General features: G+C 56.2%; 5 non-coding genes across 5 annotated transcripts; 3 read left to right on the forward strand and 2 right to left on the reverse strand.

Annotated features, from left to right (window-relative positions):
• Positions 1–269: 269 nt before the first annotated feature.
• TRNAQ-CUG lies at positions 270–341 on the reverse strand. The gene has a single exon. It is a non-coding gene; the product is annotated as a tRNA-Gln (tRNA).
• A 5227-nt stretch (positions 342–5568) lies between these two features.
• Positions 5569–5640, forward strand: TRNAQ-UUG. The gene has a single exon. It is a non-coding gene; the product is annotated as a tRNA-Gln (tRNA).
• A 791-nt stretch (positions 5641–6431) lies between these two features.
• Positions 6432–6524, forward strand: TRNAI-UAU. The gene is given in 2 exon segments: positions 6432–6469; positions 6489–6524. It is a non-coding gene; the product is annotated as a tRNA-Ile (tRNA).
• A 1596-nt stretch (positions 6525–8120) lies between these two features.
• On the reverse strand, positions 8121–8202 carry TRNAS-AGA. Its single transcript has one exon. It is a non-coding gene; the product is annotated as a tRNA-Ser (tRNA).
• A 51047-nt stretch (positions 8203–59249) lies between these two features.
• Positions 59250–59439, forward strand: LOC120376442. Its single transcript, XR_005587319.1, has one exon. It is a non-coding gene; the product is annotated as a U2 spliceosomal RNA (small nuclear RNA).
• The last annotated feature ends 10787 nt before the right edge of the window (positions 59440–70226 follow it).

Below are 70226 nucleotides of genomic sequence, written 5' to 3' on the forward strand. Positions count from 1 at the left end.
TAAGCCTTCCCTTGGAGCTGTCAGCACCAGCCGCCTCTGCTCTAGGTGCCCAGAGGAGGAGAGGTGCTGGGCTCCCACCTGCCCAGCCCTGCTTCCTTCAAGCACAGTGGCAAGTGCCAGACTTGTGGGTACCAGGTGAAGCCGTGAGAATCCCAACCCTCAGGTGCCAGTTCTAGAGCCCTGACCCATCCAGCAGGAGGGGAAAAAAATGCTCTTGCAGAGCTGGAGACAGGGAAGTGGAGCAGTGTGAGCTCTAGGGCCTTACCACAAGGTCCCACTGAGATTTGAACTCAGATTACAAGATTCAGAGTCCTGAGTGCTGCCCGTTACACCATGGGACCAGCTCACAGTCCCTTTTCTGGCCATCAGTGACCCTTACGGGGCTGGCTTGTGTAAGGGACTGTTGGCCCCTTACTAAAGCTTAGTGGGGGTTTTGGTTGGCTAGTTCCCAGTCCCAGTAGAAGGGGGAAGGGCCAATGGGAAATCAGGCCCCTGAGTCTGACAGTCCCCTGGGCAATGGGGAGAGGCCAAAGCTCCAAGTTAGCCGCACTGACAGGCCAGGCAGTGTAATGAGGGAGTCACCAGGCCAGGGGGTCCCATCCTCCGTGGGAGCTGGAACTGCCTGGGCCAGAGTGGGGCAGAGCTAAGGAGAGAGCAGGAGCCTGGGAAGAGCCAGGGAGCAGAGCTGCACAGGTGTAGTGCCAGAAACTGCTCCCTGTAGGATTTTGCTACCTGTAGCAGTTACTGAGCCCTGAGGTTGTTCTTATTTGCTGACTTGTCCTAATTGGCTAAAACTTGACAGTGGTGGGGGATGGAAGCATAAAGGTTTCGTCCTCCAAACGACCCTGCCTGGTGTCCATCTGTATCTATTACCTCTTAATACCGAATTGTAAAAAATAGAGTGAGGTCATTTAAACATCATTTATTTTGCAGCTTCATTTACTGTGCTAACAATGTAGCATCCTGACACCGATACTTCTGCCCACGTGCCCTGTGGGTTGGATTCATTTTAGTGGGACGCGGGACATGTGGAGGATAATTTAAACTCTTAATTTCCTTAGGGTTTCCCTTTAATATACTTCTATGCTGGTGCAATTTCTGACCATTGCACATCTATTGTATTTATTACAATAGCACAAGTAAGTCACACAAGTGACATAGTCTAAGGGCTTGGCTACACTTGCAAGTTAGAGCGCATTAAAGCAGCCCCGGGTGCCCTAACTCCTGAGGTGTCCACACTCGCAAGGCACATGGAGCACATGGGCTCTGTAGGTGGAGTGCTCCTGATAATCCACCTCCATGAGAAGCATAAAGCTCGCTGAGCCCTGCTGAAATACCCGGGCATCAGTGTGCACGTGTTGCATCACTGCACTGTGTTTGGCCTCAGGAAATGTCCCATAATCCCCTGAAGTCAAGTGCCCACTCTGGTCATTGTTTTGAAATCGGCTGCAGGCATGCGGATATCCCCTTTCAAAGCTCCGTTTCTGACAGCCGGCTGCTTATCTGCTCCGGGACAAAGCAACCATTAGTGTGGAATGCTGCTGCTGTTGTGAGTGTGTGTGAGAGAGGGGGGTCTGCTGCTGTCTGAACACACAAGACAGCATGCTGACACACTCTCAGCCCCCCAAACACACTGTCACTCCCCCCACGTACACACAACACACTCCCTGTCACACTCCACCCCCGTCCCCCATTTGAAAAGCACGTTGCAGCCACTTGCACTCTGGGATAGTTACCCCAGTGCACTGCTCTCTGTGGCATTGCCAGAGCTGCTAATGTGGCCACTCCAGTGCGCTTGCAGCTGTCAGTGTGAACACACAGCAGCGGTTTCCCTGCTGTGGTTTAACTCCCAGCGCTCTACCTCTGCAAGTGTAGCCAAGCCCTAAATTTCCCAAACCGACCGAACTCAGTAACTGCCCTCCACCACCACATGCAGTGAGTAGGGGCACAGTGAAGCACACGCCGCACTTACTGGCTCAGCCTTGTGCATTCTGGGGTGGCCACCTCCCCATTGATGAGACCTGGTCCCACCATCTCTGCAGAGCGCCAGTCTGCCCTGCTGCCATCCCTATCTGTGTTGTCTTCTCTAGCAGTTGACTGGAAGGTGAGCACTGGCCGCATGCCATGTAGCCGTGTTGTCTCGAAGGACGAAAGCAGGAGGAATGGTGCCTTCATAGCCCACCTAATATTCCATAACATAGTTAAGGAAAATATTTCTCAATGAATTCTCAGTAAAAGATCAGAAGCAGCCAGTGTCCGTATTTTCTTGAAATTTGTCAGACCAACCTATCTAACACCTAACACACATTTGAAGTTCTTCTTTTCACACTGTTGCTCATTCTCAGGTTCTGCTTTGTCTCCAGACAGATCCATTCTCTTTCAGGACGGCCTTGCTCTTTCTGTCTGTTTCACTCTCTGAGATGTTGGAGTAAACACTCCCCTTCCTTCTATTCTCAGACAAACACTAGTATTAAGTGTTTGCTACTGATGGATCTAGAAAACATTTGTCAAGTGGAAGATGCCATTTCTGGGGGATTGCTCCCAAGATCCAGTACTTTGGGTTCAAACGTCTCCCAGCTTCCTGGGTGAAAATAACACAAAGGCTTCTTTGCAATATACAAGAAGAAAAGAGTTTTTCATCCCAGATGGGACTTGAACCCACAATCTCTGGCTGAGGAAGCCAATGCTTTACCCATTAGGCCACTGGGGCTCTAAAGAGCAGTAGAAAAAGAGATGGAAATGTCCTCTCATGATTGCACATTCCTCACATTCATTCAGAAGCCAAATACCCCATTTAATCGCCTTACAAAAATGTCTGCGTCCCCTGGCAGCGAGGCAACTGGGCAGGTCCCTGACAGAGCTGAGCACCACCTTTCTGCCAGCCACCTTTAGAGAAGAACCCCACCCTAGAGTCACCCCTCCCTCCTTCAGCACCTCCACGGCTGTGGCTCTGAGTGGCAGTAGGATGATTAGGGGGCGAATGCGGGGCTGGAAGGGGGGTAAGGTCGGCCTGTAAGGAGTAACCAGGTGGGGCAGACCCAGGGGGAGGCTGTGGGCTGCTGGTTGGTTGTTGGGATCCGAGCTCTAGATCAAAGCTGCACAGTGACCTGACACCCAGGGTTATAGGGCCGACACAGTGACCCCCTTACTGGCCTCGGTGACCCCCAAACCCTTGTCACTGAGGGCATTGAGGAGTCTCTGTCCCTTAATAACTTCTGGGAGCTCCCCAGCAGGCTGCAGGCGTCAGCCACCTCCTGCCTCACAGGTTAGACTCTTGGTGCTGTGCCAGCCGCCCCCTCGCTTGCAGGCCCAGTGTAAAAAGCAGGAGGCCTGGTGCTGGCAGAAGAGGGTTTTGATTAATCGAGCTCTGTGTGATGGGCACAGGACGCTTCCACTCAGTAGCACAGCTGGGGGGGAGCAGGGGAAGCAGCTAAGGGCGTCGGGTTCCTCCGGTGGGGGTGTGGAGCAGCCGTTCGTTTTCCTGTTCGCACTCCTCTGTGGTGTGAAAATCGGGGAGGGGAGGCAGAAGCCCCACTTCCCTCCCGAAATGACACCCAGTGGGGGAAGCCAGGACAACAGGGTGGGGCGGCAAGTGGTGGCCAGACTCTCACCGCCAGGGTCTAGCCTAGCTCAGGGTCCAGCTCAACTTCCTCCCCGCACCACTGGCCCCCAGTCCCCTTCCACCACCAGGTCAACCCGGGCACTAGGGCAGGAACGGGGTGAGGCAGCAAGTCAAGCTGAGCAAGGCAGGCAAAAGAGAGTCTTGTCTTCATGGGCCACTCACATGACGTCCTTTTTGTGTGCAACTGCTGCAAAAATATCTCGGGCAGAGAAGCAACAGGCCAAAATGCTGCCCTACAGCTGCCAAAGTAGCTCAGTTGGGAGAACATTAGACTGAAGTTCTAAAGGTTCCTGGTTCAATCCCAGGCTTTGGCAGGCCCTTTCATCCCTCTTTGCACAGGGGTGGCTTGTTTTCTGGGAGCACAGTGGTCCCTGCACCCAAGGTGAGTCCCTGAGCTTGGGCTCTGCAGTAGGAAAAGATATTGTGGGCTTCTGCCCCTAATTGGCTGGCCTGACCTTTAACAATGAGGGACAGGAGCTGTCTCTCCTAAGTGAGTTATTGGTGGACCCAATATGGCAGGAAGAGAGTGCTAGAGGGGGTGCTGGGCAGTGACAGGCAGGTATAGAGAATGAAAACTCTTCTGTGCAGCTGAGGGAGGGCAGTACCAGGGAAGGGGCATGTGTGAAAGTGGCCCTGTGGAAGGGAGTTGGGGGCCCAGGAGGAGGCGTTTGATGTTCAGTGCCTTGGAGCAGCTGGGCTTGGCCATGGTGGGTGTTCAGGAAATGCACATTAACAACTCTAGGGTAGCTTGATGGGCAGAGGGTGATTGGAGGAAGGGCCCATCTCTCTGGTCCTCCAGGCCAGGGAAGAATGATGGGGTTGGAGTCTTGTTCTTCACATTCGCGGTGCGAGTACAGAAGGGGCTGGAGCTCTGACCAGGGAGGGCATTACTGGTGGGCTTTGTGCTCCATGGCACCGGTTATGGCTATATTAGTGTGTTTGGTCCCCAATTAAGGTGTGAAAGGAAAGTTCTATGAAGGAACTGGCTCCCTTTTTCTAGACCGCACGGTGTTTGGTGTCGGGGGGGGGGGGGGATTTCAATTGTTGCACCGGCCTGAGGACTGCTGGTCCTGTTTTCCCAACTGTCAGAGGAAACTATTCTATGATGAGCACTACCTGGCGCAGGTCTGTAGCAAGGTCGGCTTAGAGAACGTGTTTCTGCACAGTGAACCAGTGGAGGGTGGGCGGTAGCCTCCTATTCCTCGGACCCGAGCTCACACCTGCCGCAGAGGGGATACACCTTTCTGCAGGGAAAGGCCAGGAGTCGCATTGACCGGATTTCCGTGAAGGAGAGCACGTCGACAGCCCAGTGCAGGGTGGTGCCAATGGACTGTTCGGATCACACAGGTCTCACCATGTGCTCAATGTGGGCAATTCCCTGACCCAGGGCAGAGGATATTGGAAGCTGAACATCCAGAGCTTGCAAGATAAAGGAGCAGGGGCGAAGCCTGGCAGTGTTGGCAGAACGGGAAAGCATCAGAGGGTCCTATGGTTACCAGGGGGATTGGTGGGAGTCGGTGAGGGAGGAGTTGGCGGCTTTGTTCCGGCGGTCAGGCAAACACCACAACATTAAAGAAACCAACAGTGCCAAGTCCTGCAGCGTCGCCTGTGGGATTTCCACAAGAGCATCCAGGCAGGGGAGCCAGTCAGCGTGTGACTGTACGACCGGATCAAGCGACAGCTGCCTGAGTTCCAGGAGATGAGGCTGCAGTTGGCTGATATGAGCGGGAGCAGCCTCCCCTGACATTTTTGCAGCCTGCAGGGAATGGAGACAAAGCAGGGGGATGTGGGGACTCAGGGCAGGACCCATGGATCCGGTAGAGCAGGACCACAGTCGCTGGAGGAGGAGAGAGAGTCCCGCGAGAGGAAGCTGATGGTGGGAAGCAATAAGTGCAGAGTGCAAACCAGCCAAGAGTCACAGGGGTCTAAAAAATGAAATAGCAGCAGGTCCCATGGTGTAATGGGCAGCACTCAGGACTTTGAATCCTGGAATCTGAGTTCAAATCTTAGTGGGACCTTCTGGAGATATGTTGCGTTGCTACAAAGCACTGTAGCTCAATGTGTTTGGCTACCCTCTCTCAGGTAGAGAGCAAGATTTTTCTCTCCTGCTGGGTGACTGATGGCCACTGGAGATAGGTCTCTGGTCTGGCTGGTTCAATGGGCGGCTACAGGTTGGGGTCCTAGAACTTAACAGTCTGGCTAGAGATTCCTGTGGATTGATCATATGGTGGTTTCTCGCTGCTTCACCTGATGTCCACAACTTTGGTCTCTGCAGCTGTCACACTCTTCCTCTTGCTCACATGGCTTTTAAAGGAAGGAGGGCCAGGGCCAGGCTTCATAGTCAGGGCTAGGCAGGAGGGAGGCAGAGTCCCAGGCTGGAGCCCAACACACCTCTCCTCCTCTGGGCACCTGGGGTGTTGTTCCCCCCTGTTCAGGCCCCCCTGGGGCCCTGCACTTCACACAGCTCTCCCTGATTTCAGCTGTTAGTGAGGGAGCCTCACTGCTAGCACTGACTGGGCAGTTTGTTGCATGAGAGACACTGTTCCAAAGCAGGACTAATGCTTAGAGCTGGTTATCAGTGATTTCAGACCTGTTGGTCTGCAGCAAGACTCTCCATTGAGTCTTAACCAGCTCTGTTATTACACAGGGAAGAACAAAAGGGTCAAATGGTGCCTGGAAGCCTTAAGAAGAATCCACCCCACCAAGTACAACACTTGTCGCTACCTGCTCTCAGCTCCACTGAGAATGTTTTGGGGTCACCCGTCGCCTGTATCAACCTAGGAGTCTCAGAGAACCCTAATTAACAGGTGCTCCAGTGGCGCAATTGGTTAGCGCACAGTACTTATAGGCAGTGCTGAGAGGAGCTATGCTGAGGTTGTGAGTTCAAACCTCACCTGGAGCTCTGGTTTTCATTAACCAAGTAGTGTCACCCTCTCATTTGGCATGTGGAATGTAGAATTCAAGCCCTGGGGACCCTCAGGAGGGGGCTAATAAAAAATGCCCCCTTCACTTATTACCTCCTCTCCAGGTCAGAATCTACCATCCTTTCTCCCCCCCCCAGCCCCTGTGCCAGGATCCCTCAAGCAGAGCCTGGAGTCCTGCCCATGGCGTCTGTACTATTGACAAAGACTAAGTGACAGGGACAAAACACTCAAATCCCGCCTGGTGCGGGGAGCCAGGTTTGCTCTTCAAATTCTGTCCTTGGTACATTTCCAGGCCTGGGAATGTCCCACAACAGCATTGAATGGGAAGCTGCCTGCAGAACAGTTACACTGCACAGAGCTGCTGTGGAGGAGGGGTGGGAATTAGTAACATTTTGAGGATCGTTTGGGAAATGAGCCTTTGCTGACAAGGTTTGTCTCTGTTCATATTTCACCTTCAGGTGTTATGTTGAGGGATCTTTAGTATATTTTCGTGAGGTTAATAACTATCTCCTCAACTTTATTTCCTCAATTTAAAAATTGGTGTCACTTGATTTTTGCATCTCCCTGTGAAACTACAACTGACACGTGTGGCTTTCTACAGGGGGTCATGATGTTAAAGTTGGGCAATTCAGTCTCTGTACTTCTCAGGGGAGTGTTGCTTTTTTACAGCTGCCTCACGGCCAGGCACACCGGGCTATTAGCTGCACCCACGGTCCTTGCCAGGGGCCCCTGCTGAACCGTGGGCAGCTGCACTGCAGTGCTGGGGTGACTCTGCAGGGGGAGAAGCTGCTGTGGAGCAATGTAGGGCAGGTGCAGGAAGGAGACGGGGTCACTATTCACATTCTGACCTGCACAATTTTCCAAATTTGGGAAAAGATTAATAGATTAATAGACTTAAGGTCAGAAGGGATCATTATGATCATCTAGTCTGACCTCCTGCACAATGCAGGCCACAGAATCTCACCCATCCACTCCTGTAACAAACCCCAACCTATGTCTGTGTTATTGAAGTCCTCACTATGGTGTTAGTTAGAGGAATCAGTACAGATTTTTACTATATTAATTAAACACTTAATTTTATTTAATCAAGCCAAAAACTTAGTATCACTTATTTTTTCTCTGTCCTAGCAAGAATGAATTGAATTTTGTGACTTTCTGGAAAGTGCAGCGAGATTAAATGTGGGAAATTCAGTCTCTGTGTTTGTGAGCTGATGTTTTCCTCTCACAGGTCAGTGCCTGCATTGAAATACCCAGAGGATCTAAGGGCTGGTGTACGCTGGGCACTGAACTGGCAAAGCGATGTCTCCCAGGGTGTGACCCCCCAACAAACCCATATAGTTAAGGTGACCTAATCCCGAGTTAGATAGTGCTAAAGAAAAGGAAGAATTGTTCTGTCCATGCAGCTATTACAGGGATGGGAAAATCCCTCCAGTCACTGTCTACTCCAAAGTGCTATAGCAGTGCCACAGCAGCGTTTTAAGTGTAGACAGAGTGAAACTAGATTTATCTCCAGTTGGCACTGTGGATGCTCAGGCACTAAGACTGCAATAATAACAACAGCAGCACAGCGCTTGCGTAGTTGGCAGGATTCGAACCTGCGCAGGGAGACACCAATGGATTTCTAGTCCATCGCCTTAACCACTCGGCCACAACTACATGACATGCATTCATTTCACTGAATGATGATTTTGTTCTCACTGAATTGTCACTTCAAATTGTTTGCCCAGACCAGCTTCCCCAGCACACTCATGGCTGCGCATCAGTGTAAGTGTGTCCTTGGGTGAACAGCGAGAATTCCTGCCCATTTCCCTTCCGGCTGGAGCAGCATGAGAGTGTGTTTGTGTGAACGACGTTGCTGTAGATTGTTGTTCATTCCCCACTCTGACAATTCAGACAGTCCCTTTCCTAGTCAAATCTCCAGCACATCGTTCCAATAGCAGGGGGCAGGATTTCTCTGGGGCACTGAAATTTTTCAGAGGGCTGGTGCGTGAACTCAGCCTTGCATTCCACCCTTGATGTTTGATGGACTAACAACAGCAGCAGAAAGAAAGAAAGAGCGGAGCCAATATCTCCCTGGCAGGGATGCAGGTGCCATGACCCCTCTGTCTGACCATCGCCATTGCAGGAGAAAAAGGTTCACTGGCATCGAATGCCCTGGCTCAGACCAGAGACACAGGGAGGTTTTGCTGTTTATGGATCTGTGCAAAGGAAATTTTGTCCCTGTGTGAAACTGAGGTCGGAAATGAAACGTCCACATGGTGGCCCAATGCTCTATGGAATGTGGGTGAAGGACTCGGGCTGAGAAATGATTTAACAGGGGTTTGTTTCTATTTATTGCCCTGTTTAAAATCTATGGCTAAAAGGCAGCCACTGTTGTTAGTACTTGTACCTGTGTAGGGACACCCCAGTGGGTGTCAAGTCCATTGTCTTCACCAGGGGCAGTCGATTATTTTAGCAAAGTACAAATTTCTTGGTCAAGGCCTAGGCTCCAGAGAAAACAATACACTGCTGATAAGAAGAAGTACATCAAAAGGTTTTGCAGCCACCATGGGCATAACTATGATGTGTCGTGTTTCACTCTTTATACCTGGCGCCACCTTCTTTCCCTTTAGCCTTGTAGTTGACCAAGGGCAAAGCTGAACATCTCCTCAGACACCAGGGAGTGTTTATGTCCATTCCTGCGAGCTACACAGGGGTTTGATGTTGCTGCTTTCAATCCTCTGGCTCTGCTGGGATAAGGAACAATTCAGGCTGTCACTGAACTGAAGGAGGAAGATCAGTTTTTGACCGGGAGAGGGACGCCTCCTCTTCAAGGTGTTTGTCTGGCTGGCAGCCCTGGTTCCCAGGTCTCGCCCGTGGGGCTCCAGCAGTTTTGGGACCAGGTCACTCCCTTGGCCCCACCTGCTGCCCCCAGGCGTTTCCCCACAGGGGCCCCGTCAGTGCAGTGGAGCTGAGCAGCATCTGCCTGCTCGCTCCAGTGGCTGCCGGCCCCTCCCCATGGCAGGGCAGGGTGGGGCTGTGCCTCCGCGCGCTGCCCCGGCCTTTTCACCCCTGCAGCCAATGAGACGCTTCGGGGGCGGTGTCTGGGGGCAACAGTACATGGAGGCCCCCCAGCCTGCCCTGCCTTGGAGCCTCCGGTAAGTGCTGCATCCTGACCCCTCCCAGAATACCTCTTCCCTCCCAAACTCCCTCCCAGAGCCTGCTCCCCCTCCCCCTTCCCACACCCCCCCACCTGCCCCCAATCTCCCGCCCAGAGCCTGCAACCCCACCCCTCCTCCTGTTCCCGCTACCCCCTGCCCCAGCCCAGAGCCTGCACCCAGCACCCAAACTCCCTCCCAGAGACCAGCCTTTCACCCCTTCTGCACCCAAACTCCCCCCAGAGCCTGCACCCCAATCCCCAGCCCCAACCCAGGACCTGCACCCTAGACCTCCTCCCCCCACCCAAACTCCCTCCCAGAGCCTTAGGCAGGTGAGGGGCAGAGTTTTGGGGGATGGGTTCTGGGCAGCATGAGTGACATTATTGGCCCACTGGGAGGACTGGCACCGGCCCTAAGGTAAATTGAGGTTGAGACCCTGCTTTAAGGGATTGGAGCAATGCTGGAGAGACTGACGGGCAGGGAGCTGGGGAGCTGTTTGTGCTCCAAGGAGAGTTGTTGTTGTGGTCTGGTGACATGGAGCGGGGGTGGGGAGTTTGTAAGCTGTGGTGTTTGTATAAAGTTTACTAACCCCCAAGTTAAAAAATGTTCCTGCTTTGGGCAGGGGCGGTTCTAGGAATTGTGCCACCCCAAGCAGAGTGGCATGCCGCGGGGGGCGCTCTGGCGGTCGTGGCTCCGGTGGACCTCCCGCAGGCACGCCTGCGGATGCTCCACCGAAGCCATGGGACCAGCGGACCCCCCCAGGCATGCCTCCGGGAGGTCCACTGGAGCTGCCTGCCGCCCTCCTGCGGCACGCCACCCCAAGCACGCGCTTGGCGCGCTGGGGTCTGGAGCCAGCCCTGGCTCTGGGCTGTACGTGACACTCTCCGTTGTGAGGGTAGCGCAGTGGGTGAATGTTTCCCTGCAGGATAATAGGTTTGTAGTTCCAATCCAAGTGATTCCCTTTAAAAACTTTTTCGAATGAAAATCGATTTCCAGACCCATCTCCAGTATGTTCAGAAGTTCGCTGAATGGGGGCAGGGGGCTTGAAATGAATTTAAACACTCAGCATTTTCCTGTGCAAATGAATAAAGACCTAGCAGAGCTGACCAGCAGCTGAAATCAGTTCCAGTCCTCAGCATCTCTAAGAGGGACACTCGGTAGCTGAGGCATGTGGGACACCTCTGTGGTGAGGACAGGTGAAAAAATGCTGGATTCAATGAAAGCTGAGACCATAGGAGGGGAAGGTGAACGGCAGCACCACACAGGGTCATAACACTCAGACACGGGGTTTCACTGTCACTGCCCCTGTGTTTTCCATCATTTCTATCCTAAGGAACACACCCTCCCCCTCCCCCTCCCCCACACACTGTCACACACAACCTTCTCCCCTTGAGCCCCATCCCACCCCTACCCCTCTCCCCCCCACACGCCATGGGACACAGCCTCTCAGTGACTCACCCAGATGGGGGCTTGTCTCTGCATCTCCCCAACAGGGGAGCAGGGAGCCGAAAGGGCCACAGGAGACCAATGGAGCTAGGCAGGAATAGAAAAGACTTCCCCTCCCTTCCCTTCCCTTCCAAAGAGTCCCGTTAATCTCACCCATGAGACATTCCAGCACCGGGTGGGCTCAAAGCACCAACCTTCCCCTCAGCAATGGAAGGGGAACCAGCTCTATCACATGGAAGGAGGCTCCCCACCTCTGCTGCTGCCATCCTGCAGCCTTTAATATGGATTTGTTTTAGCTAATGCAACCCCCCCCCCCCACTCCACTAATCCATACATGAAACATGGAGACAAACACCTGAGAACAGGGCCCAGTGGTGCAATGGGTTAGTGCCCAGTACTTACAGAGCAGTGTTGAGTGGAGTCATGCTGAGGTTGTGAGTTCAAACCTCACCTACAGCACTAGTTTCCTTTAAGCAAATGGCTTCTGCCAATCATTTTGCCCTGCAGAAAATACAATTGCAGCTCAGAAGACACCGAGGTCCCCTTGCTTTACAGAGAGCAGGGCAGAGTCCACAGATCTACCAGGCTCTGCTCTCCACCAGCCGCCTGTGTCAGGAGGGGTCAGGCAGAGCCTAGAGCACTGCCCCCGACTCCCCCTCAGTCTTTGCTCCCCAAACCACCTGTGTGCTCACCCTCTTCGCTGTGAGACTCAAACCCTGCCTGGCTTTTGGTATGTTGGGGTTTTGTTGTCTGTCGTGTTGATGTGCATGTGGGTCCTGTGTGATTTTGGTGGATGCCATATAGTTGTTTGTGTGTGTGTGTGTGTGTGTATGTGACTTTTGCATGCAGAGTGTTTTTTGCTAAGTATTCTTTTGGTATGTGGTTTTTGTGCTTTCTTGTTGTGGGCTTTTGCTGTATTTTTTGGTGTGGATTTGTTCTATGTTTTGTGTGGCTTTCCCTTATGTGTATATGGCTCTGTGTGCTGTGTGGGTTTGGTTTTTGTTTATGTCTGTGTGGGCCTGTGCAGTCTGTGATGTTCTCTTTCTCTCTATTTGTCTCTCTGTTTGTATCTTCATGTGTAAATTCACTGGAACTTTTCAAACTCTCCACAGCTTTGCCAATTTTCACCAGGAATTTTACTCATTAGCAAATTCTCACTTTTTCCCTACCAGTTGGTGACCATTGCCCCAGGGGCCTGTCAGTCTCAGGGTCCTGATTTCCCATTGACCCTTCCCCCTTCTATTGGGACTGGGAACTAGCCAACCAAAAAACCCCATTCAGTTTTAGTAAAGGGCCAACAGTCCCCTTACACAAGCTGGGCCTGTGAGGGAGGGAGAGCTCAGTGGTTTGACTATTGGCCTGCTAAACCCACATTCGTGAGTTCAGCTCTTGAGAGGGCCATTTAGGGATCTAGGATAAAAATCTGTCTGTGGATTGGCCCTGCTTTGAGCAGAGGGTTAGACTAGATACCTCCTGAGGTCCCTTCCGACCCTGGTATTCTCTGATAGGGACACCAATGGTCAGAGAAACTAGCACAAGCTGGTGTAATGGTTGGCATGCTGAAATCTGAGTTCAAATTTCAGTGGGACCTTGTGGTAAATCCCTGGAGATCCAAGCACTTTCCTATCTCCAGCTGTATAAGAATGAGTTGTTTACCTTGTGCTGAGTGACTCATACCCACTGGAGCCAGGTCTTTGGTTGGAATGGGGTCTAGAAGTGGCTATGGTTTGACTGGGTGTTTGGGATTTCAGATGCCCACAAGTTTGGCCCTTGTGCTTTCTACCACACTTTTCCTCTTGCCCACATGGCGCTTGAAGAAAGGAGTGTCAGGGCCAGGTTTCATAGTCAGGGAAAGGCAGGAGGGCGGCAGAGTCCCAGGCTGGAGCCCAGCACCTCTCCTCCTCTGGGCACCTAGGACAGAGGTGGCTGGTGCTGACAGCTCCAAGGGAAGGCTTAAAAGCCACAGAGCAACCAAGGGTAGGGCAAGAGGAGAGGAGAACCATGGCTATGCGTGGCCAGCAGACAGCCACAGAGACACCCAGCCAGGCTGCTCCCTGCTCCCTGGCATGCCGAACACCCACTGAAAACCACCCACAACCAGCTGCTGATGCTTTGTGGCCAACATCAGAAGACAGTAGGAAAGCAGGGCCAGCCCCCCTGGTGGGGCCTCTTACCATTCCCAGTCAAGGTGCTCACTTTGGCAGTGGGGCAGGAGATTTTACCCCAAGAGGCTTTTCCCCAGCTGGCGAGAAGCAGAGAAACACCCAGGCTCCCCAGGTGCTATGTAGCAACCCCCCTCCAGCACAGGGACAGGCGCACACTTGGAAGAGGGAAACTGCTCCACACGCTAGCCCGGGCAGCCGCCCATTGTCTTTGGCAAGTCAGGAAGGGCAAAGGCGAGACTGGAAGCACCTGGGGCTCATGCCCCAGCCTTTGTGACACGCAACCGCCAACTCCTTCCCGGGGCTCTAGCTGAAGCCAGAGCATTGGCCTGAGCGGCCAAGAAGAGGCTCCAGCCCTGAAGGGAGCAGGACTTTCAGCACAAAGGTAAAATTGCGCAAGTACAACCACCAAGGGACTCAAACCCTCAATCGCCTGATCAGAAGACAGACGCCTTATCCATTAGGCCACAGGAACAAAACCTTTCCAAGCACTTATTTGGAAAAGGCAGACACTGTGTTTCTCAGGTCCTCTACTGAGGGGGGCCGAGACTCTCTGGGCACAAGAAGTCGAGTTCCCAGCGAGATGTGAGACAATTCTCTGGAGCCAGGTACAGGACTTTGGCAGGGAAGCTCTGGCATGAGGGATTGGGGTGCAGCGGACAGACCAGCTATCTAGGTGCTTAGATTTGGTCTCACTGAGGAGAAGGAGGAATCCTGCTGATAGGCAGTGGCTGTGGAGAAAAAGTGGGATGTCCAGGCTGCTCAGGTCTCCTTCTTCCAGCTCCTCATCTGGCTGAGCTGCTCCACCGGCCTGGACAAGTCCTCTGCATGCTCAGCAAATAGCCCAAGAGCCATTTTTGCCCAAACCTGTGCTGGGGGGTGAGCGTCTGTCTTCCCTGTCCCATCTGCCCTAGAACAGACCATTAGATTGAGAGAGACAGTCAACAACGATTAAGGCTAAGATTATATAAAGGGGGTCACAGAATCTGTGACTTTCAGAGATCTCAGTGACATTTTCCATCTCAGCCCTGGGGCAGCAATACTGGAGCTGTCGGCCGGTGGGGGCCTCACAGCTATCAGCCACCAGTGTCGGAAGGGGCTCCCACAGGCCCATGCCACCACGGATGGACCCCACAGCTCTCAGCTACTGTGGGGGGATCCCAGAGCTCCCAGCCACCACATGGGACAGGGGGACCTTGGAGCTCCCAGTGGGGTGACTGGGTTATAAATCCGGTCAGCGGTGCTGCGGGGCTCAGGCAGGCTGGTCCCTACGTGTCCTAGGGCACCGCGCTGCGCCCTGGAAGTGGCCAGTAGGTCCCCCCTGCTGCGCCGCTGACCAGGAGCCGCCCGAGGTAAGTCTGCACCCCAACCCCCTGCCCCAGCCCTGAACCCCACCAAACCCAGAGCCCCTTCTTGCACCCCAGAGCCCTCACCCCCGTGCCCCAGCCCAGAGCTTCCTCCCACACCTGGAACCCCTCATCCCTGCCCCCACCCCAGAGCCATCACCCCGTCCTGGACCCCAACCCCCTGCCTCAACCCACAGCCCCCTCCTGCACTCTGAATCCCTCGGCCCCACCCTGCAGGCTGGAGCCCCCTCCTCCACCCCAAACCCCTCATCTCCCCACAGCTCCCACAGGCAGACCCTGGAGCTCCCAGCAGCCATGGGTGGCCGGGGAGCCCCCCCAGCCCCACCCCACTGCGTATGGACCCTGCAGCTCCTACGAGCGGACCCCAGAGCTCCCAGCCGCTGCGGATGGACCCAGGGTTTCCCAACAGGCCTTGATGGCGGGAGGGCCCCGCAGCCCCACGTCATCGCTCACAGACCCTGCAGCGCCGCAGCCCCGGGAGCTCCCGGCCGCCCCGGCAGGAGAGGAGCCCCGGCGCTCAGACACCGCAGGCGGAGCCCGGAGCTCCCAGTCACCGGGGTGAGGAGGAGCCGCAGCCCGGGAGCTCCCGGCCGCCCGGGCAGGAGAGGAGCCCCGGCGCTCAGACACCGCAGGCAGAGCCCGGAGCTCCCAGTCACCGGGCGGGGGTGAGGAGGAGCCGCAGCCCGGAGCTCCCGGCCGCCCCAGGCAGGAGAGGAGCCCCGGCGCTCAGACACCGCAGGCAGAGCCGGGAGCTCCCAGTCACCGGGGTGAGGAGGAGCCGCAGCCCGGGAGCTCCCGGCCGCCCCGGCGCTCAGACACTGCAGGCAGAGCCCGGGCTCCCAGTCACGGGGTGAGGAGGAGCCGCAGCCCGGGAGCTCCCGGCCGCCCCGGACAGGAGAGGAGCCCCCGGCGCACAGACACCGCAGGCAGAGCCCGGAGCTCCCAGTCACCGGGGTGAGGAGGAGCCGCAGCCCGGAGCTCCCGGCCGCCCGGGCAGGAGAGAGCCCCGGCGCTCAGACACCGCAGGCAGAGCCCGGAGCTCCCAGTCACCGGGGGTGAGGAGAAGCCGCAGCCCCGGGAGCTCCCGGCCGCCCCGGGCAGGAGAGGAGCCCCCGGCGCTCAGACACCGCAGGCAGAGCCCGGCGCTCCCAGTCACCGGGCGGGGGGGTGAGGAGGAGCCGCAGCCCCCGGCCAGTGCAGGGGGCCCCGCAGCTCCCAGCCGCCGCGGGCGGGCGGACGCCAGAGCCCCCGCTGCCATCGGGACCCCGCGGCCGCCCCGGGCAGGACCCGTCACCCCGCGACCGGCAGGAAACAGCCGCGCGCGGAAGCGCCTCGCGCCCTGTGACCCCCCCCGGTGCTGCGGCTTCGCGCCAGGCGGGAGGCGGCGCCGCTGCTGCGGTCTCGGCTCCTCCGCCCGGCAGCGGGACCCGCCCCGCGCGGCCTCGCGCCGCTTCTCGCGGGCGGCGCTGAGCTCTGAGCGCACAAGGCCCTGGCGGCTCCGCCCCGCATCGCTGTCAGACAACGTCACCAATGGGAGCTGAGCCTGTCAGAACCGTCAGGTGGGGAGGGCCCAATGGGAGACCAGCTTTCAGAGACCCGCCCCGGGCTAGGGCCAATGGGAGATCAGCTGTCAGAAAACACTAGGCAGGCGGGCACCAGCCAATCAGGAACAGCCCCTCATCTCAAGCACCCAGACAGCCCCGCCCCCACCTGTCCTACCCTCCCCACAGCAGCAGCCAGGGCTCGTGTCGTGCCCCACAGCAACCCCCAAAGCAGAGTCTCAATTCCCCTCCCCCACCGCTGCTCTGCATTAGGTAACGAGACCCCCAGCCAGACACCCAAAAAAGGGGGAAACGCTTAAATCCACATCTGCCCCTTCCCCCTTTTCGCCCCCCCGCAGCCCCTTCCCCATGTCTGGCCACACGCTCCCAGCTCAGGGTGACCACACACCCCGTCGGGGCAGGCTCTGCTCAGCCCGGCTCCCCACAGCCTGCACTAAACATGTGGGGCCCAGCCCCAAAACTTACTCCTATTTTACCCCAATGGCCCCAAACTGCCGCTTTTAATATGCAAATAAGGTGCTGGCACGCTCAGGCCACGCCCCAGCTCTCCAGTGGAGCCACCCGGCAGAGAACCAGGTGATATTTAAATTAGCCAGGACGTCGCTCAGTCCTTGCCCTCTGCTCCCAGCAGGTGGCGCCGGAGAGCTCCGAGCTCGCTCCCTTCCCTTTCTCGCGTCGGCTTCAGCCCCCGGGTCACAAACGCACCAACCGGGGAGCAGGAGTGCGGGGCTGCTCCAGGGTGACCAGATGTCCCGTTTTTAAAGGGACAGGCCGGTCTGGCTGGACTTTTTCTCATATAGGAGCCTATTACCCCCCCACCCCCGTCCCGTTTTCCACAGTTTCTTCAATGTCACCCTATGGGGCAGCTCTGCGGGGACGGACTCGCACACTTGGGATGTTATTGCAAAAAACTTCTCCTGGGCTGAGTAAAGGTCAGAGACCCGCCCTTAGCCTGCCCTGAGTGGGGGTCACCCAAACCGACCCTCACTCGCCAGGCAGGTGTCACCCTGCTGCCTGGGGAAAAGGCAACAGGCCCCCACTCCCCAGCTCTGCGTGGGCAGAGCCAATGAGAACTTCTATTAAAAGGGAAAGAGAATCAAGCCTGAGTTTGGGAAAACCCCACAACCACATTCACATCTACGCTCATCAGCAAACCCCCCCACCCCAGAGTACGCTGGGCAGTGCTGTGCCTCAGTTTCTCACCTTGCGGTGTGACAGGCCACTCCAATGTTCCTTTAACAGACCCCTCCGCTCTCCTCCCCCAACCCCCACTCCTCTTGGGCAGCAAAGCCCCAGGGGTGGGGGAGGGAAGGGAAGGCATCAAGAGAAACCTCAGCTTCTGCTGCTGCCACTCCTTCAACTGGCTCTCGGTTTGCCCTGTTCACTCTGCGTCGCTGCCGCTCCACGGCATTGTCCTTCACCCTGCTGCTGAGAGCTCCTGTGTCGCCACTTCCCCTGCTGCCACCTGCCCGTCTCCTGCAGCCTCTGCGCGGCCACCTAGTGGGGGAACCTCGCTACAAGTGCAGCCTGGGCAGCCTCTGTCATTGCAACACCATGGGCTGGGTGAGAACCGCCAGCTGGGGGAGACTAACACCCTGCCCCGCCCCTTCCACCTGAGGCCCCGCCCCTCCTGCAAACACCCCTGTGCCCAGCGTACACCAGCCCTTAGATCCCTCTTGGTATTTCAATGCAGGCACTGACCTGTGAGAGGAAAACATCAGCTCACAAACACAGGGACTGAATTCCCCACATTTAATCTCGCTGCACTTTCCAGAAAGTCACAAAATTCATTTAGTTCTTGCTAGAACAGAGAAAAAATAAGTGACACTAAGTTTTTGGCTCAGTTAAATAAAATTAAGTATTTAATTAATATAGTAAAAATATGTCCTGATTCCGCTAACTAACACCATAACATGAAATAAGAGACAAATCTTGTCAGTGACGACTAATTTCGCAAATGATCTTCCCATTATTAATTTCCACACCGCCCCCGTTGGAGGTCTGGGCACCTCCAGTGTCACTGCTCTGCATTCACCTTCCCCTTAGAATTGTTCTCGGACATTCCCAAATTTGGAAAATTGTGCAGTTCAGAATGTGAATAGTGACCCCGGCTACTTCCTGCTCCTGCTCTACATTGCTCCACAGCAGCTTCTCCCCCTGCAGAGTCACCCCAGCACCGCAGTGCAGCCACCCAGGGTTTTTGCAAAAATTAATAATACAGAGTTTGGAGGAAAGTAAACATTTGTGAGTTGTGGAAATAGCAAAAGGCAACAGTTGTGGTGTTACAAGAAGGGCAGTTTTTGGTTTAATAATAAAACCCAGTTATATAAATGTAACTGTATGTGCAGCTCTGTGCACTCACGTTGGATGGAAGCTTAGTAATTAAATTATACAAGAGGGTCAGGTAAAGTGGCTGCTACCACCACTATGTTTTGTCCCAAGAAGCCTTTACAGCCATTCTGAGGGGAAATGGGCAATTTTCCTGCAATTAGCAAGGAAATTTGTAAAAGGAAGTGGTATTATTATTATTAAGCACTAATCTGTCCCCACCGGGGGCGTGTGTTGAAATTGTTTCTTTTGTTTTTCAGACACTCTACAAGCAAGCTGGTGCCAGCAAAAGACTAACCCATAATACCATGGATCTATGTTTTGTGTTGTTTGTCTGTGGTGTTTGTCTTGTTGTTAGCATTGTTGTGTTTCAATGAACAGAAAACCTCATGACATGGGTGGGGATGGCTTCAAAAGGCTGACCTGGGGGAAGATGTGTATGGAAATTCAAAATGCTCAACAAGGAGGCCAGCACCTGTGTAATAGCTACCGTGGTATCTGGAAGTGAATCAGCAGCTGAGGTGGGCTCCACAAGCCCTATGGGAATAATGAGAAGGGGATTTGCTCGCTGGGAATCAATGGAGGGGTGTGTAAAATGGTGTAAATCCAGAGAAGATGTTTGAATGTGCCCCTCCCTGATGGCCATGGAGGAGCACACCCAATGGCCCGTGGCAAGGGGTGGACAATTGGGTGTACTGTGTATGAGGTGTTAAGCTGGAAATGTACATATCACTGGGGACACAATTACACCAGCCCCTAACCAAATTCCACACTACACACTGCTCTCTGGGCTTTGGCGCACAGATAGATCTGAGAATCTTACTGCTGTGAATAATCGAACCAGCGCATACAACCTGATTCTACACCATGTGGTTAAGCTGGTTTGGACAATAACCCATTTCTCTGTGGACATTCAATGGACTTATGATATGGACAAAAGCATGTAAAACCTGCAGCGGCAGCGTATTGCAGCTGCCAGCAACTGGGCATGTTAAGAGCTTGACCCCGTCAAAGGAGGAGAGGAGGTGTTTCGGTGGTGGCCAGGATGTTGGACCATGCGGCAGTGCTCAGGTCTCTCGGTGTAGCTGTGGATTGTTACAGCGGCTGGTGTATTGCTAAGTATACTTGTGATACGTTGCCTACGGAAATAACCTAGAAGTAATGGAGTAAGCCCCTCCCCCCTGTACTAGACAACCTGGACCCAACCTTCTCGGGCCCACTATAGTGGGAAGTCTGGAACACTAATTGGAACAGGTGTGGCAGCCCCGTATGAGAGAAGGTGCAGGGCACTGTACTACACACGGGGCAGTGGGACAAATGGAATATCAGCACCTTCCACCTTGATGCCTGGCCCGATCAGGAAATGTGTCACCACGTGTCCTATGTTTTGCTAAGGGGGAGAATGGGAACAGGGACACAGGCAAGGCTCTGTGGCGTCAGGGCTGGGATGGGGACACTGAGGAAGGAAACTGGAATCGTTGCTTGCTGGAAATTCAACCCAATAAACATCTAATTGTTTGCACCTTTGGACTCTGGGTATTGCTGCTCCGTGTGTACGCAAGAAGGACCCGGTAATGGGAGGGTGAAGGGATAAACCCTCTAACACTAACTAACATCTAACACACATTTGAACCTCTTCTTTTCACACCGTTGCTCATTCTCAGGGGCTGCTTTGTCTCCAGACAGATCCATTCTCTTTCAGAACAGCCTTGCTCTTTCCATCTGTTTCACTCACTGAGGTGTGGGAGTAAACACTCCCCTTCCCTCTAGTCTCAGACAAACACTAGTATTAACTGTTTGCTACTGATGGGTTTAGAAAGCATTTGTCAAGATGCCATTTCTGGGGGATTTTTCCCAAGATCCAGTATTTTGTATTCAGACATCTCCCAGCTTCCTTGGTGAAAATAAGGCCAAGATTTCCTTGCAGTATATAGGAAAAGGCAGTTTTTCACCCCAGATGGGACTTGAACCCACAATCTCTGACTTAGAAAGCCATTGCCTTGTCCATTAGCCCACTGGGGCTCTGTGAAAGAATGGAAATTCTACCTCCTAAATGCATATTTCTCATAAGTTGGAAGCCTCTGTCTTACCCCCCATGAGGGATCCGGTGGATGTGGGTGTTCTCCACGCTACTTGGGGTGTCTGGTGCCCCTGTCCCTCCTGGTTAATGGAGTGTGTGGGTGTCCCCCCTGCCTGTTAAGGATCCGTGTGGTGTGGATGCCCCCGTTCTTCTCATTAAGAATGGTGCAATGGAGCATATGGGTGTGTCCCCCACCCCATGAACTAGCTCCCGTGTGTGGTTCCCCTGCCCCCATCCAGGCTCTGTGGTGTGTGGGTGTCTCTGTTCCTCTTTTCAAGATCCGTGTGGCAGGGGGGCATCCCTCCCCCACAAGTCAGAATCCCCAGCGTGTGGGTGCTCCCATCCCCCCAGCCAGGCTCTGCGGGGGGTGTCTGTATAAAAAGAGACCATGTCTCACTGTCTTGCCCAGGCTACACTGCAGGGGCTATTCACAGGCACAATCCCACTACTGATCAGCACAGGAGTTTTGACCTGTTCTGTTTCCGACCTGGGCCGGTTCACCCCTCCTTAGGCAACCTGGGGACCCCAAGCTTCCCCAGGATCACCATATTGATGCTGAACTTAGTGCGGACACCTGATCAGCACAGCCCCCTACAGCCCAGAACTCCTGAGCTCAAGCGATCCGCCGGCCTCAGCCTCCCCAGGCACCGGGATCACAGGCACCAGCCATGGAGCCCGGCTCGCTTTGCAGTTTGGCAGCTGGAGCTTTAAACTCTGCTTGTGAGCTCTGTGCCTTGGCCAGATGGGGACAGCCTGGAACTGGGAAATGCTCCTGCTTCCCCCGCCCCCGTCTCATCTCAAGCTGCAGGCGCCGCTGTCATCCCAGGAAAGATCCCGGATGTTTTGGTGCCCCCATCCCCCGTCCAGGTGTCCGGGTACCTCTGCCCCCCCTACAGAATCCTGGATGTGTGGGGGTGTCCGTCCCTCTGCAGAGGATCCCGGAGTGTGGATGCCCTTGTCCCCTCCTACAACATCCTGGGTGTGTGGGTGCCACTCTCCCCCCCCAGAAGATCTCTGGTGGGTAGGTCCCCAGGGTGTGAGTGCTCCCATCCCCCGATACAGGCTGGCGGGGGGGGGAGGGGTATAACTGGCTCTCCCTGTCCTGCCCAGCCGGTGCTACAGCAGCTGTTCACAGGGGCAGCGACCCCACTGTCACCCTGCAGCTTTAACCTGCTCCAGGGGTGACCTGCTTCACCCTCCTGTGGGAGCCCGGGGACCCCGAACTTCCCAGAATCACCTGATTGATGCCGAGCTTAGCACAGACACCGGCTCAGCCTGGCAGGGAGCTGCCCTGAGCCCTGACAATCAGCTTCCCTCCGCCTCCTGCTGCACAGCGAGGGTCCCACGTGAGAGGCTTCGTGCCCCGCGTGTCCTGCCAGGTCCCTCTCAGCTCCAGCTTTCAACTCTGCTTGTGAGCGCCCATATCCGGCCACACGGGGGCAGCACTAATGGCCTCATCTAAATTTGACCCTTCAGACCGCAGATTATAACCCAGCGGGCAGATTATAGCCCAGGAAGCCAAATCCTTCCCCAAACTGACAGCTGAAGCAGAAGATCCCCTTGGAAAGATCAGGAATTTTGCCTTTAAAAACAAGGAAAATGTGCATTGTTCTCTTCTGTCTACAGCGAGAGATTGAAGAAACTCAATTGATTTCATTGACTGGAGGTTAAGAGGGGATTTAGTCACTGATTTTAAATACACAGTTTTAAAAATTCCCAGAGGGGGGAATATCTGATTTTAAAGGGTTCTTTAATTCACCAGACAAAGGTTGAACACGACCCCATTGGTTCGCAGTCAATGTCACAAAACGCCAACTGGAAATGACCATTTTTTAACTGTGAGGCTAATTATCTAGTGGAACAAGTTCTGTGCAGGAATTGGTTAAATCCCCATCACTGCCCTGTGTAAATGAAGACCGCAGCTCTTGCTGCAAGACACCTGGTGTGTGGGTGTCCCTGTTCCCCCTTCAGAACCTCTGGTACATGGTGCTTCCCTCCTCCCAGTTCAAGATCCCCAGCGTGTGGGTGCTCCCATCCAGGATCTCCGGTGGGTGTCTCTGTCCCCCACCCCATGAACTAGCTCCCGTGTGTGGTTTCCCCTGCCTGCCCGCATCTGGGATCTGTGGGTGTCTCTGTTCCCCTTTTCAAGATCTGTGTTGCTTGGGTGCGTCCCTCCCCACAAGTCAGAATCCCCAGCGTGTGGGTGCTCCCATCCCCCCCTCCAGGCTCTGCAGGGGGTGTCTGTATAAAAAGAGACTGTGTCTCACTGTCTTGCCCAGGCTACACTGCAGGAACTATTCACAGGTGTGATCCCACTACCGATCAGCACAGGAGTTTTGACCTGCTCCATTTCTGACCTGGGCCGGTTCACCCCTTCTTAGGCAACCTGGGGACCCCAAGCTTCCCCGGGATCACCATATTGATACTGAACTTAGTGCGGACACCTGATCGGCACAGCCCCCTGCAGCCCAGAACTCCTGAGCTCAAGCAATCCGCTGGCTTCAGTCTCCACAGGCGCTTGGATCACAGGCACCAGCCACAGGGCCGGGCTTGTTTTGCAGCCTGGCAGCTGGAGGTTTAAACTCTGCTTGTGAGCGCTGTGCCTTGGCCAGACGGGGACAGCCTGGAACTGGGAAATGCTCCTGCTCCCCCCGCCCACGTGTCATGTCGAGCTGCAGGCGCCGCTGTCCTGCCAGGTAAGATCCCGGATGTTTCGGTGCCCCCCATCCCCTGTCCAGGAGCCCAGGTGTCCGGGTACCTCTGCCCCCCATACAGAATCCTGGGTGTGTGGGTGTCCGTCCCTCTGCAGAGGATCCCGGAGTGTGGATGCCCTTGTCCCCCCCTACAAGATCCTGGGTGTGTGGGTGCCACTCTCCCCCCCTATAAGATCTCGGGTGCGTGGGTGCCCCTGTTCGCCCTTACAGCATCCCTGGTGCACGGGGGCCTCCCTCCGTCCCAACTCAGGGGCCCCAGGGTGTGAGCGCTCCCATCCCCCGATACAGGCTGGGGGGGGGTATAACTGGCTCTCCTTGTCCTGCCCAGGCGGTGCTACAGCAGCTGTTCACAGGGGCAGCAACCCCACTGTCAACCTGCAGCTTTAACCTGCTCCAGGGGTGACCCATGCGGGTCGGGAGTGAGGGGCACCAGCAGAGCTGAGAGTCTGGAGGTCAGGACTGGGATAGCAGGGGCTGCGGGTGGGGAGTGAGGGGCACCGTCAGAGCTGGTTGACGCCTACGGGGCTGCAGGTTGGGAGTGAGGGGCACCAGCAGCACAGTAACTGGAGAGCTCAGCGAGGAATCGAGGGGGCTGCGGGTCGGGAGTGAGGGGCAACTTCAGAGCTGGAGGGAGCGCAGGGGGCTGCGGGTCAGGAGTGAGGGGCACCAGCAGAGCTGAGAGTCTGGAGGTCAGGACTGGGATAGCAGGGGCTGCGGGTCGGGAGTGAGGGGCACCTTCAGAGCTGGTAGACTCCTGGGGCTGCGGGTCGGGAGTGAGGGGCACCAGCAGCGCAGTAACTGGGGAGCTCAGCGAGGAATCGAGGGGGCTGCGGGTCGGGAGTGAGGGGCACCAGCAGAGCTGTGAGGCTGGAGGTCAGGACGGGGATAGTAGGGGCTGCGGGTCGGGAGTGAGGGGCACTGGCAGCGCAGTAACTGGGGAGCTCAGCGGGAAATCCAGGGGGCTGTGGGTCGGCAGTGAGGGGCACCGGCAGAGCTCTTGGTGTGGAGATCAGGATTGGGATAGGAGGGGCTGCGGGACGGGAGTGAGGGGCAGCAGCAGAACTGTGAGTCTGGAGGTCAGGACTGGGATAGCAGGGGCTGCGGGTCGGGAGTGAGGGGCACCAGCAGAGCTCTTGGTGTGGAGATCACGATTGGGATAGGAGGGGCTGCGGGTCGGGAGTGAGGGGCAGCAGCAGAACTGTGAGTCTGGAGGTCAGGACTGGGATAGCAGGGGCTGCGGGTCAGGAGTGAGGGGCACCAGCAGAGCTCAAGGAAGCCCAGGGGTCTGTGGGTCAGGAGTGAGGGGCACCGGTAGAGCTGAAGGAAGCCCAGGGGTCTGTGGGTCAGGAGTGAGGGGCACCGGCAGCACAATGACTGGGGAGCTCTGCGGGAAGCCCAGTCGCTGCAAGTCGGCAGTGAGGGGCACCAGCAGAGCTGTGGATCTGGAGATCAGGATTGGGATAGGAGGGGCTGCGGGTCGGGAGTGAGGGGCAGCAGCAGAGCAGGAGGGAGACCAGGGGGCTGCGGATCGGGAGTGAGGGGCAACAGCAGAGCTGAGAGTCTGGAGGTCAGGACTGGGATAGCAGGGGCTGCGGGTCGGGAGTGAGGGGCACCGTCAGAGCTGGTTGATGCCTAAGGGGCTGCGGGTCGGGAGTGAGGGGCACCAGCAGCGCAGTAACTGGGGAGCTCAGCAAGGAATCGAGGGGGCTGCGGGTCAGGAGTGAGGGGCACCGTCAGAGCTGGAGGGAGCGCAGGGGGCTGCGGGTCAGGAGTGAGGGGCACCAGCAGAGCTGAAAGTCTGGAGGTCAGGACTGGGATAGCAGGGGCTGCGGGTCGGGAGTGAGGGGCACCGTCAGAGCTGGTTGACGCCTAAGGGGCTGCGGGTCAGGAGTGAGGGGCACCAGCAGAGCTGAGAGTCTGGAGGTCAGGACTGGGATAGCAGGGGCTGCGGGTCGGGAGTGAGGGGCACCAGCAGTGCAGTAAGTGGGGAGCTCAGCGAGGAATTGAGGGGGCTGCGGGTCGGGAGTGAGGGGCACCAGCAGAGCTGTGAGGCTGGAGGTCAGGACTGGGATAGTAGTGGCTGCGGGTCGGGAGTGAGGGGCACTGGCAGCGCAGTAACTGGGGAGCTCAGTGGGAAATCCAGGGGGCTGCGGGCCGGGAGTGAGGGGCACCAGCAGAGCTCTTGGTGTGGAGATCAGGATTGGGATAGGAGGGGCTCCGGGTCGGGAGTGAGGGGCAGCAGCAGAACTGTGAGTCTGGAGGTCAGGACTGGGATAGCAGGGGCTGCGGGTCAGGAGTGAGGGGCACCACTAGAACTGGGGGGAACCCAGCGGGCTGCGGGTCGGGAGTGAGGGGCACCGGTAGAGCTGAAGGAAGCCCAGGGGTCTGTGGGTCAGGAGTGAGGGGCACCGGCAGCACAGTGACTGGGGAGCTCTGCGGGAAGCCCAATCGCTGCAAGTAGGGAGTGAGGGGCACCAGCAGAGCTGTGGATCTGGAGATCAGGATTGGGAAAGGAGGGGCTGCGGGTCGGGAGTGAGGGGCAGCAGCAGAGCAGGAGGGAGACCAGGGGGCTGCGGGTCGGGAGTGAGGGGCACCGTCAGAGCTGGTGGACGCCTAAGGGGCTCCTGGTCGAAAGTAGGGGGCAGCAGCAGAACTGTGAGTCTGCAGTCAGGACTGGGATAGCAGGGGCTGCGGGTCGGGAATGAGGGGCACCAGCAGAGCTGTGAGTCTGGAGGTCAGGACTGGGATAGTAGGGGCTGCGGGTCGGGAGTGAGGGGCACTGGCAGCGCAGTAACTGGGTAGCTCAGCGGAAAATCCAGGGGGCTGCGGGTCGGGAGGAGGGGCACCAGCAGAGCTGTGGGTGTAGAGATCAGGATTGGGATAGGAGGGGCTGCGGGTCGGGAGTGAAGGGCACCAGCAGAGCTGTGAGTCTGGAGGTCAGGTCTGGGATAGTAGGGGCTGAGGGTCGGGAGTGAGGGGCACGGGCAGAGCTGTGGGTGTGGAGATCAGGACTGGGATAGCAGGGGCTGCGGGTCAGGAGTGAGGGGCACCACTAGAGCTGGGGGGAACCCAGGGGGCTGCGGGACAGGAGTGAGGGGCACCGGTAGAGCTGAAGGGAACCCAGGGGTCTGTGGGTCAGGAGTGAGGGGCACCAGCAGAGCTGGTGTACGCCTAAGGGGCTGCGGGTCGGGAGTGAGGGGCACCGGCAGCGCAGTAACTGGGGAGCTCAGCGAGGAATCCAGGGGGCTGCGGGTCGGGAGTGAGGGGCACCAGCAGAGCTGTGGGTCTGGAGATCAGGATTGGGATAGGAGGGGCTGCGGGTCGGGAGTGAGGGGCACCGGCAGCACAGTGACTCGGGAGCTCCGCGGGAAGCCCAGTCACTGCAGGTCGGGAGTGAGGGGCATCAGCAGAGCTGTGGGTCTGGAGATCAGTATTTGGGATAGGAGGGGCTGCGGGTCAGGAGTGAGGGGCAGCAGCAGAACTGTGAGTCTGGAGGTCAGGACTGGGAAAGCAGGGGCTGCATGTCGGGATTGAGGGGCACCGTCAGAACTGGTGGACGCCTAAGGGGCTGCGGGTTGGGAGTGAGGGGCACCAGCAGAGCTGTGAGTCTGGAGGTCAGGACTGGGAAAGCAGAGGCTGCGGGTCGGGAGTGAGGGGCACCGTCAGAGCTGGTGTACGCCTAAGGGGCTGCGGGTCGGGAGTGAGGGGCACCGGCAGCGCAGTAACTGGGGAGCTCAGCGAGGAATCCAGGGGGCTGCGGGTCGGGTGTGAGGGGCACCAGCAGAGCTGTGGGTGTGGAGATCAGGATTGGGATAGGAGGGGCTGCGGGTCGGGAGTGAGGGGCAGCAGCAGAACTGTGAGTCTGGAGGTCAGGACTGGGATAGCAGGGGCTGCATGTCGGGATTGAGGGGCACCGTCAGAACTGGTGGACGCCTAAGGGCCTGCGGGTCGGGAGTGAGGGGCACCAGCAGAGCTGTGGGTGTGGAGATCAGGATTGGGATAGGAGGGGCTGCGGGTCGGGAGTGAGGGGCACTGGCAGCGCAGTAACTGGGGAGCTCAGCGGAAAATCCAGGGGGCTGCGGGTCGGGAGTGAGGGGCACCAGCAGAGCTCTTGGTGTGGAGATCAGGATTGGGATAGGAGGGGCTGCGGGTCGGGAGTGAGGGGCATCAGCAGAACTGTGAGTCTGGAGGTCAGGACTGGGATAGCAGGGGCTGCGGGTCAGGAGTGAGGGGCACCACTAGAGCTGGGGGGAACCCAGGGGGCTGCGGGTCGGGAGTGAGGGGCACCGGTAGAGCTGAAGGAAGCCCAGGGGTCTGTGGGTCAGGAGTGAGGGGCACCGGCAGCACAGTGACTGGGGAGCTCTGCGGGAAGCCCAGTCGCTGCAAGTCGGGAGTGAGAGGCACCAGCAGAGCTGTGGATCTGGAGATCAGGATTGGGATAGGAGGGGCTACGGGTCGGGAGTGAGGGGCAGCAGCAGAGCAGGAGGGAGACCAGGGGGCTGCGGGTCGGGAGTGAGGGGCACCGTTGGAGCTGGTGGACGCCTAAGGGGCTCCGGGTCGGGAGTAGGGGGCAGCAGCAGAACTGTGAGTCTGGAGTCAGGACTGGGATAGCAGGGGCTGCGGGTCAGGAGTGAGGGGCACCACTAGAGCTGGGGGGAACCCAGGGGGCTGCGGGTCGGGAGTGAGGGGCACCGGTAGAGCTGAAGGAAGCCCAGGGGTCTGTGGGTCAGGAGTGAGGGGCACCGGCAGCACAGTGACTGGGGAGCTCTGCGGGAAGCCCAGTCGCTGCAAGTCGGGAGTGAGAGGCACCAGCAGAGCTGTGGATCTGGAGATCAGGATTGGGATAGGAGGGGCTGCGGGTCGGGAGTGAGGGGCAGCAGCAGAGCAGGAGGGAAACCAGGGGGCTGCGGGTCGGGAATGAGGGGCACCGGCAGAGCTGGAGGGAGACTAGGGGGCTGCGGGTCGGGAGTGAGGGGCACCAGCAGAGCTGTGAGTCTGGAGGTCAGGACTGGGATAGTAGGGGCTGCGGGTCGGGAGTGAGGGGCACGGGCAGAGCTGTAACTGGGTCGCTCAGCGGGAATCCAGGGGCATGCGGGTCGGGAGGAGGGCACCAGCAGAGCAGTGGGTGTCGAGCTCAGGCGTGGGATAGGCGGGGCGGCGGGTCGGGAGTGAGGGGCACCAGCAGAGCTGTGAGTCTGGAGGTCAGGTCTGGGATAGTAGGGGCTGAGGGTCGGGAGTGAGGGGCACCGGCAGAGCTGTGGGTGTGGAGATCAGGACTGGGATAGCAGGGGCTGCGGGTCAGGAGTGAGGGGCACCACTAGAGCTGGGGAACCCAGGGGCTGCGGGACGGGAGTGAGGGGCACCGGTAGAGCTGAAGGGAACCCAGGGTCTGTGGGTCAGGAGAGGGCACCAGCAGAGCTGGTGTACGCCTAAGGGGCTGCGGGTCGGGAGTGAGGGGCACCGGCAGTGCAGTAACTGGGGAACTCAGCGAGGAATCGAGGGGGCTGCGGGTCGGGAGTGAGGGGCACCGTCAGCGCAGTAACTGGGGAGCTCAGCGGGAAATCCAGGGGGCTGCGGGTCGGGAGTGAGGGGCACCAGCAGAACTGTGGGTCTGGAGATCAGGATTGGGATAGGAGGGGCTGCGGGTCGGGAGTGAGGGGCACCGGCAGCACAGTGACTGGGGAGCTCCGCGGGACGCCCCCTCGCTGCGGGTCGGGGGTGAGGGGCATCAGCAGAGCTGTGGGTCTGGAGATCAGGATTGGGATAGGAGGGGCTGCGGGTCGGGAGTGAGGGGCAGCAGCAGAACTGTGAGTCTGGAGGTCAGGACTGGGAAAGCAGAGGCTGCGGGTCGGGAGTGAGGGGCACCAGCAGAGCTGTGAGTCTGGAGGTCAGGACTGGGAAAGCAGGGGCTGCGGGTCGGGAGTGAGGGGCACCAGCAGAGCTGTGAGTCTGGAGGTCAGGACTGGGAAAGCAGGGGCTGCGGGTCGGGAGTGAGGGGCACCGGCAGCGCAGTAACTGGGGAGCTCAGCAAGGAATCCAGGGGGCTGCGGGTCGGGTGTGAGGGGCACCAGCAGAGCTGTGGGTGTGGAGATCAGGATTGGGATAGGAGGGGCTGCGGGTCGGGAGTGAGGGGCACCAGCAGAGCTGTGAGGCTGGAGGTCAGGACTGGGATAGTAGTGGCTGCGGGTCGGGAGTGAGGGGCACTGGCAGCGCAGTAACTGGGGAGCTCAGTGGGAAATCCAGGGGGCTGCGGGCCGGGAGTGAGGGGCACCAGCAGAGCTCTTGGTGTGGAGATCAGGATTGGGATAGGAGGGGCTCCGGGTCGGGAGTGAGGGGCAGCAGCAGAACTGTGAGTCTGGAGGTCAGGACTGGGATAGCAGGGGCTGCGGGTCAGGAGTGAGGGGCACCACTAGAACTGGGGGGAACCCAGCGGGCTGCGGGTCGGGAGTGAGGGGCACCGGTAGAGCTGAAGGAAGCCCAGGGGTCTGTGGGTCAGGAGTGAGGGGCACCGGCAGCACAGTGACTGGGGAGCTCTGCGGGAAGCCCAATCGCTGCAAGTAGGGAGTGAGGGGCACCAGCAGAGCTGTGGATCTGGAGATCAGGATTGGGAAAGGAGGGGCTGCGGTCGGGAGTGAGGGGCAGCTGCAGAGCTGGAGGGAGCCCCGGGGGCTGCGGGTCGGGAGTGAGGGGCACCGTCAGAGCTGGTGGACGCCTAAGGGGCTCCTGGTCGAAAGTAGGGGGCAGCAGCAGAACTGTGAGTCTGCAGTCAGGACTGGGATAGCAGGGGCTGCGGGTCGGGAATGAGGGGCACCAGCAGAGCTGTGAGTCTGGAGGTCAGGACTGGGATAGTAGGGGCTGCGGGTCGGGAGTGAGGGGCACTGGCAGCGCAGTAACTGGGTAGCTCAGCGGAAAATCCAGGGGGCTGCGGGTCGGGAGGGAGGGGCACCAGCAGAGCTGTGGGTGTAGAGATCAGGATTGGGATAGGAGGGGCTGCGGGTCGGGAGTGAAGGGCACCAGCAGAGCTGTGAGTCTGGAGGTCAGGTCTGGGATAGTAGGGGCTGAGGGTCGGGAGTGAGGGGCACGGGCAGAGCTGTGGGTGTGGAGATCAGGACTGGGATAGCAGGGGCTGCGGGTCAGGAGTGAGGGGCACCACTAGAGCTGGGGGGAACCCAGGGGGCTGCGGGACAGGAGTGAGGGGCACCGGTAGAGCTGAAGGGAACCCAGGGGTCTGTGGGTCAGGAGTGAGGGGCACCAGCAGAGCTGGTGTACGCCTAAGGGGCTGCGGGTCGGGAGTGAGGGGCACCGGCAGCGCAGTAACTGGGGAGCTCAGCGAGGAATCCAGGGGGCTGCGGGTCGGGAGTGAGGGGCACCAGCAGAGCTGTGGGTCTGGAGATCAGGATTGGGATAGGAGGGGCTGCGGGTCGGGAGTGAGGGGCACCGGCAGCACAGTGACTCGGGAGCTCCGCGGGAAGCCCAGTCACTGCAGGTCGGGAGTGAGGGGCATCAGCAGAGCTGTGGGTCTGGAGATCAGTATTTGGGATAGGAGGGGCTGCGGGTCAGGAGTGAGGGGCAGCAGAACTGTGAGTCTGGAGGTCAGGACTGGGAAAGCAGGGGCTGCATGTCGGGATTGAGGGGCACCGTCAGAACTGGTGGACGCCTAAGGGGCTGCGGGTTGGGAGTGAGGGGCACCAGCAGAGCTGTGAGTCTGGAGGTCAGGACTGGGAAAGCAGAGGCTGCGGGTCGGGAGTGAGGGGCACCGTCAGAGCTGGTGTACGCCTAAGGGGCTGCGGGTCGGGAGTGAGGGGCACCGGCAGCGCAGTAACTGGGGAGCTCAGCGAGGAATCCAGGGGGCTGCGGGTCGGGTGTGAGGGGCACCAGCAGAGCTGTGGGTGTGGAGATCAGGATTGGGATAGGAGGGGCTGCGGGTCGGGAGTGAGGGGCAGCAGCAGAACTGTGAGTCTGGAGGTCAGGACTGGGATAGCAGGGGCTGCATGTCGGGATTGAGGGGCACCGTCAGAACTGGTGGACGCCTAAGGGCCTGCGGGTCAGGAGTGAGGGGCACCGGCAGAGCAGTGGGTGTAGAGATCAGGATTGGGATAGGAGGGGCTGCGGGTCGGGAGTGAGGGACACCGGCAGCGCAGTAACTGGGGAGCTCAGCGGAAAATCCAGGGGGCTGCGGGTCGGGAGTGAGGGGCAGCAGCAGAGCAGTTGGTCTGGAGATCGGGAGTGGGCGAGGTGGGGCTCCGGGTCGGGAGGGAGGGGCATCAGCAGAACTGTGAGTCTGGAGGTCAGGACTGGGATAGCAGGGGCTGGGTCAGGAGTGAGGGGCACCACTAGAGCTGGGGGGAACCCAGGGGGCTGCGGGTCGGGAGTGAGGGGCACCGGTAGAGCTGAAGGAAGCCCAGGGGTCTGTGGGTCAGGAGTGAGGGGCACCGGCAGCACAGTGACTGGGGAGCTCTGCGGGAAGCCCAGTCGCTGCAAGTCGGGAGTGAGAGGCACCAGCAGAGCTGTGGATCTGGAGATCAGGATTGGGATAGGAGGGGCTACGGGTCGGGAGTGAGGGGCAGCAGCAGAGCAGGAGGGAGACCAGGGGGCTGCGGGTCGGGAGTGAGGGGCACCGGTGGAGCTGGTGGACGCCTAAGGCCCGGGTCGGGAGTAGGGGGCAGCAGCAGAACTGTGAGTCTGGAGTCAGGACTGGGATAGCAGGGGCTGCGGGTCAGGAGTGAGGGGCACCACTAGAGCTGGGGGGAACCCAGGGGGCTGCGGGTCGGGAGTGAGGGGCACCGGTAGAGCTGAAGGAAGCCCAGGGGTCTGTGGGTCAGGAGTGAGGGGCACCGGCAGCACAGTGACTGGGGAGCTCTGCGGGAAGCCCAGTCGCTGCAAGTCGGGAGTGAGAGGCACCAGCAGAGCTGTGGATCTGGAGATCAGGATTGGGATAGGAGGGGCTGCGGGTCGGGAGTGAGGGGCAGCAGCAGAGCAGGAGGGAAACCAGGGGGCTGCGGGTCGGGAATGAGGGGCACCGGCAGAGCTGGAGGGAGACTAGGGGGCTGCGGGTCGGGAGTGAGGGACACCAGCAGAGCTGTGAGTCTGGAGGTCAGGACTGGGATAGCAGGGGCGGGTCGGGAGTGAGGGGCACTGGCAGCGCAGTAACTGGGTAGCTCAGCGGGGAATCCAGGGGCATGCGGGTCGGGAGGGAGGGGCACCAGCAGAGCAGTGGGTGTAGAGATCAGGATTGGGATAGGAGGGGCTGCGGGTCGGGAGTGAGGGGCACCAGCAGAGCTGTGAGTCTGGAGGTCAGGTCTGGGATAGTAGGGGCTGAGGGTCGGGAGTGAGGGGCACCGGCAGAGCTGTGGGTGTGGAGATCAGGACTGGGATAGCAGGGGCTGCGGGTCAGGAGTGAGGGGCACCACTAGAGCTGGGGGGAACCCAGGGGGCTGCGGGACGGGAGTGAGGGGCACCGGTAGAGCTGAAGGGAACCCAGGGGTCTGTGGGTCAGGAGTGAGGGGCACCAGCAGAGCTGGTGTACGCCTAAGGGGCTGCGGGTCGGGAGTGAGGGGCACCGGCAGCGCAGTAACTGGGGAACTCAGCGAGGAATCCAGGGGGCTGCGGGTCGGGAGTGAGGGACACCGGCAGCGCAGTAACTGGGGAGCTCAGCGAGGAATCCAGGGGGCTGCGGGTCGGGAGTGAGGGGCACCAGCAGAACTGTGGGTCTGGAGATCAGGATTGGGATAGGAGGGGCTGCGGGTCGGGAGTGAGGGGCACCGGCAGCACAGTGACTGGGGAGCTCCGCGGGAAGCCCAGTCGCTGCAGGTCGGGAGTGAGGGGCATCAGCAGAGCTGTGGGTCTGGAGATCAGGATTGGGATAGGAGGGGCTGCGGGTCGGGAGTGAGGGGCAGCAGCAGAACTGTGAGTCTGGAGGTCAGGACTGGGAAAGCAGAGGCTGCGGGTCGGGAGTGAGGGGCACCAGCAGAGCTGTGAGTCTGGAGGTCAGGACTGGGAAAGCAGGGGCTGCGGGTCGGGAGTGAGGGGCACCAGCAGAGCTGTGAGTCTGGAGGTCAGGACTGGGAAAGCAGGGGCTGCGGGTCGGGAGTGAGGGGCACCGGCAGCGCAGTAACTGGGGAGCTCAGCAAGGAATCCAGGGGGCTGCGGGTCGGGTGTGAGGGGCACCAGCAGAGCTGTGGGTGTGGAGATCAGGATTGGGATAGGAGGGGCTGCGGGTCGGGAGTGAGGGGCACCGGCAGCACAGTGACTGGGGAGCTCCGCAGGAAGCCCAGTCGCTGCAGGTCGGGAGTGAGGGGCATCAGCAGAACTGTGAGTCTGGAGGTCAGGACTGGGATAGCAGGGGCTGCGTGTCGGGAGTGAGGGGCAGTGGTAGAGCTGAAGGAAGCCCAGGGGTCTGTGGGTCAGGAGTGAGGGGCACCGTCAGTGCTGGGGGGAACCAAGGGGCTGCAGGTCGGGAGTGAGGGGCACCAGCAGAGCTGTGGGGCTGGAGGTCAGCACTGGGATACCATCCAGCCTGATGGTAAGCGATGCCCAGCTGTGCCCATGGCCAGTACGTCCTGCTCCACCCACAGCCGGGCTGGGAGCCAGGACTCCTGGTTCTTCTCCCCAGCTCTGGCAGGGCAGTGCTGACTAGTGGTTAGAGTGGGGGTTGGGAGCCAGGGTATCCAGGTCCCACCGCTGGCTCTGGGAAGGGAGTGGGGGCCAGTCGTGGTGCCCCGTGGCTTGAAGTGGTTTCCATCCTGTGCAGGGTTTACAGGTTTGTTCACTGGCTCTCAGCACCTCCCACTATACAAATTGTCCCAGTGCCGCTGGGTCTAGTGGTTAGAGCCGGGGAGGCCGGGAGCCAGGCAGGGGCGGTGGGTGTAAGGGGCCCGGGGAGGCACCTGGCCCGTGCTCCACCCAGAGGCCCTGCTCCCACTCGTCCTCTCCCCCGCAAGGCCCCAGCCCCCCTTCGCCCGTCCCCACGCTCCCCCCGGCCACATGGGGCCGTGGGGGGAGTGGCGGGGGTGCAAACGGCAGCGTGGCCGGCGGGGGGGCCTTGGGGTGGGGGCGAAGAGGCACAAGTGGCAGGGCCTCGTGGGAAGAGACGTGAGAGGTGGGCGGGGTCAGGGAGTGGAACAAAGGGGTCCTGAGGGGGGCATGTGGGCGGGGCTGAAGGGGCGTGTGGGCGGGGCTGAAGGGGGAGTGTGGGCGGGGTGGAGGGGGCGTGTGGGCGGGGCTTTGGCAGGAGGAGGCTGAGTGGCAGCAGGCCTTGGGGCAGGGCCACAGTCCGGGCCCGCCCAGCCTCCCCAAGTGGAGGAGTCCCAAGCTGCCCATGGAGCCAGGACTCCTGGGTTCTATTCCTGGCTCTCCTGCAGACTCCCAATCTGAGCTGGTGCAGCCCATCTCGCCCTCCCTGGTGCCTCAGTTTCCCCCGTGTGAGACGGGTCCCAGTGTGAACGGCTGCAGCGCCGTGGAGAATCTCGTCCCTTCTCCTGGCGGCTCCTTGGGAGCCCTGGGGAAGCAGCCAACTGCTGCAGCCCCTGGCTCCCGTCTGGGCAGCCCAGGGCTGGGGGTGGGATCTGGGCAATGGGAAGAAGGAATCCCCCCTTCCCCCACCCCACCCCGGGGACATGGGGGGAGGCTGGTGCTGTGGGGGCAGGGAGTCCTGCAGCCCTCGCAGGGGAGAAGGGGCAGGTTCCCGGCTTGGCTGCTGATGGGGGCTGGGTGGGGGGCACTGCTGGACTGGGGGCTCCCCCCTGTGGGGTGGAGATGGAGCACGGCCTGCTGGGAGCGGACGTCTCCTCTGGATGGGGAGGGTGACACTGGCCAAATTGTGGGAGCCCCTGTCCCCCCCCCCAGACAAGGGAGGGGCCTCTCAGCCTTGCACCCTCCTCTCTCTTTCCCCAGCACCTGCCCAGCCCAGCCCGGCCCAGCCCCAGCGTCCTCAGCGCCAGCAGCTGCCCATTGGGGGGAGTGGAGCGGCCGGGGGGTGGGGGCCTCTCAAGCCCCCCGGGGAGCTGGGCCGGGGCACTGGGGGGCAGAGGCTGCGATGGGGGGAGGTGGGTTGGAGAGATGTCGGGGGGTGAAGCTGGGACTCAGGGGGGGAATGGGGCAGGCTGCAGGGAGGAAGTGTGGGGGCCCACCGAGGGGAGCTGGGGGCTGGGAAGCTGCGGGGGGGACCCAGCCGGGGGGGGTAGTGGTGACCCCGCAGGGGGGGCTGCTCAAGAGGCAGTGGGCTGGGGGGCAGGGCGGGAGCTCGGACAGGGGTGGGGGGGTCAGGCTATTGCGGGTCTCCCTATGAATGGCACCAGGCTGCAGGGAACCCCACGGCCGGCAGCCCCCCTGCTGGGGGGTCTGGTCAGTGCAGCCCCCCCCCGGCTGCACCCTGCTGGGGGGTCTGGTCAGTGCAGCCCCACCCCCGATGCACCCTGCTGGGGGCTCTGGTCACTGCAGCCCCCCCCCGATGCACACTGCTGGGGGCTCTGGTCACTGCAGCCCCCCCCCCGGCACCCTGCTGGGGGCTCTGGTCACTGCAGCGCCCCCCCCCGCTGCACCCTGCTGGGGGGTCTAGTCACTGCAGCCCCCCCCCCGATGCACCCTGCTGGGGGCTCTGGTCAGTGCAGCCCCCCCCGCTGCACCCTGCTGGGGGGTCTAGTCACTGCAGCCCCCCCCCCGATGCACGCTGCTGGGGGCTCTGGTCACTGCAGCCCCCCCCAATGCACCCTGCTGGGGGCTCTGGTCACTGCAGCCCCACCGATGCACCCTGCTGGGGCTCTGGTCACTGCAGCCGCCCCCGCTGCACCCTGCTGGGGGCTCTGGTCACTGCAGCCCACCCCGATGCACCCTGCTGGGGGCTCTGGTCACTGCAGCCCCGATGCACCCTGCTGGGGCTCTGGTCACTGCAGCCCCGCTGCACCCTGCTGGGGCTCTGGTCACTGCAGTCCCCAATGCACCCTGCTGGGGCTCTGGTCACTGCAGCCCCCGATGCACACTGCTGGGGCTCTGGTCACTGCAGTCCCCCGATGCACCCTGCTGGGGCTCTGGTCACTGCAGCCCCAATGCACCCTGCTGGGGCTCTGGTCACTGCAGCCCCGATGCACACTGCTGGGGCTCTGGTCACTGCAGCGCCCGCTGCACCCTGCTGGGGGTCTAGTCACTGCAGCCCCGATGCACCCTGCTGGGGCTCTGGTCAGTGCAGCCCCGCTGCACCCTGCTGGGGTCTAGTCACTGCAGCCCCGATGCACCCTGCTGGGGCTCTGGTCACTGCAGCCCCCGATGCACCCTGCTGGGGCTCTGGTCACTGCAGCCCCGATGCACCCAGCTGGGGGCTGTGGTCACTGCAGCCCCCCCCGGCTGCACCCTGCTGGGGGCTCTGGTCACTGCAGCCCCGATGCACACTGCTGGGGGCTCTGGTCACTGCAGTTCCCCCCCCAATGCACCCTGCTGGGGGCTCTGGTCACTGCAGCCCCGATGCACACTGCTGGGGGCTCTGGTCACTGCAGCCCCGATGCACCCTGCTGGGGCTCTGGTCACTGCAGCCCCCAATGCACCCTGCTGGGGCTCTGGTCACTGCAGCCCCCGATGCACACTGCTGGGGTCTGGTCACTGCAGCCCCACCCCGATGCACACTGCTGGGGCTCTGGTCACTGCAGCCCCCGATGCACCCTGCTGGGGTCTGGTCACTGCAGCCCCCGATGCACACTGCTGGGGCTCTGGTCACTGCAGCCCCCGATGCACCCTGCTGGGGCTCTGGTCACTGCAGCCCCGATGCACACTCTGGGGCTCTGGTCACTGCAGCCCCGATGCACCCTGCTGGGGCTCTGGTCACTGCAGCCCCGATGCACCCTGCTGGGGGCTCTGGTCACTGCAGTCCCCGATGCACCCTGCTGGGGCTCTGGTCACTGCAGCCCCCGCTGCACCCTGCTGGGGCTCTGGTCACTGCAGCCCCGATGCACCCTGCTGGGGCTCTGGTCAGTGCAGCCCCCAATGCACACTGCTGGGGGCTCTGGTCACTGCAGCCCCCGATGCACCCTGCTGGGGCTCTGGTCACTGCAGCCCTCCCCGATGCACCCTGCTGGGGCTCTGGTCACTGCAGCCCCGATGCACACTGCTGGGGCTCTGGTCACTGCAGCCCCCGCTGCACCCTGCTGGGCTCTGGTCACTGCAGCCCCCGCTGCACCCTGCTGGGGCTCTGGTCACCCAGCCCCAACCTCACACTGGAACTGGGCGGGGGAAGGTTTCTTCTCGCTCCCATTGGTCAGGGCTCTGCCTCCTCTTCCTATTGGCTGTCTCGGGAGAGGCGGAGTTTCGAGAGGGCGTCACGTGGCCTTGAAGCGTTCGCGAGGCGGCTCCTGAGCAGCCCAACCCCCACCGAGCTCCCCTCCCCAATGCCGCCCATCCCCTCTCTGCCCCGCCCCCAACCCCTGAGCTCCCCTCCCCAGTGCCGCCCCTCCCCTCTGCCCTGCCCCACCCCCCTGAGCTCCCCTCCCCAGTGCCGCCCCTCCCCTCTCTGCCCCGCCCCCAACCCCTGAGCTCCCCTCCCCAATGCCGCCCATCCCCTCCATGCCCCGCCCCCAACACCCCCGAACTCCCTCCCCCAGTGCCGCCCCTCCCCTCTCTGACCCCGCCCCAACCCCTGAGCTCCCCTCCCCACTTCCGCCCATCCCCTCCTCCCCGCCCCACCCCCTGAGCTCCCTCCCCACTGCCGCCCATCCCCTCCTCCCCGCCCCCAACCCCTGAGCTCCCCTCCCCAGTGCCGCCCCTCCCCTCTCTGCCCCGCCCCCAACACCCCTGAGCTCCCCTCCCCACTGCCGCCCCTCCTCCCTCTGCCCCGCCCCCAACCCCGAGCTTCCCACCCCCAGTGCCGCCCCTCCCCTCTCTGCCCTGCCCCAACCCCTGAGCTCCACCTCCCCAGTGCCGCCCATCCCCTCCCTGCCCCTGCCCCCGAGCTCCCCTCCCAGTGCCGCCCATCCCCTCTCTGCCCTGCCCCCAACCCCTGAGCGCCCCCACCCCACTGCCGTCCATCCCCTCCTCCCGCCCCCAAACCCCTTGAGCTCCCCTCCCCAGTGCCGCCCATCCCTCTCTGCCCCTGCCCCAACCCCTGAGGTCCCCTCCCCAGTGCCGCCCATCCCCTCTCTGCCCCCGCCCCAACCCCGAGCTCCCTCCCCAGTGCCGCCCATCCCCTCTCTGCCCCGCCCCAACACCTCCCTGAGCTCCCCTCCCCAGTGCGGCCCATCCCCTCTCTGCCCCCGCCCCAACACCCCCGAGCGCCCCTCCCGGTGCCGCCCATCCCCTCTCTGCCCCGCCCCCAAACCCCACCTGAGCTCCTCCCCAGTCCCGCCCATCCCCTCTCTGTCCCCAACCCCACCCCGTTGTCCCCCTCCCCAGCGCCGTCCATCCCCTCTCTGCCCCTGCCCCAAACACCCCCGAGCTCCCCTCCCCAGTGCCGCCCATCCCCTGAGCTCCCCTCCCCAGTGCCGCCCCTCCCCTCTCTGACCCCGCCCCCAACACCCCTGAGCTCCCCTCCCCAGTGCGGCCCCCTCTGCCCCGCCCCAAACACCCCCGAGCTCACCTGTCCCCAGTGCCGCCCTCCCCTCTCTGACCCCGCCCCAACACCCCTGAGCTCCCCTCCCCAGTGCGGCCCCTCTGCCCCCTGCCCCAAACACCCCGAGCTCACCGTCCCCCAGTGCCGCCTCCCCTCTTCTGCCCCCGTCCCCAACACCCCGATCCCCTCCCGGTGCCGCACCTCCCCTCTCTGCCCCCACCCCAAACACCCCCTGAGCTCCTCCTCCAGTGCCGCCCTCCCCTCTCTGACCCCGCCCCAACACCCCTGAGCTCCCCTCCCCAGTGCGGCCCCTCTGCCCCCGCCCCAAACACCCCGAGCTCCCCTCCCCAGTGCCGCCTCCCCTCTTCTGCCCCGTCCCCAACACCCCTGATCCCCTCCCCGGTGCCGCCCCTCCCCTCTCTGCCGCCACCCCAAACACCCCCGAGCTCCCCTCCCCAGTGCCGCCTCTCCTCTCTGACCCCGCCCCAACACCCCCTGAGCTCCTCCCCAGTGCGGCCCCCCTCTGCCCCGCCCCAAACACCCCGAGCTCCCGTCCCCAGTGCCTCCTCCCCTCTTCTGCCCCGTCCCCAACACCCCGATCCCCTCCCGGTGCCGCCTCCCCTCTCTGCCCCCACCCCAAACACCCCCTGAGTTCCCCCTCCTCCAGTGCCGCCCATCTCCCTCTCTACCCCACCCCAACACCCCCGAGCTCCCGATGCCGCCCATCCCCTCTTCTGCTCCCGCACTCAAACACCCCCAAGCTCCCCTCCCCAGTGCCACCCATCCCCTCTCTGCCCCTACCCCAAACACCCCTGAGCTCCCCTCCCCAGTGCCGCCCATCCCCTCTCTGACCCCGCCCCAAACACCCCCTGAGCTCCCCTCCCCAGTGCCGCCCATCCCCGTCTCTGCCCCGTCCCCTAACACCCCGAGCTCCCCTCCCCAGTGCCGCCCATCCCGTCTCTCTGCCCCGTCCCTAACACCCCCAAGCTCCCCTCCCCAGTGCCGCCCATCCCCTCTCTGCCCCGCCCCAAACACCCCCGAGCTCCCTCCCCAGTGCCGCCCATCCCCGTCTCTGCCCCGTCCCCTAACACCCCCAAGCTCCCCTCCCCAGTGCCGCCCATCCCCTCTTCTGCCCCGCCCCAACACCCCTGAGCTCCCCTCCCCAGTGCCGCCCATCCCCTCTCTGCCCCTGCCCCAACACCCCCTGAGCTCCCTCCCCAGTGCCGCCCATCCCCCTCTTCTGCCCCCGCCCCAAACACACCCCGACACTGCTCCTGGTTTGGGGAGGGGAACAGGAGAAAGGACAAAAGAAGCAAGAGACGAAGAGAAAGGAGGGAGGGATGGATGGAGGAAAAGGTGAAACAAAAAGAACAAACCCTAATGTCCCCAGTGATTTTAAGGGACAAAATCCCAGGTACGGAATAAAATTCTGCCTCCTTTAGCTTGTGTTTTCCATGCCTAGATTCAACTGTCACCAGATGGATCAGACTGAACAGGTTTCAAACCTCGAGGAGGCTCTTACCTTCTAAACAGGGACGGCTGTTTTCTAGTAAAATCAGGAAAAGGGAAGGAGAAAACTCGAAAGAGGTTCCTCCTGGCGCTCATGTCCGTGAACCCGAATACTCCCTCAGTCCTCAAAGAGAGACCTGGAGAAGGAGACTTGCTGAAGCAAAGCCACAGGGGTCTCTGAGGTTTCCCTGGCCCCTCGCCCCTGTCCTGCCTGGCTGATGTCAGCATCTCTCTGTGAGGTCACCACATCCCCACCACCTTTGACCAATAGCCTGAGGTCCTGCAAAAGGCCTTTGTGATGTCACTGCCACACCCCTCGCTTGCTGGGCTAATGTCCTGCCCCTGGCCAGGCACTTTGGAGGTTTGAGCTACTCCCTGTGGATCACCCCACTCAAGGAGCGTTCGTTCTAGGCAGCAAGCCGGCTAGACAGGAAAACATCAGACGCTGCTCCCAGTGCTACACTCAGTTTTTCAGAAATTAGTCGACTATATGGCCAGAAGAGACCATTAGAGCATCTAATCTGACCCCCTGCATATCACAGGCCTCCTGTATGACACAAGAGCTACTTTTGGGGCAAACACATTCCAGAAAGGCATCTAGTCTTCATGAAATGACATCAGGAGATGGTGAATCCACCACTTTCCTTGGTAGATTGTTCCTGTGGTGAATCATCCTCGCTGTTGAATATTTGTGCCTTAGTTGTAATATGAATTTGTCTCTTTTCACCTTCCAGCCACTGGGTCTTGTTATGCCTTTCTCTCCTAGATTCAAGAGCCCTTTAATACCCAATCTATTCTCTCCATGAAGGCCCTTCAACACTTCAATGAAGTCACCTTTCAATCTTCTTTTGATAAGCGAAACAGGTTGAGCTCACTAGAAGGCATTTTTCTCCATCCCTCAGAACATTTATTGGCTCTTTGGTCATCAGACTCCTGAACTGTAGCTGGATGTGGTTCTTGTTCTTCTGCACAACATAGCTCCTGGAGAAGAGGGATCTTCAAATGTACATTCCTATGATACACCTTTGTTTAATTGATGAAAACATAAACTAGACAGTTAGAGGATTGGAACTGATTTCAGCTGATGGACAGCTTTGCTAGGTTTTTGTGCATTTGGACAGTGAAATGTTGAGTGTTTACATTCATATCAAGCACCCCTGTATAGTGGAGCTCCTGAACATAATGAAGAATGGAAATGAAAATGTTTTCCTTTTTTAAAAAAAAAAGAAAGAAGGTTATAAGAGAACACTGGGGCTTGAATCAAGGATCACTTGATCTACCATCAAGCACTGTACCACTAAGCTATACCCCCATGACCATGGACTCATGATCTCCAAGACTTTGAAGGACAGACCCTGCTTCCTCGAGATCCTTTGCCATTCCCAGACCAGAAGTGGTTTTAAAAATGGGGTTTGATTAAACTTCTTAAATGTGGTGAACACCACAGCTTGCACACCCACCGATATAGCTTCTCCCACTGACATAGCTGCCACCTCTTGGGGAAGTGGATTAACTGCACCCACATGAAAACTCTCTCCCCTCAGCATAGAGCAGTGGTTCTCAAGCTGCGGGTCAGGACCCCAAAGTGGGTCATAACCCTGTTTTAATGGGGTTGCCAGGGCTGGCATTAGTGCGTGGGGCTGAAGCCAAAAGTCTGAGCTCCACCACCCAGGGCTGAATGCCTCAAGCTCTGGTTTTGCCCTTCCCCAACTGGATAAGAGGGCACAGTGTGAAATGTTTGGGGACCACTGTTTTAGGGTGACGTTCTCAATCACTTCTATGAAGTCCAATGAAAGCTATTCCTCACCCACCTACCCCTCCATCAGGACCGACTAGGTATGTTCTGCTGCCCTTCACTCATGCAGGAAGGATAACAACATTTCATTCCACTCAATCCTAAAGTGATTTGTAACCTGCCACCAGCCAAAACTGGTCATTTTGGGAAAGTGTCCCCATCATGCTGCATAGCTAGGCAGAGTAGGTGTGTCTATGCAAACGCGGTCTGTTCCTGAAGTCTTTCACACAGCTCCTCACTAGATGTGAAGGGGGAGCTCATTCAGCCTCTGTTTCCGCCCAGGAACGACGCGCAGCGCCCGGAGTGCCTCCGTCCGCTGCCCCGCGTCGCCAACGCAGACGGTCTAGAGGCCGACTTCACGCCCAAAGAGGTGTCGGCGCAGCTCTCCAGAACCAAAAACACCGCGCCCGGAAAAGATGGCATCCCCTACGGCCTCCTCAAGAAGCGAGACCCCGGCTGCCTCGTGCTCTCCGGCATCTTTAACCTGTGTCGGCGCTTCGGCCGGTCGCCCACCTCCTGGAAGAAGGCCATGACCGTCCTGATCCACAAAAAGGGCGAGCGAGACGACCCCAGCAACTGGAGACCCATCTCCCTCTGCTCCACGATGTACAAACTGTACGCCAGCTGCTTGGCAGCCAGGATCACGGAGTGGGCGACGACCGGGGGAGCCATCAGCCCGGCCCAGAAGGGCTTCATGCCGTCGGAGGGGTGCTACGAGCACAACTTCCTGCTCCAGACCGTCCTCCAGTCGACCAGGAGGGAGCGGAAGCAGTGCACGGTAGCATGGCTCGACCTGGCCAACGCCTTCGGGTCCATCCCCCACCACCACATCTTCAGCACGCTACGGGAGTTCGGGATGCCGGAGACCTTCCTTCGCCTGATCCGGGAACTCTACGAGGGCTGCAGCACCACCATCCGCTCGGTTGAAGGAGAGACCGCCGAGATTCCTATCCGCAGCGGCGTGAAGCAGGGCTGCCCCCTCAGCCCCATCGTCTTCAACCTCGTCATGGAGCCGCTCCTGCAGGCGATCTCCGACAGCACTGACGGCTTCGACCTACATGGCGAGAGAGTGAGCGTCTTGGCCTACGCGGACGACCTGGTCCTGATCGCGGACGACCCCGAGAGACTCCAGGGCATGCTCGACACCATCGGGAGAGCCGCAGACTGGACGGGACTCCGCTTCAACGCCAAGAAGTGCGTGTCCCTCCACGTTGACGGGAACAAGAGGGACTCAGTGCTGACAACGGAGTTCCTTATCCAGGGCGAGTCCATTGTCCCCATGGCGGAGGGGCAGGCGTACCAGCACCTCGGCACGCCGACGGGCTTCCGCGTCCGGCAGACCCCCGAGGACACCATCCGGGAGATCCTGCAGGATCGCCTTCGTCCTGAGAGGATCCGCCGTAGCAAAGGTGCCCCTCAACAAGGCGGACAACACCATCCGGCAGCTGGTGAAGAAGTGGCTGTCCCTACCCCAGAACGCCAGCAACGAGCTCGTATACATCGCTCACCGTCACGGGGGCGCCAACGTCCCCCGCATGGGAGACCTCTGCGACATCGCGGTCGTCACGCATGCCTTCCGCCTCCTGACGTGCCCGGACGCCACAGTTAAGAACATCGCAACGACCGCCCTGCGCGCCGCCACCGCGAGGCGAATCGGCAGACCTCCCTCCGACCAAGACATGGCCACCTTCCTGAGCGGCTCCCTGGATGGAGAATTCGGCCCGTTCAGGGGCGACGTTGCCTCGCTGTGGACCCGCGCCCACAACGCCACCCGCCGACTGGGAAAGCGACTGGGCTGCCACTGGGTATGGAGCGAAGATCGGCGGGAGCTAGGAGTCCTGATACCGCAGATCGGGACGAGGACAACACCATCGTCAGCCCTGGAGCCAGAGGCGTGCTGGAGAGGTCGCTGAAGGCCGCCGTCCACGCGCTCTACGTGGACACCCTGAAGAAAAAGCCGGACCAGGGCAAGGCTTTTGAGGTCACCAGCAAGTGGGACTCCAGGAACCACTTCCTCCCCTCAGGCAGCTTCATCCGTTTCGCCGACTGGCGGTTCATACACCGCGCCCGGGTGAACTGCGTCCCCCTCAACGGAGCCATCCGCCACGGGAACCCGGACAAACGCTGCCGAAGGTGCGGGTATGCCATGGAGACCTTGCCCCACGTCCTGTGCAGCTGCAGACCCCACGGCAGAGCCTGGCAGCTGCGCCACAACGCCGTCCAGGACCGCCTGGTGAAGGCCATCGCCCCGCACCTGGGAGAGATCGCTGTCAATCGCGCCATCCCCGGCACCGACAGCCTGCTGCGCCCGGACATCGTCATCATGGATGAGGACCGGAAAAAGATCATCCTCGTCGACGTGACGGTCCCGTTCGAGAATAGGACCACGGCCTTCTGCCAAGCCCGAGCCCGCAAACTCGAAAAGTACGCTCCCCTGGCTGACACCCTGCGAGCAAAGGGCTACGAGGTCTACACCGACGCTCTGATCGTTGGGGCCTTGGGCGCCTGGGACCCCCTTAATGAGCGCGTGCTGCGGACCTGTGGGGTGGGCCGTCGCTACGCGCGGCTCATGAGATGCCTAATGGTCTCGGATGCTATCCGGTGGTCCAGAGACATTTACACAGAGCACGTCACTGGCCACCGTCAATACCAAGAGTGAGCCGGCGTGGCTTCGCGCACCCACAAGGGGGAAGAGACCTGTAAACTTCCCCTGTTGGACTTTATCCCCTGAGCCCTGAACCAACCATACTGAACTCTGCCCTGTGAGGGTCATCCTACCATCATTACCCAGTCCGCTCATTTACTCATGCCCACGACTATCCATTACCTGTTTGTATGAGTGATGTGCCCTCACTGCTTGCTGGCTGTACCTTGAACTCTCCCACCGTATACCCCGCATTGGGGACATGACAGACTGTGTATATGTATATGCTGCCTAACACCGAAATGCTAACATCCCCCCACAACCTGTATGTTACCCCCAATGACACAATAACTGACGCTTCAAACACTTTGTATCGTTTATTTTAAATATTCTCTAATAAAATTTAAATCTGTTCTTATCAGTTTAATCTCTTCATTATGAGATACATACTAAGGGGACCTAATAATGTCCCATAAGACAGACCCTGCAGCTCCTGCACCCCAGCCCAGGGAGCCAACCCCTGTCCAGGAGCACTCTGCTGCCCTGCACAGGCTCCCGGCTATAGTAGCCCACAGGGTCCCAGGGACATGCCGAGCCAGGAAGCCTGGAGACCGAGGTGCTGCAGCAATCAGCTCCCGTATCCCAAGACCGACCGAGCGAGACCCCACCACACGGGGGAGCAGGCGTCATGCTCCCCAGTTACCAGTGCACCGCCCTGCTATCCGCCTGCCGCCAGACAAACTCCCGGATACTCAGCAACACCCACAGCCCGAGAAACCTCTCCCTGATGACCGGCAGCTGCAAGGAGCCGACCTGACTACCGAGCGCCACCCCCCACCGCTGGAGGAACCTATAGCCTCACCATCGCTAGCACCAGCTGGAGCCCGTTCCCGCCCGCCCCAACTACCGGAGGAGACGCCCACTGACCAACCGCTACTCCCCATGGGTAAGTGCCCCACTACACCCCAGCCCTGGCCCCCGGGGGGGGACCCCACCACAGCTCCGCTATCAGGAGCTACCTGCACTGCGCTGCTGCTGCAGGGGCTGCCTGAGAGCCCCACCGCGTGCTCTGGCCACTGCCTGAGACGCGGAAGAGTCCTGCCCCAAGCCCCACCATGTGTCCCAGCTGCTGCTGCCGGGGATCCCAGCCCCACGCCCGGCTGCCGCGCAGCCCGATCGCCGATCCCAATCTGCTTGGGGACTCCGGTCCCGTGCCCTGGCGGCTGCCTGATCAGCCCAGGGAGCCCCATGGCGTACCTCCGCTGCCGCTGCCCCGGGATCTCGGCCCCACGCCCCGGCTGCCGCCACCTGATCGGCCCAGGGAGCCCCTCGGCGTGCCTCCGCTGCCGCTGATCAGGGACTCCTGCTCGGCGCCCCGGCGGCTGCTGCCCGAGCCGCCCGGGGATCCCAGCTCCGCGCCCGGCGGCGCTGCCCGAGCCGCCCGGGATCCCATCTCCACGCCCGGCGGCCACTGCCCGAGCCGCCCGCGGACCCCAGCCCGCGCCCGGCTGCCGCCGCCTGGAGCCTCCTGCCCGCGGCCCGATCGCCAATCCCGGGAACCCTCGGCGTACCTCTGCCGCCGCTGCCGGGATCCCGCGCCACGCCCGGTGGCGCCGCCTGGGCGCGGGAGATCCGTCCCGCGCCCGGCCGCCCCCGCCTGGGCGGCCCAGGGAGCCCTGCGGCGTGCTCCCGCTGTTACTGGCTGAGCCGCCGGGGGACTCCCGGCCCGCGGCCCGTTGCCGCTCCCGGGGTCGCGCGCGCTCCGCCACTGCAGCTCGAGCTGCCTGGGATTCCTGCCCGCGCCCCAGCGGCCGGTGCCTGAGCCGCTGGGCGATCCCGGCCCGCGCCCGGATGCCGCCGCCTGAGCGGCGCGAGGAGCCAGCGGCGTGTCTCCGCCGCCGCTGCCGGAGACTCCTGCCCCACGCCCGGCGGCCGCTGCCCGAGCCGCAGGGGAATCCCGTCCCCATGCCCCGGATACCGCCGCCTGGGCGGCCCGAGGAGCCCCGCGGCATGCTGCCGCTGCTCGTGCCACCGGGGGACCCCTGTCCCGGCACCGAGCCCCAGCTGCCGCCGCTGCTTGGGCTGCCCAGGGACTCCTGTTCCGTGCCCCAGTGGCCGCTGCCCGAGCCGCTGGGGGACTGCCACCCCTCGTCCCGGTTACCGCCGCCGCCCTGGCAGCCTGAGGTGACCGGCTACGTGCTCCAGCCGCTAACGGCTGAGCCGCCGGGGGATCCCTGCCCCACGCCCCAGCCACCTGCACAGCCTGGGGAGCCCCGCTATATGCTTTGGCCGGAGCAGCTGGGGGACCCCTGCCCCACGCCCCGTATACTGCTGCCCGAGGGGCTCTGCCGCACGTTCCTGCCGCCGCCCCTCTGGCCGGGGGATCCCTGCCCCCTGCCCTGGCTGCCGCTTCCCGAGCGGCCCAGAGAGCCTCGCGACGTGCCTGGGCAACTGCCGCCCGGCCCGTCGGGAGACTCCTGTCGGGAGCCCCAGGCGCCGCCACTCGCGGCGCCTGGGGAGCCCCTTGATGTTTTGCAGCAACCAGGAGTCGGCCCCCCCCCCGCGAACGCGCCGCTCCAGACCCCGCAAGACCTGACCGCCGACCGCCGATCGCTGCAACTGCCAAGAGATGCCTCTCCTGTCCTCCTGTGCCCATCGACCACACCCCCCGCAACCCAGGAGCCCCAGCCGCCGCGAGACGACTCCCCTGTTTTCCTGCGATGGCCGGACACGCCTCCTGCACTCCAGGAGCCCCAGCCACCGCGAGATGACTCCCCTGTCTTCCTACGGTGGCCGGACACACCTCCTGCACCCCAGCAATCCCTGCCGCCGAGGGGCAACCCCCTGCAGGACACCCACGCCTCCCAGGAACTCCAGCCACTGGGAGAAACCCCAAATACTCAAGGGACACAGCTACTGCTGGAGGATGCCCCCCCCCACCAGCCGTGCGACGGAGGATGACCAAGAGGGCCCTAACGCTCCACAAAATGGCTGCTCCACCCCAGACACTGTCTACCTCCAATACCCCCTCACTACAGACGCGCTCATCTGCCCCATCTGCCCGCTGCCCCGACGCTTCCCTCGCCTCGGAGGGCTCACCAGACACCTGAGGAGATGCCACGGCCGGTCCACCGCCTTCAGCTGTGCCCTCTGCAGCCTGCCCTTCGAGTGCCAGAAGAAATGCAAGACGCACCAGACGAGCTGCAAGAAGGCCCGCACAACAACAACCCCGGCCCCGGTCCCCCGCCACCCTGTGCCCCAGCCCACTGCTCCCGCGCCACAAAGAGCCAGAGCGACCCCGCCGCCCGCCGCCCGGGAACCCACTCCAGCCCCCGAGCTGGTGGACCAGGGCACTGCCGCCAAAACAACGACTACCACAGCAAGAAACACTGACCGAGCCCCTACCAACTGGAACCCCTTCACATCCACCCAAGTCGCCCGGAAGCTCTCTGAACTAAGGCGTCTCAGTGCCCCCGCCAACCAATGTGACCCCGCCCCAAGAAGGGTCAGCGCTCCACCACGCGTGGCCGCACGAGACCCTGCTGCTGGCGGCACCAATGCCGGCTCCCGGCACACCCTGCGGGCACCAGCCACGAGGGTCACCAACGCAACTCCCCAGCCTGCCCTGCGAACCTCACCCACCGGAGGAGCGGGGACCACTCCTCAGACCGCCCCACACACTGCTACCACTGGAGGCCCCGCCGCTACGACCAGACCACAGCACCAGACCCCCATCGCCAGACAGATCGGCACGGCCCCAAGAGACGCCAGGCCAATCCCGACCACCAGACGGTCGCGCCCCACAACAACCCCTCGGACGGCGGCGCGCGGAAGCCGGGCACCGCCCCTACTCGCACCGATCCGAACCAAGTCACACCGTCAACCAGCAATGCTACTACCCCACCGGCGTCTACACCTCAGGGGCCAACCGAGAGGTCCCCCGAGCCACAAACGAGGCCACCTATCAACCAAACTGCAGACACACTACCCACACAGGCCGAGGAACACGAGGACCGGCGGTCGATGACTAGGCCAGCCACACCCTGGCAGACCACCTGGATCGAGAAGCTCCAGGCAGCAGCCTCCTTTGAGGAATTCGATCTGCTCGTCAACAGGCTCACCCAGGAGCTGGCGGCAGAGACTGCCCCCAAGAGGACGCCTAACCAAGAGACCACCCGGCCTGCTTTCAGACGACCCGCCCCGAGTCGCGCCACCTCCTCCAGAGGAACTGGAAGAAGGAATGCCAGCCACCGCTACGACCCGGCAGCAGCTTCAAGGATCCAGAAGCTGTACAGATCAAACTGCCTCAAGGCCGTAAGAGAGGTCCTCGATGGTCCCCCGTCATACTGCACGATCCCGCCCGAGCGCCTCTACCGCTACTTCCTCGGAGTATTCGGCGGCACGCCCAGGAACGACGCGCAGCGCCCGGAGTGCCTCCGTCCGCTGCCCCGCATCGCCAATGCAGACGGTCTAGAGGCCGACTTCACGCCCAAAGAGGTGTCGGCGCGGCTCTCCAGAACCAAAAACACCGCGCCCGGAAAAGATGGCATCCCCTACGGCCTCCTCAAGAAGCGAGACCCCGGCTGCCTCGTGCTCTCCGGCATCTTTAACCTGTGTCGGCGCTTCGGCCGGTCGCCCACCTCCTGGAAGAAGGCCATGACCGTCCTGATCCACAAAAAGGGCGAGCGAGACGACCCCAGCAACTGGAGACCCATCTCCCTCTGCTCCACGATGTACAAACTGTACGCCAGCTGCTTGGCAGCCAGGATCACGGAGTGGGCGACGACCGGGGGAGCCATCAGCCCGGCCCAGAAGGGCTTCATGCCGTCGGAGGGGTGCTACGAGCACAACTTCCTGCTCCAGACCGTCCTCCAGTCGACCAGGAGGGAGCGGAAGCAGTGCACGGTAGCGTGGCTCGACCTGGCCAACGCCTTCGGGTCCATCCCCCACCACCACATCTTCAGCACGCTACGGGAGTTCGGGATGCCGGAGACCTTCCTTCGCCTGATCCGGGAACTCTATGAGGGCTGCAGCACCACCATCCGCTCGGTTGAAGGAGAGACCGCCGAGATCCCAATCCGCAGTGGCGTGAAGCAGGGCTGCCCCCTCAGCCCCATCGTCTTCAACCTCGCCATGGAGCCGCTCCTGCGGGCGATCTCCGACGGCACTGACGGCTTCGACCTACATGGCGAGAGGGTGAGCATCTTGGCCTACGCGGACGACCTGGTCCTGATCGCGGACAACCCCGAGAGACTCCAGGGCATGCTCGACACCATCGGGAGAGCCGCAGACTGGACGGGACTCCGCTTCAACGCCAAGAAGTGCGTGTCCCTCCACGTTGACGGGAACAAGAGGGACTCGGTTCTGATGACGGAGTTCCTTATCCAGGGCGAGTCCGTTGTCCCTGTGGAAGCCAGTAAATAATTAACAAGGTTTTGAAGAGATCTTAATGAATGTTAGTTAGCATGAGTTAGGTTAACTGTGACCCTGGTGACGTGAGGAAGCAAGATAATGTAAGACAGAGTGAATTGTGTGAAAGTTATTACGACCTTGCAATTCAGTCTTGCAGTCTTGTTTTTCTAGTGAGATAGGAGGAAAGCTTATGTATAAACAATATGTATTTGTTGTTTTTTACTGTCTGTATTATTGCTAGAAATTGTCTGTAAAAGGTATAAAGGCTTGCTGTGATTGTTTGAGAGTTGAGAGACCTGTCCAGGACCCTGTGTCCTATGGCACTCTCTCCCTCCATGGTAATTACTGGAGAAATAATAAAGTATTTGATTTTGCTGCATCCAAACAAAAAGTGAGAACTGAGTTTTTCTTCGACAATTTGGGGGCTCGTCCGGGATGGCAACGCCCACGGACCCACAGACAACTACTACGGATCATTCCCCTTCGAACCCCATGGCGCCACATGAGAGGTATGAGACCTTTTGAAATCTCTATTGGGGTATCGGAGGAGGACTTTCCGTGAGGACGTCTGTCTCTCTGTTGGGCTCACGCCATCTGAACTTATTGACTGTGCAGCAGGATCAGATGCAAAGTGGTATTGGGGAGAGGCCCCAATAAGGTTAGTTTATAGCAGTACTGGGAACTGCTGAGTTGGCCAAGGAAATGCATAAGGTAATGCATAAGGTAATGCATAGGCAAATGCATTAGAATGCACCGGTGCTGAGGGGTTTTTACCGCCTCAAGAGGGGTTGTCATACCGCCTCATGGTATTGGTCCGGACCAGGTAAAGATGCATCATGGTTTTAAAAAAAAAAAAAAAAAAAAAAAGATAAAAAAGGTTGAAAAAGGGTTAAAAAAAAAAAAAGACAGAAAAAGAAAAAGGAAGAAAAAGAGGCCTTGGTGTGTGTGTGTGTACACCAGTGTGAGTGGCTGTTACCGGGCTAGCCCAGTAACTAATGGATCTTTAGGAGATCCGACCCACGGTGGGCTGACTCAGCCTGGCATAGTCCGGCGAGGAAGCTGCCTGGGTCTAGGAGTGTGTGAACCCATCTTCCCTCCCCTTTCCTTGTGAGTCTCTCCTGTGTGAGTGGAAAATGGGTAAGGGACTGTCTAAATATTCCACCTTACCCCCTAAGGGTACCCCAGCATATTACATGTACGTACATTATGGTCCTAAAACCTGCAGGTATTTAAATGATTGGAATCTGTATACGCGTGAAAATTCATTTAAACAATGCCCATTAGAAGGTACCTTCAATCTAGATAAGATCATATATCTCAGTGGAGCTTTATTCACAAAGAAAAACCTCTGTTACAGTGTGAGCAATTTGTCTAGGAACGGGTTAATTTGAAATTCGGCTTAGCCCTGAGATAAGGGAGAAGTTGTTTTGTCTTCAAGGTCATGAATTAGTGTGGACTATGCTAAGTGCTAAGTAAAAATGCTTCAGCTCCAACTGGTTGAGGAAAATAAAAAAAAAAAGGCAAACCAAAAAAGCAGTATAAGTTACAAAACTGAGATTGCATTTGCAAAGCTTAACGGTTCAGTGAGATCCAACAGTTTTGCAACCCTGAAGCCGGACAGGCAGCTGACCTGAACTGAAAGAGACGCCGCAGGAGATTCCAGGGTGTAAAGAACAGCCATCCCAAGAGTGGCAGCATGTTGGAAATGCTGGACAAGCTGTATACAGGATAATCTCCCGTCCACCTATTTCCCTTCTCTGAACATTATACACAGACATACCAGTCTGGATATGTGTAAGTATTAAAGTGGCTTAAGGCTTGGGGCATTCATATTTTCCCGAGTGATGTGGGAGCATTCCCAACACTCTCCATTGTTGTTTTATTATTTTTAATGAAGCTTTAAAATTTGATTATATGCTCTGTCAGTTTGATCACCTGACATAAGGGATAATTGGTAACAGAAATTTGTCACAGTTTGGTGAGCAATAGAGAATTGGAAAGCACTGTAGAATTTACACCATCTATCTGTTTTACCCTTGTTAGTTTATGTTTGCTTTGTTTGGTACTGTTGGTGTTAGGTGTTAAGAATAGCATGATTATAGGTGAGCTCTAATAGAATAAGGAAACACTATTTGGTTTTGGTGCACTATTTAGCTTTGGCTCTGTTTTGTTTAACCGGTTACTGATGTTTTTCTGCTCTGTTCATTTGGGCGTTAGGTGTGTGAGCGGAACTGAACTTCTCGTTCGTAATTCCTCAGGGTGGAAGCCATGTGTGCGATGAAGCTCTGGGGTTGTCCTGAAATTTTACAGTCCCGCCCCCCCCATAGCGGACAATATAATAGAAGTAGAAAAATTTGGCTTAGACTGTAATTTTCTTTGTTTTTTGTGTAATTTTCTTTTCTGTTTAAGTGTCAGCACACAAATGGGTGGGTCTCTGGGTATGCCCCCAAAGGGGTTTGGATTATGTGTTAAGTGAATGGCCATGTATTTTTGCCCAGGTGGCAAGCCTTACTAGGAAGGACTCAGGTAGTCTTGTGAGTAGAAATGTTTTGGGGACAAGACCAGAAGGGTGGGGGCTAGTTGCGTAGCCCACCCTCCTAGCTAAGAACTGGTTGTGGAACAAGCTAGTGTCCATGGACGGGACGATTCAGCGAGGAAAAAAGGATCGGGCCCAAGCGGGAGGGCAACAGACAGAGAGATTTGGAAACTTTTGAGGGTGTAGTGGAAAGAAGGAGTAAGTGAATATAAGCATGAGGATTTCAAATACTCAGAAGGATATTTGGAATGGTGATTTGCATTGGTAAAGTGGCTGTTGGAAGGAGAAAGCAATTGATTTTTAAGGGAAAATGAAAAATTGACTCTGTGTTTGCTGGGGGGAACAGCACTTGAACTTTGTGAAAAAGCTGAAGAGAACAGTTTTTTGGTGTCTTTGACATGTTTGTGAATGAATTCAGGCAAAGAAATTATTAGATTGCACTCATTTGGCTATGAACAATTTTGTTAAATCAGTTGAAGAATGTATACAGTGCTATGTAATGACATTGTATTAGGCCCTACAGGCACTATAAGTGGTGATGTTTTCTTTCAGTGTTTAAAAGCAGGAGTTAAAAGAAATAAAAACCAAGCCGGAGAGCATCTGTGTTAATGCAAATTAACTAACTGATAGGGTAGAGGCCGCTGAACCAGGGCTGTCTAAGAAGCACATACGAGAAAATATGGGGTAATTCCTCTGTTTTGCCTAGAATCAACAAGAGTATTTGTATATTTTAAGTATTTAACTGCCCCGAAGGGTGGACCTCTGTTTTGTCTTTCAGATAATCAAAGAACATTAATGCCAGCTACACAGCATTCAACATACTATGATTTACTGGCAGTCACAATTATGTTCTGTGTTCTGTGTTGTGGTGTTTTGCCAAAAAAATTGTTGTGTTTAATATTTTCATGAGATGGTCTGATTTGACATCAAGCGAAAATGTTGCATTGCAATGCAGATACTTGTTTTGTTCAACTTAGAGTACAAAGTGTTTAGTTATATCAGAAAAATGTGATATACTACAGTCTAATACATTTTCTTAAGTAAGAGAAAGAAACTACATTGGCCAAATCTTTTAATTGAGAATTGTTGTTAAAATTTGCATACTGACAGTCTTTGGAAGCAAGGACATGAAAAGTTAACCCACTCCCCATATTGTACAAGGGATCCTTCTGGCTACCTCAGACTTTTAGCCAGAGGGCTGGGGATGGTGGATAGCTATTGGACTAGAAGTTATATTAAGTGAACTTCTCAAAGTGGGTGTGCTTGTCCTGGCTTGTTCTTCCAAAGTTCTGTAATAAGATTATTTTAGTGAAAGGGTATATGTGGCATACATTGAATGATAATACTTCTGTACTGTATAACAGTACTGTTTATGTGTTCATGGTATGAAAAAGGTGTATAATTGAAGAGTAAAAGTTTCCTTTGTAGGTTAAATGAAGAAAAAAAAAAATTTGCCAAGTATAGAATGGCTAACATGCGCTGGCACCATTCCAGGACCCCGCGTGGCTGCCTACCGAGGAAGGGGAAAACTGGTTGTTGCAGTTACACGAGATTGGTGTGCAGCGGCCAGCCCACTCTCCTCCTTGGGGAATTTTTGTGAATATTCAGATTGATTTTATTTCGATGTCTACATGTTGTGGTTCTGGATATGTATTTGTTTTAGTTGATGTATTTACCAATTGGGTTAAAGCTTTTCCCTGCAGGAAAGCAGGTGTCAGGACTGTTGTGACATTTTGCTTAAAGATTTTGTGCCACGTTTTGGCATCCCTGTGACTATCAACAGTGATCGTGGAATTCATTTTTACTGGACAGATTGTACAGGAGTTATGTGCAACTCACTGCCCTCACCACCCAGAATCTGCTGGGACAGTGGAACGCCAGACCGGGATTTTAAAGAATAAACTGGCCCAGATTTGTGCTGAAACGAACTTAAGGTGGCCAGATGCCCTTCTTTTGGCACTGAGGTGTATGAGAACCATTCCCAATCGAACGACTGGACTCAGCCCTCATGAAATTTGACAGGACACCCCATGTTGACTACTAACTGCACCCCCGCTGACCCCAGCTCAGATGGACATTCATTTGCTGGATAACATAATGCTTAAATATTGTCAGGCACTAATGAAATGTGTTAAGTCTTTTTATACACAGGTGATGGAAGCACTACCAAAGGATCCTGTGCAACCTTGCCACTCGTTGGAACCAGGAGCCTGGGTCTACATAAAGATCCATCAGCGAAAGACTGCCTTGGCTCCATGCTGGAAAGGCCCTTTCCCAGTCCTGCTGACTACCGACACCGCTGTGAAGTGCCACAAACTGGCTGCTTGGACCCAGGATTCTCACTGCAAAAAGACCCCTCCACATCAGAAGAATTTTCCTATTGATGATTAGCCTATTCTTTCTTCTAGTTCTACTGTGCTTCTGGACAGCGGGGAAAGAGCTCCCTTGACCACTGACAGACCAACTGTGCCTTTAGACTTTTCTAGAAAAGAGCACAGCTATTACAGGGTGATATGTGCTGGAAACCTCTCCCCTGTAGGATGCTAAACCTCGATTGTTTTGGGAAAGAAGAAGACACACTCACTCCACTGACATTGCCAAAGTCCAGGAATTCCTGACTGAAAAGGACACTGAGAACTGACCCTGGTGAAGAAACAAAGAATTACATACTGGCAGGAAGAAATTTGTGGGACCCATGCTTGGGACTGTGGTATTATTTGGATTTTGGGGTTTATTCTACAGGCTGTGCCCTGTGTTTTGGATAAATCCTTCAGTATGTATTTCCCTCCCTAATTGGATTTTGCCTGACATTGCCCTTATCCAGTTTTCTACATACCCAGATTGCTCACAAGGGGCTACCATTAGATAAGCACAACAAAAAGGCCTGGGTTATTTCCTCTGGACAAACGCGAATTGACCAGATCCCTGTGGGCTGGGTTATTTCATCTGGCCAATAGTGTAGTAGCCATTTGGACTGTTCTTCCAGGCCAAGAACGTGATAAGAAATTGGGGCAACTACAAAAGGCCACTAGTCTTATTTTTGAAGCTCAGCTATCTTCAGTACAGGCTGGAGTTGCTGAGTTACATGTAATTTCCACCCTTAGTTCTATGACCCAGAAGTTACTGACAGAGATGTTATTGAATATCACTGAGGCTGGGAAGGCATTGCAGTGGGATCTGGACTAGACTTGGCCCACTGCCCTTACAGACGTCAGGAGTACCCTCTGATCTGTGGTCATGAAGACATACTTGGACACTTTCTGGATGGAAGTGTGGACATTCACAGTGCTCCTTCCAAGCATATGGACCGGTTAGGGTGGGTGTGGGCTCCCACATACCGAATCCTGCTGGGTCCATGGGGAGGATGCCTGTGGGACTGTAATTGTTTACCGAGACATCTGGGGAAATTAGACCACCTGGTATCTCCAACTGATTTCTAGACAGTACCCCTAGAATGACACCTGACATTTTGGATGAGAATAGAGAGTCAATGGACATTTTGGCCGTTAGAACCACCACAGCTCAGTGTATCTATAAACTGAAGCTAGGGGAAGTTGTCACTGTTTATGACAATATTTGTTGAGAGGGTGGAGGTCAAGGAACTACCCTGACGGGACACCCATTTTTTTTCAACCTAATGATAGCTGTGTATGCATTAATGCCACCACTTTACAAGATATACATATTGATCTTACCACTGCTGCAGGCAATTATATCATTTACTGGCCTGCAGATAGAATGCAGATAGAATATTGTAAGTAGCTCTTGGATTTTAGGTATATTTTGATTGGACTAGAATAATGCCTGATCAGTTTCAAAATTTGCTTTCATTGTTACCAAAGGTTCAAAGAATCTCTGAATTGCAAGGGCAAATTCCATGCTTTAGAATATATATCAAGATGGAAGGAATGCCTATCATACAGCTTATAGAGTGTTTATTTTATGTACTAGGTATGATGTTTTGTGCTTTGTGTTCGCAATTGTACAACAGCCCCATTATATTATTCCTATGGGATTGTTATTGTTTGTAATGTTGTTAGTTAATTTAGGATTATATTATTGTTGTTGTTGTTGTAAATATTGTAAGAATAGCAATACCTTTCATGTTCATGCTAATTATGCATTGTCATTACGTCCCATGATGGTTGACATGTTTGCTGTGGAATCTGAAGTCCATGGTTTCATGCGAATTGAGATTTGAAATTGTTTGTTGTACTAGAAGTACAAAAGGGGGGAGTGTGGAAGCCAGTAAATAATTAACAAGGTTTTGAAGAGATCTTAATGAATGTTAGTTAGCATGAGTTAGGTTAACTGTGACCCTGGTGACGTGAGGAAGCAAGATAATGTAAGACAGAGTGAATTGTGTGAAAGTTATTACGACCTTGCAATTCAGTCTTGCAGTCTTGTTTTTCTAGTGAGATAGGAGGAAAGCTTATGTATAAACAATATGTATTTGTTGTTTTTTACTGTCTGTATTATTGCTAGAAATTGTCTGTAAAAGGTATAAAGGCTTGCTGTGATTGTTTGAGAGTTGAGAGACCTGTCCAGGACCCTGTGTCCTATGGCACTCTCTCCCTCCATGGTAATTACTGGAGAAATAATAAAGTATTTGATTTTGCTGCATCCAAACAAAAAGTGAGAACTGAGTTTTTCTTCGACATCCCCATGGCGGAGGGGCAGGCGTACCAGCACCTCGGCACGCCGACGGGCTTCCGCGTCCGGCAGACCCCCGAGGACACCATCCAGGAGATCCTGCAGGACGCCGCCAAGATCGACGCATCCCTGCTGGCGCCGTGGCAGAAAATCAACGCCCTCAACACGTTCCTGATCCCCCGCATCGCCTTCGTCCTGAGAGGATCTGCTGTAGCAAAGGTGCCCCTCAACAAGGCGGACAACAACATCCGGCAGCTGGTGAAGAAGTGGCTGTCCCTACCCCAGAGAGCCAGCAACGAGCTCGTATACATCGCTCACCGTCACGGCGGCGCCAACGTCCCCCGCATGGGAGACCTCTGCGACATCGCGGTAATCACGCATGCCTTCCGCCTCCTGACGTGCCCGGACGCCACAGTTAAGAACATTGCGACGACCGCCCTGCGCGCCGCCACCGCGAGGCGAATCGGCAGACCCCCCTCCGACCAAGATGTGGCCACCTTCCTGAGCGGCTCCCTGGATGGAGAATTCGGCCGGTTCAGGGACGACGTCGCCTCGCTGTGGTCCCGCGCCCGCAACGCCACCCGCCGACTGGGAAAGCGACTGGGCTGCCGCTGGGTATGGAGTGAAGATCGGCGAGAGCCAGGAGTCCTGGTACCATGGATCGGGACGGAAGACAACACCATCGTCAGCCCTGGAGCCAGAGGCATGCTAGAGAAGACCCTGAAGGCCGCTGTCCACGCGCTCTACGTGGACACCCTGAAGAAAAAGCCGGACCAGGGCAAGGTTTTCGAGGTCACCAGCAAGTGGGACTCCAGCAACCACTTCCTCCCCTCAGGCAGCTTCATCCGTTTCGCCGACTGGCGGTTCATACACCGCGCCCGGCTGAACTGTGTCCCCCTCAACGGAGCCATCCGCCACGGGAACCCGGACAAACGCTGCCGGAGGTGCGGGTACGCCATGGAGACCTTGCCCCACGTCCTGTGCAGCTGCAGGCCCCACGGCAGAGCCTGGCAGCTGCGCCACAACGCCATCCAGGACCGCCTGGTGAAGGCCATCGCCCCGCACCTGGGAGAGATCGCCGTCAACTCCACCATCCCGACACCGACAGCCTGCTGCGCCGGACATCGTCGTCACGGATGAGGACCGGGAAAAGATCATCCTTGTCGACATGACGATCCCGTTCGAGAATAGGACCACGACCTTCCGCCAAGCCCGAGCCCGCAGACTCGAAAAGTACGCTCCCCTGGCTGACACCCTGCGAGCAAAGGGCTACGAGGTCTACACCGGCGCTCTGATCGTTGGGGCCTTGGGCGCCTGGGACCCCCTTAATGAGCGTGCTGCGGACCTGTGGGGTGGGCCGTCGCTACGCGCAGCTCATGAGATGCCTAATGGTCTCGGACGCTATTCGATGGTCCAGATACATTTACACAGAGCACGTCACCAGCCACCGTCAATACCAAGAGTGAGCCGGCGTGGCTTCGCGCACCCATAGGGCTGAAGTGACCTGTAGACTTCCCCTGCTGGACTTTATCCCTGAGCCCTGAACCAACCAAACTGAACTCTGCCCGTGAGGGTCATCCTATCATCATTACCCAGTCCGCTCATTTATTCATGCCCACGACTATCCATAACCTGTTTGTATGAGTGATGTACCCTCACTGCTTGCTGGCTGTACCTTGAACTCACCCACCGTATACCCCGCACTGGGGACATGACAGACTGTGTATATGTATATGTATATGCCGTCCAATACCCAAACGCTAACATCCCCCTACAACCTGTATGTTACCCCCAATGACACAATAACTGACGCTTCAAACACTTTTTGTATCGTTTATTTGTAAATATTCTCTAATAAACTTTAAATCTGTTCTTATCAGTTTAATAACTGATCGGTCCTTTATTTGAGGACTGTATGTTAAATTGATCTTTGAAACAAGGGGATGGAATAGGAGCTTGCTCTGTCCACCCCATGCATTGACCTGGTATTGCAGTGTCTCCAGGACCAGTGTCTCTTCTTCGGGGGGAAATTGTCTGGTTAGAAAAGCAGAAAAAGTTTCACTCTAAAGATGCTGATTTGAGAAGATTTTTTTAAAGTAGTTGAAAAATCAGGTCTCTTTAGCACTTTGGTTTCTTCATGACAACATATTGTTAAAATTTATTGGGAATGTTTTCTGAGTCTACAGATATGAGTTTCTTTGTCTTGCTGGAAGATTGTTTTAAAAGCTGAGATTCTTCTGTTTGTTGTGAGTCTTTTCAACAACATGAGGGACGAATGCTTTCCGGACTGAGGGTCTATTTAGGAGATGGTTGGTTGTGGGGGGGGGGGCTGTGTGTGTGTGTGTGGGACACAGATTGGTAATATTTGAGGTCACATGTATATCAATAACTGGTTGAGTTACACAGACTTCTCCCCACCCAGCCTACGTTCCATGTATCTTGACTGAGCCTGCCACCCACCATCCCAGAGCAGAAGCCTGAAGCCTGAGCCCCACGCACTCCCTCAATTACAGCCCAGGAGGCTGTGGCCACAATAAAAGCCCCTGGTGGCCACATTTGAGAAATGCTGGAGCCTCACAGTAAACAAATCCCAGCAGGTTTGTCACACCCTGTCCCCCACCCTTTCCCCACCCTGGGGATTTCCTGCCCTCTCCCACACAGACCAACCTTCCTGGAAGTTCCCACCCCCTATGTATTTACTGCCCTTTCTCCCCACAAAGGGAACCCGCCAGCAACTCCCTGATAATCCCTCCCTCAACTGGCTCCACCGCAGCCATTTCCCTTCCCTGGCCCCTGGAAGGACGGAATGAGCTGGAGCAAAAAATGGATGTTGCGCTGCAGCCTATTTAGGGCAAAAAGGCAACTGGGGACATATCAGAACAGGAAATAATTTCACAGCACAATTCCCCCCAGGCTCTTTCCCTGCACACAGATATTCCAGCTTGTCCTGCATGGGACAGAAACATTCAAATCTAGGGCTGTCAATTAATCGCAGTTAACTTACGCAATTAACTTTAAAAAAATCATGATTAATCTGTTTTAATCACACCATTAAACAATAGAATATCAATTTAAATTTATTATATTTTGTTTTTCTACATTTTCAATATATTGATTTCAATTACAACATAGAATACGAAGTGTACAGTGCTCACTATATATAGTTTTATTACAAATATTTACACAAATATTTATCTCTTTATCATTAAAGTGCAACTTGCATATGTAGATTTTGTTGTTGTTGTTGCATAAGTGGACTCAAAAAGAAAACAATGTAAAACTTTAGAGTCCAGTCAGTCCTACTTCTTGTTCAGCCAATCGCTAAGACAAACAAGTTTGTTTACATTTACTAGAGCTAATGCTGCCCGTGTCTTATATACGTCACCTAAAAGTGAGAACAGGCTCTCTCATGGCACTTTTGTAGCCAGTGTTGAAAGATATTAACGTGCCAGATATGCTAACATCCATATGCCTTCATACTTCAACCACCATTCCAGAGGACATGCTTCCATGCTGATAACGCTCGTTAAAAAAATGTGTTGTGACTGAAGACCTTGATGAAGAACTGTATGTCTCCTGCTCCATGGTTTTATCTGCATTCTGCCATATATTTCGTTTTATGGCAGTCTTGGGTGATGACACATGTTGACGCATGTTGTTCACTTTAAGAACACTTTCAATGCAAATTTGACAAAACACAAAGAAAGTATAACGTGAGATTTCTAGAGATAGCTACAGCGCTTGAGCCAAGGTTTAAGAATCTGAAGAGCCTTCCAAAATCCAAGAGGGACGAGGTGTGAAACATGTTGGCAGAAGTCCTCAAAGAGCAACACTCTGATGCAGACACTACAGAACCTGAACCACTAGACAGGAAAATCAACCTTCGGTTGGTGGCATCTGACTCAGATGAGGAATATGAAGGTACTTTGGCTTGTTATCGAGCAGTACCTGTCATCAGCATGGAAGCATGTCCCTGGCCTCTGATTGCTAGAAGCTGGGAGGGGAGAACAGGGGCTAGATCTCTCCATGGCCGCCTGGTCTGGTCACTCCCTCTGAAGCCCATAGCCAGGGCCAGCCTTAGGGGTGGGTGCCACCAGGGAATTGCCCAGGGGTACCATGGTCAAGGGCGGTGCTGTACGGTGGCAGAGAGGTGTGTGCTGCCGGTGTAAAGTCAGAAACTGCTCCCGGCTGGCAGGGGAGTGCTGCTCGGGGTGGTGCCCAGATTTCTCCCTGCTCCCTCCCGGCATAGAAACATGGGGGGAGGGAGGGGAAGAGAAGGGGGAGATAGTGGTGATGAGCAGATACTGCTCCCCCCAATGTTCCTCCGTGCCCCCCAGGGGGCCATGAGGGGGGAGCAAGGAGCAACATCAGGGCTCCCAGCATCCAGGTCACCTTCCCCACCACTTGGGCTGCATAAGGGGAGGACAGAGAGCAGCAGCCCAGGTGGGGAAGGTAACCTGGAGGCAGGGAGCCCTAATGTCGCTCCTTGCTCCCCCTCTCACAGCCCCCTAGCGATGTGCAGAGGAGCAGTGTTCAGGGGCGGCGGGGGGAGCGAACAGCAATGCCAGCTACTCCATGCATCCAGGTCAGTTTCCCCAAGTGGGCACAGGAGGGGGTGCAGGGGTTAGGGGAAAAGGGGGCACAGTGCAGGGATTACAGGTGCGGGAGGAGGCAGGGGTTAGGGGTGCAGGGGTTAGGGGAACTGGAGGGGGCACATGGTTAGGGGTGCAGAGGTTAGGAGGCAGGGTGAGGGTGCAGGAGGGGGGTGCAGGGTTGGGGGGTAGGGGTGCCAGAGGTCACAGGTTTAGGGTTTGGGGGGCACAGGGTTAGGGGTGTAGGGGCACAGGGTTAGGGGTGAGGACATAAGGGTTCTGGAGGGTGCTGGGTTTGGGGCACCAGAGGTTGGGGATGTAGGGGTTAGGGGTGCTGGAGGGAGTGCAGGGGAGCACAGGGTTAGGGGTGCAGAGGGGGGCACAGGGTTGGGGCGTGGGGGAGGACGCAGGGTGAACAGTGCAGGGTTAGAAGCACAGGAAGGGGCACGGGGCTCTCCTGTAGCCCAACCCCACAGGAGACTGACCCCATGTTTAAAGAACAAACCTCTATACTAAGGGCTGCAATATCCACTGGGGTGAGACAAACGGCACCAGCTCCTTGCTGCCCAGCCTGTGAGAGCTCTGACTGTGCGTCTATGAAGGGAACAGAGAATGGAAGTTAAGTGGCTCCGGTTCGCGCTCTGTTAGAGTCCCACCGGGACCAGTGAGCAGAAGTTAAGTTGCCTCCTGTTCTATAACTGATGGGTGGGGGGGCAGCAGGGATTAGGGGCATGGAGAACGGGGGTGCCTGACAGGCGTTGGGCTGCGGGGTTCCCTGCTGCGGGGTTCCCTGCTGTAGCTCCGCAGACTGGAGCCTGCTCCTCCTGTGCAGGGCCAGCTCCAGCTTTTCTGCCACCCCAAGCAGGAGGGGGGAAAAGGACAAGCTGTGGCTCTTTGGTGGCAGCTCAACCACACTGCTGCTTCTGTGGCAGTTCGGCGGCGAGTCCTCCCTCCCTTCCTCTTTGGCAGCAATTCGGCGGCAGCTCAAAGACTAAGACAGGGAATGAGGGACCCGCCGCCGAATTTCCGCCCAGGACCCAGCCGTGCTGCCCCGATACCGGACGGGCCCCCCCTTTGAATTGGCCGCTCCAAGCACCTGCTTGCTACACTGGTGGCTGGAGCCAGCCCTGCTCCCGTGACAAGCAGGGGCTGGTGCAGAGCGTGGCAGGGCAGGGAGATGACATCTCCCCTAAGGGCGGGGCCTTTTCACAGCAAGGGCAGCACCTCCCCGCAGCAGCACAGACCCCACCTGCTCCTCCTGCTTTCTCCTGACACCAGCACCACCCTTCCCAGCACCGCCTCATGGCAGCATCTGCTTCTGGACTCGCACCAGAAATGGGAAGTCTGGGCCGGGCCTGGCAGCAGCTATCAGGAAATGGAAGCAGGAGACACGACCACTCCCATGGTGCTGTGGGGCCCGTCCTGGCTGGGGGGTGATGGAGGCAGTGGACACTACCACTCCCATGGTGCCGTAGGGGTTTCAGGTGGGGTGCCCCCCCACCACCAGGGTTGGGCTCCAGGGAAGGTTTGGCCGCTTAAGGGACTGGGTGTGTGGGCGGGGGTTTGCTTGGAGGAGGTTTGAGGACCAATAGCGAAGGGGAAGTTGGACACTGGCCAGAATACCAGGAGACAAGGCAGGTGAGGTGATACCTGTTACTGGCCCAGCTTTGGAGCCACACAGGGTCTTCTTCATGCAGGGGAAAGGTGCTCAGAGCATCACAGTTCAATAGAAGGTGGAACGCTCTGCCCCGAACACCAGACATTCCCCTACTTCCTGGAACGGGGGGGGGGGGGCTGTCCCCATTCTCCTGTAAACAGCCTGTGAAAGTAGAATAAATTATATTGTAAAAATAAGAATGGATTAAAGAAATGTTGTATGTACCTTTAAGATGAAATAAGAAATGTTGAAATACAGGTGCCAGGAAAAGAAACATTAGGCATAAACAATGGTGCTAATGGCAAAACATTAACAGAAGATGGGTAGTATTTAGTAAGGGAATAAAATATGCATGCCTAACCCAGGTAAACTTATCTGATTCTGCCTCCTTTGTTATCTTGTTAAGTTCTCATCCTTTTATCTGTATAAATAAGATAGTTTGTGTCTTGCATGGGGCTCACATTATCTGGGTGTTATTAGCAGAAGCGCTGTGCTAATAAAACAGAGTGGTCTGACAAACTGTGAGTCCTGAGTCTAACTTTGACAATTTGGAGGGTCCACCGAGATGGCAACCGTCTTCACTGGGGCTGTGTGATTCCTGACTGTTTTTGTAGGACGACCGTGGAAGCCGGCACCTGGGCATTTGGCCTGAGCGGTCCTCCACCAGAACGGAAAGGTGCACGACCACAGTGAAGTCTACGCCATTGAACCTGTTGGTTCCCACTCTGTTCTGGTAGGGATCCCGGGATCTGACATCAGGAATCTGGTCAGGTAATTATTTCTGTGTTTTGTCCGGACTGAGGACTGTCCTGTCTCTGTGTCTATCCGTCTTCCTGTGGAGTGTTTGAGTCTGGGTGCCATCTCCGTCCGGGGATCGGCCAACCAAGGGGTTCCTGTCCCTGCGGTCTGAGTGAGTGGAATCTGCACAATTGCAGCCGCACCACACTTTGGGTAAATCCCTGGGTGTGAAAGCAAGGGCAATTGAGGCAGTAGCCTGTGGGCTCCTTTTGTATGTTGCACTGGGCATTGCTCTCACGAACCCGAATTTCCTTCTTGTGCGATTGGTGTGTGAAGTCCTCCTGTATGGGTAACCAGACGTCTAAGTCGGGACAGTTCCCTAAACGAACGCCGGCTCATTTTATGTATTTAGGATGGGTCCAGACTCCTGTAAGAAGGGTCCGGACTCCTGTAAATTTCTGGAAAAATGGTCTAGGCTAACTCAGGGGGATCCCAAAACTCAGTGGCCACTGTTAAAATCTTGGAACAAAGACCGAGTGGACGTCTTAAAGGACAAACTCGGCCAACCTAAAACTAAATTGGCTAAAGAAGAGGTTAATTGTTTCATTCAGTGGTGGGAAGAGGCAAATCGTAGCTGGACAAAATCAAAAACTCGCCTCTCTCAAATATTCAAATAATAAGTTGAAAGCTTTATTAAAGCCTCCTCTCCCACCACCAGACCAGCGCTCCCTTTACCCCGTTCTCAAAAACCCACCCTGGATCGATCCAACCCCCTTAATACTCCCATCTCATTGTAAAAAGGACAAAAAGCCCCTTGTTCTGTTCCCCTTTGTTGTCTGCCTCAAAAACTGATTCTTTAGTGTTCCACTAGCAATTCAGCAAGGGGGGGGCGCTCCTCAACTAGCCCCCACCCTTCCTGGTCCCTTTCCTTGAACATTTATTTCAAAATTGTGAAGTGACCACAATATCACTCACAAACGGTTCATTTGCAGGGGGGGGGGGGAAAGAGCAGGATCGGGCTCAGAAAAGCAGGCAAGCAACAGATAAAGAAACTGAAAAACAGGTTGGAAGCCCTAAGGGCATAGTGTAAGGAGTAAGAAAAGCAGTAAGTGCAGGCATAAACCCCTGGAACAATACTTAAAATGGTGAAATCTGAGGTGATAAAGGTGTTATTTTGGGAGATAAACAAGTGATTTATGGAAAGAGAGTGAAAAGTTAACTCTACAAAGGCTGGAGAGAATTAAGCAGTTAAACTTTGTGAAAATGTTAAAAAGGACCATGTTAAAGAGAGAATTCCTGGTTTCTTTGCAGCCATTCTGAAGGGAAAATGGGCCCTTTTCCAAAAGAATGCCTGTAAACAATCCAAATATATATAGAGAGCTATGTAAAAAAAAAAAAAGTGTAAAGGAATGTTAAGGAAAAGAAAATGTGTATGTATCTATTTGTCTGTGAAAATATGTAAAGTTCTAAAAATCTAAACCAGCACATCTGGTTTGTAAAACTCCTGTTTTGTAGGTGTAAGATAAATTGGTTTTGTTTTTGTTTTTAATGCCATTAAAAATTCATTTGACTCTTAATTCAAAGTTGCAAAACTGACAGACCTTTTTGCAAGACACAGGTAATTAGTGTTGTTTGGCTTTGGGATTTAGCATTTAACCCTTAAGGGGTTAAAAAATTTTTTTAAATAAAAACGAAGTCATGGCTGCAATAGGGCAGTCAAAATCAGGAGAATAGGGAGAGATTCTGGAGTCTTTTTGTTTGATTGGTTGTTGGTGTTTTTTTTTTTTTTTTTGTAACAATAGCAGATAAGAGCTGTAGTGAAAGAAAAAAAAATTTAACAGTGCCCCTCTGAAGCAACAGCAGAGGTGAGGTGCATAAAACAAAAAGAAGCAATGTTAAAAATACTGAGCCTTAAAATGGCTCTGTGTAATCAGACTGTCACTTTTGATAAGGGTACATGAAAACTCTGTAAGAAAAAAAAGAAACAGTTACATTATATGTAAAAATTGATATGGCTAATGTTTAAAAAAAAAAGTTGTAGTATAGAAGGACTGTGCTTTTTCCCTAGGACATGTGCAGTGTATATTGTAAAAAGGGGTAAAAGAAATACAAATGAAATATGCTACTGAATTAAAATCCTATTAGGGCTCCAAAAAGAGCCGCAATAGACTGTTTTCTTTTTCACATCTGTGTGTGTTTTGTAAGCAGGAGTTGAAAGTGGAAAGAAATCAAAACTCTGGTGGAAGTTGATTGTGTCCCTTTTAAGACAGAGTCTCTGAGCTCTGCTGATGGCTTTGAATCCAAAAGCCAAGCCTGTGTTGAAGCAAATTACCTAACTGATAAAGGAAGGTGAAAACTGCCAGCACAAAAGAAATTGCCTAAATAAAAGACATGGTATAACAAGATCCCTTTAAGAGATTTGACGCTAAATGTTATTGTTAATATTAAACATTGAAATAAATTTAATGTTAGTAAGTACCCCTGTAACAACGTATAGTGTGTATGATTTTTGGAAAAATCCTTTAAGGTAATATGGTAATGATGCTTCTCAGCTATTACCTGTGAATAAACTTAAAGCTTAACACAGCAGGAAAAACATTACAAACTTGGTCTGCTATATAAGAAGAAAAACTTGAGGTACACCACCTCATGAATTTAATAACTAATCAGTGAAATAATTTCCCCATAACCCTTAAAGTAAAATCCATTAAAACCTGGCCTGCCTATTAAAAAAAAAAAAACACAGGAAAATATGGGGGTAATTCCTCTGTTTTGCCTGCAATCAGCAAGGGTATTTGTAAAAGAAAGGAATCTTTTAAGCAACAATCAATGCCACCCTGAAAGGGGTAGAAAAATGTTATTTTTGTCTTTCAGAAAATCAGAAAAAGCTAATACCAGCTACAGAACAACCTATCACAAAAACAAATAAAAGTTTTAAAAAAAACCATACTGCAATAGCTATGGAATGTACTAAAATGCAGATATTTAGAACATAAGATGTTTTGGGTAATATCAGAGAATATTAAGGTTTTAATACATCTGTTAAAGCAAAGAAACAGATAATTGTTTAATACCTATCAATATAACTGGATGCAGTATGACTCCAGTACGGTAAGACAAAATTTGTTAAGTGAAGAAATTGTTGTTAAAATTGCACACCCCAACAGGCTCTGGAAGCAAAGATATGGACAGTTAACCCACTCCACAGATTGCACCTGGGATCCTTCTGGCTACCTCAGACCTCAAGCCAGTGGGCTGGGGAGGAAGGGAAACTATTGGACACTAGAGGTTGTACCAAGTGGACTCCTCAAAAGTGGGTATGCTTATCCATGCCTGTTGCTCCAAAGCCCTGTAGTAAAGACATCTCACTAGGATCTTCTATGTGGGATAAAATTAATAATTAGACCAAAGTATTGTATAACGGGCAATGTGTGTGTTAATTCTTGGAAAGAAGTGTTTTAAAAGGATAGAAGTGTTAGCAACCCATCAGTAGACAAATGTACATGTAATGTAAGTACTGTGTTTACAAATAATCACATTTACTATTTGCCACAACCAAAAAATCTCAGCTTACTGTAAGCACTGATTTAGCTGAGTTCTCTATTAGTCTTAGCATTGAATGGCAAACAGTTACCAATTATCTGTTTAAAAAGGTAAAAAGGTAACATAGTTCCTAAAAACAAACAAAACAATGTGGGAAACAGAACCATTCATATTATCTGGATGGTCTCCCACAACTACTGGCATACTAATGTTACTACCCCTAATTGTTTTTGGTTTTAAATTGTATGTGTTTAATTGAAATGTTTAAAATATGTTGGTGGATAAAACAAATGTATGCAAAGCTAGAGCCACAGGCCCAAATCACCTCCCAGTGTTTTACTATAAGAAGTGACACTGGCGATTGATAATCTTAGTGTCAAAAGGGGGGTATGTAGGAGCTGGACTTTATAATGTATAATTTGATTTCATCCTGCTAGCCACCCTTTTTGAATAGCAGAAAGAAATGACCCTCTGGGACTATAAGATTCTGTTTTCCCATATGCATTACAAATTGGGCCCTCTCTAAGGGCTTGGCTACACTTACAAATTTACAGGATTCTCTATTGTGTCTATGTTAAGTAAATTAGAGAAACATTGAAGGCCTGTGTCTCAATGTAAATTGTCTTGGTTATTCATTGTAAAACTTAGCAAGGTTTAATTTGCAATGCCTTTTTGCTCGATATAAAATACTACTGTTTGTATTCTCAATCTGTTTGTGTGAATGAGGAATGAATGCATCAGGAAAAGATAAGGTGTGAAGGCCATTGTTATAGCCAGAGTCAAGGAAAGAAGCAAAAAGACTTAAAGAGTATCAAAGAATCATCAGGCACTGCTTACTACCCAGACGGCTGTTAAACTGTCTGGCATCCGCAGCATGAATACATGCTTTGCCGTGTAAGAATGCACCACCCCCAGCGAACCAATCATCACCTCAGGACCATGCAGAGTCAATTTTGACTCCAGAAGATGACGTAGAGGAACAGCCTGCAATACCTTACAATCTACGTTCTCGAAAGGGTTGCCAGAAGCAGACGACTACCTAAAGCAAGGCCCAAGAAAAAGCAGTAGTGAGCCTAGCGCCTGCTGCCTGGTGGACATAAAACTGTGACTACAGTTCCCTCAGTTGAGGTTGTCAGAACCAGAAGGGCCCTGCCTCCAACATGTGGTGCCTGTTCCTCGGCTGTTGGTGTCTGAAGGTCTGGGAGTCCACAATGACAATTCTTTTATCCAGCAGCAAGTGTGGATAGCTCAGACCCTTAATATTTCTAAATGCTGGGTCTGCAGCCACATCCCAGCCCACTGTCAAACTGATGTTCCTGTCCTGGCTATCCCACTCAATTCCCCAGACCTCACTGGAGGACCTTGTCCGTTTAACACAATATGGAACAGTAATGACACCTGGGAAGAGACTATTGGCAGTTCCTTTAACCCACTTGGGGGAGTAATACACCGGGCAAAAAGGCTCCTGAGGTTAAAAGAAGTAGTTAAAATAATGGCAAATAAAACTGGAGAAAGTTTAAGAGCCCTGGCCAAAGAAACAGGGGCGGTCCGACAGGTGGCCTCCAAAACCGTCAGGCATTGTACATAGTGCTGGCGGCCAAAGGAGGGACCTGTGCTCTCATTGGAAAACAATGTTGTGTGTTTATACCTGACGATACCAATGAGGTAATAGATCACGCCACTTAGAACAAATCGCATATCTTCCCCATGAAGAGCCAAGTTCTTTATGGAAGTGGCTAAGTATTCTCTGGCATAGGAAACTGGTTGTTTCAGGGAGCCCTGACTATCCTGTTTGGAATCCTAATAATTTTTGTATGTTTTCAGTTAGTCTCCTGTTGTACCCAAAATTGTGTAAGGCATGCTACTCAGGTGACTGCCCCAGAACAGAGTGCTAATATGATGATTTTGAATATTGCTGATGAACAAAGAGATAAAGAACGGTTAATATGTGGAACCCAGTAAAATTTTGGTCATGGCGTAAGCTTGACCAAAAGGAGGGATTGTGAAAGTAGAATGAATTATATTGTAAAAATAAGAATGGATTAAAGAAATGTTGTATGTACCTTTAAGCAGAAATAAGAAATGTTGAAATACAGGTGCCAGGAAAAGAAACATTAGGCATAAACAATGGTGCTAATGGCAAAATATTAACAGAAGATGGGTAGTAATTAGTAAGGAAATAAGATATGCATGCCTAGCCCAGGTAAACTTATCTGATTCTGCTCCCTTTGTTATCTTGTTAAGTTCTCATCCTTTTATCTGTATAAATAAGATAG

Source organism: Mauremys reevesii, linkage group 12 (genome assembly GCF_016161935.1).
Source record: "Mauremys reevesii isolate NIE-2019 linkage group 12, ASM1616193v1, whole genome shotgun sequence".
Classification (NCBI taxonomy): domain Eukaryota; kingdom Metazoa; phylum Chordata; order Testudines; family Geoemydidae; genus Mauremys; species Mauremys reevesii.